A 72,089-nucleotide genomic window follows, 5' to 3' on the forward strand; every position below is an offset into this window, starting at 1 on the left:
ACACGAAAATCTCCCAAAATACCAAATTTTATTAGTTTAACGAACTTCGTGTTTTTTATGTAGTATAGCACACGAAATCTTCCAAAATATCAATGTATGCAAGTTTAACGAACTTCGTGACTTTTATGTAGTATAGCATTCGAAAATCTTCCAAAAGACCAAAATTTGCAAGTATAACAAACTTCGCGACTTTTATGTAGTATAGCACACGAAAATCTCCAAAAATACCAAATTTTGCAAGTTTAATGAACTTTGGTTTTTTATGTAGTAGCACACGAAACTCTTCCAAACTACCAACATATGTAAGTTTAACGATCCTTGTGACTTTTACGTAGTATAGCATACGGAAATCTTCCAAAAGACTAAATTTTGCAAGTTTAACAAACTTCGTGACTTTTATGTAGTATAGCACACGGAAATTTTCCAAAATACCAATGTATACAAGTTTAACGAACTGCGTGACGTTTATGTAGTATAGCACACGAAAATCTCTCAAAATACCAAATTTTGCAAGTTTAACGAACTTCATGTTTTTTATGTAGTATAGCACACGAAAATCTTCCAGAATACCACTGTATGCAAGTTTAACAAACTTCATGACTTTTACGTAGAATTGCACACGAAAATATTCCAAAAGACTAAATTTTACAAGTTTAACAAACTTCGTGACTTTTATGTAGTATAGCACATGAAATTTTTGCGAAATACCGATATATACAAGTTTAACGAACTTCGTGACGTTTATGTAGTATAACACAAGAAAATCTTCCAAAAGACAAAATTTTGCAAGTTTAACAAACTTCGTGAGTTTTATGTAGTATAGCACACGATAAATTTCTTAAATACCAATGTATAATAGTTTAACGAACTTCACGACGTATATGTAGTATAGCACACGCAAATCTTCCAAAATATTAAAATTTGCAAGTTTAACGAACTTTGTGACCTTTATGTATTATAGCACACAAATATTTTTCCTAATTAACAAATTTTGCAAGTATAACAAACATCGTGACTTTTATGTAGTATATAGCACACGTAAAAGCTTCCAAAATACCAATGTATGCAAGTTTAACAAACTTCGTGACGTTTATGTTGTATAGTACACGAAAATCTCCCAAAATACCAAATTTTGCAAGTTTAACGAACTTCGTGACTTATATGTAGTATAGCACACAAAAATCATCCAAAATACCAACGTGTGCAACTTTAATGAACTTCGTGACTTTTATGTAGTATAGCACACGAAAATCTTCCAAAAGACTAAATTTTGCAAGTTTAACGAACTTCATGACTTTTATGTAGTATAGCACACGCAAATTTTCCAAAATACCAATGTATACAAGTTTAACGAACTTCGTGACGTTTATGTAGTATAGCACACGAAAATCTCTCATAATACCAAATTTTGCAAGTTTAACGAACTTCGTGTTTTTTATGTAGTATAGCACACGAAAATTTTCCAAAATTCAAATGTATGCAAGTTTAAGAAACTTCGTGACTTTTACGTAGAATAGTACACGAAAATTTTCCAAAAGACTAAATTTTACAAGTTTACCAAACTTCGTGACTTTTATGTAGTATAGCACACGAAATTTTTGCGAAATACCAATATATACAAGTTTAAAGAACTTCGTGACGTTTAAGTAGTATAACACCCGAAAATCTTCCAAAAAGACCAAATTTTGCAAGTTTAACAAACTTCGTGACGTTTATGTAGCATAGCACACGAAAATCTTCCAAAATACTAATGTATGCAAGTTTAACGAACTTTGTGACGTTTATGTAGTATAACACACGAAAATCTTCAAAAAGACAAAATTTTGCAAGTTTAACAAAATTGTGACATTTATGTAGTACAGCACACAATTTTTTTCCAAAATACCCATGTATAATAGTTTAACGAACTTCATTATGTTTATATATTATAACACACGAAAATCTCCCAAAATACCAAATTTTATTAGTTTAACGAACTTCGTGTTTTTTATGTAGTATGGCACACGAAATCTTCCAAAATATCAATGAATGCAAGTTTAACGAACTTCGTGACTTTTATTTAGTATTGCATACGAAAATCTTCCAAAAGACCAAAATTTGCAAGTATAACAAACTTCGCGACTTTTATGTAGTATAGCACACGAAAATCTCCAAAAATACCAAATTTTGCAAGTTTAATGAACTTTGGTTTTTTATGTAGTAGCACACGAAACTCTTCCAAACTACCAACATATGTAAGTTTAACGATCCTTGTGACTTTTACGTAGTATAGCATACGGAAATCTTCCAAAAGACTAAATTTTGCAAGTTTAACAAACTTCGTGACTTTTATGTAGTATAGCACAGAGAAATTTTCCAAAATACCAATGTATACAAGTTTATCGAACTGCGTGACGTTTATGTAGTATAGCACACGAAAATCTCTCAAAATACCAAATTTTGCAAGTTTAACGAACTTCATGTTTTTTATGTAGTATAGCACACGAAAATCTTCCAGAATACCACTGTATGCAAGTTTAACAAACTTCATGACTTTTACGTAGAATTGCACACGAAAATATTCCAAAAGACTAAATTTTACAAGTTTAACAAACTTCGTGACTTTTATGTAGTATAGCACATGAAATTTTTGCGAAATACCGATATATACAAGTTTAACGAACTTCGTGACGTTTATGTAGTATAACACACGAAAATCTTCCAAAAGACCAAATTTTGCAAGTTTAACAAACTTCGTGAGTTTTATGTAGTATAGCACACGATAAATTTCTTAAATACCAATGTATAATAGTTTAACGAACTTCACGACGTTTATGTAGTATAGCACACGCAAATCTTCCAAAATATTAAAATTTGCAAGTTTAACGAACTTTGTGACCTTTATGTATTATAGCACACAAATTTTTTTCCTAATTAACAAATTTTGCAAGTATAACAAACATCGTGACTTTTATGTAGTATATAGCACACGTAAAAGCTTCCAAAATACCAATGTATGCAAGTTTAACAAACTTCGTGACGTTTATGTTGTATAGTACACGAAAATCTCCCAAAATACCAAATTTTGCAAGTTTAACGAACTTCGTGACTTATATGTAGTATAGCACACAAAAATCATCCAAAATACCAACGTGTGCAACTTTAATGAACTTCGTGACTTTTATGTAGTATAGCACACGAAAATCTTTCAAAAGACTAAATTTTGCAAGTTTAACGAACTTCATGACTTTTATGTAGTATAGCACACGCAAATTTTCCAAAATACCAATGTATACAAGTTTAACGAACTTTGTGACGTTTATGTAGTATAGCACACGAAAATCTCTCATAATACCAAATTTTGCAAGTTTAACGAACTTCGTGTTTTTTATGTAGTATAGCACACGAAAATTTTCCAAAATTCAAATGTATGCAAGTTTAAGAAACTTCGTGACTTTTACGTAGAATAGTACACGAAAATTTTCCAAAAGACTAAATTTTACAAGTTTACCAAACTTCGTGACTTTTATGTAGTATAGCAAACGAAATTTTTGCGAAATACCAATATATACAAGTTTAAAGAACTTCGTGACGTTTAAGTAGTATAACACCCGAAAATCTTCCAAAAAGACCAAATTTTGCAAGTTTAACAAACTTCGCGACTTTTATGTAGTATAGCACACGAAAATCTCCAAAAATACCAAATTTTGCAAGTTTAATGAACTTTGGTTTTTTATGTAGTAGCACACGAAACTCTTCCAAACTACCAACATATGTAAGTTTAACGATCCTTGTGACTTTTACGTAGTATAGCATACGGAAATCTTCCAAAAGACTAAATTTTGCAAGTTTAACAAACTTCGTGACTTTTATGTAGTATAGCACAGAGAAATTTTCCAAAATACCAATGTATACAAGTTTATCGAACTGCGTGACGTTTATGTAGTATAGCACACGAAAATCTCTCAAAATACCAAATTTTGCAAGTTTAACGAACTTCATGTTTTTTATGTAGTATAGCACACGAAAATCTTCCAGAATACCACTGTATGCAAGTTTAACAAACTTCATGACTTTTACGTAGAATTGCACACGAAAATATTCCAAAAGACTAAATTTTACAAGTTTAACAAACTTCGTGACTTTTATGTAGTATAGCACATGAAATTTTTGCGAAATACCGATATATACAAGTTTAACGAACTTCGTGACGTTTATGTAGTATAACACACGAAAATCTTCCAAAAGACCAAATTTTGCAAGTTTAACAAACTTCGTGAGTTTTATGTAGTATAGCACACGATAAATTTCTTAAATACCAATGTATAATAGTTTAACGAACTTCACGACGTTTATGTAGTATAGCACACGCAAATCTTCCAAAATATTAAAATTTGCAAGTTTAACGAACTTTGTGACCTTTATGTATTATAGCACACAAATTTTTTTCCTAATTAACAAATTTTGCAAGTATAACAAACATCGTGACTTTTATGTAGTATATAGCACACGTAAAAGCTTCCAAAATACCAATGTATGCAAGTTTAACAAACTTCGTGACGTTTATGTTGTATAGTACACGAAAATCTCCCAAAATACCAAATTTTGCAAGTTTAACGAACTTCGTGACTTATATGTAGTATAGCACACAAAAATCATCCAAAATACCAACGTGTGCAACTTTAATGAACTTCGTGACTTTTATGTAGTATAGCACACGAAAATCTTTCAAAAGACTAAATTTTGCAAGTTTAACGAACTTCATGACTTTTATGTAGTATAGCACACGCAAATTTTCCAAAATACCAATGTATACAAGTTTAACGAACTTTGTGACGTTTATGTAGTATAGCACACGAAAATCTCTCATAATACCAAATTTTGCAAGTTTAACGAACTTCGTGTTTTTTATGTAGTATAGCACACGAAAATTTTCCAAAATTCAAATGTATGCAAGTTTAAGAAACTTCGTGACTTTTACGTAGAATAGTACACGAAAATTTTCCAAAAGACTAAATTTTACAAGTTTACCAAACTTCGTGACTTTTATGTAGTATAGCAAACGAAATTTTTGCGAAATACCAATATATACAAGTTTAAAGAACTTCGTGACGTTTAAGTAGTATAACACCCGAAAATCTTCCAAAAAGACCAAATTTTGCAAGTTTAACAAACTTCGTGACGTTTATGTAGCATAGCACACGAAAATCTTCCAAAATACTAATGTATGCAAGTTTAACGAACTTTGTGACGTTTATGTAGTATAACACACGAAAATCTTCAAAAAGACAAAATTTTGCAAGTTTAACAAACTTGTGACATTTATGTAGTACAGCACACAAATTTTTTCCAAAATACCCATGTATAATAGTTTAACGAACTTCATTATGTTTATATATTATAACACACGAAAATCTCCCAAAATACCAAATTTTATTAGTTTAACGAACTTCGTGTTTTTTATGTAGTATAGCACACGAAATCTTCCAAAATATCAATGAATGCAAGTTTAACGAACTTCGTGACTTTTATTTAGTATTGCATACGAAAATCTTCCAAAAGACCAAAATTTGCAAGTATAACAAACTTCGCGACTTTTATGTAGTATAGCACACGAAAATCTCCAAAAATACCAAATTTTGCAAGTTTAATGAACTTTGGTTTTTTATGTAGTAGCACACGAAACTCTTCCAAACTACCAACATATGTAAGTTTAACGATCCTTGTGACTTTTACGTAGTATAGCATACGGAAATCTTCCAAAAGACTAAATTTTGCAAGTTTAACAAACTTCGTGACTTTTATGTAGTATAGCACACGGAAATTTTCCAAAATACCAATGTATACAAGTTTAACAAACTGCGTGACGTTTATGTAGTATAGCCCACGAAAATCTCTCAAAATACCAAATTTTGCAAGTTTAACGAACTTCATGTTTTTTATGTAGTATAGCACACGAAAATCTTCCAGAATACCACTGTATGCAAGTTTAACAAACTTCATGACTTTTACGTAGAATTGCACACGAAAATATTCCAAAAGACTAAATTTTACAAGTTTAACAAACTTCGTGACTTTTATGTAGTATAGCACATGAAATTTTTGCGAAATACCGATATATACAAGTTTAACGAACTTCGTGACGTTTATGTAGTATAACACACGAAAATCTTCCAAAAGACCAAATTTTGCAAGTTTAACAAACTTCGTGAGTTTTATGTAGTATAGCACACGATAAATTTCTTAAATACCAATGTATAATAGTTTAACGAACTTCACGACGTTTATGTAGTATAGCACACGCAAATCTTCCAAAATATTAAAATTTGCAAGTTTAACGAACTTTGTGACCTTTATGTATTATAGCACACAAATTTTTTTCCTAATTAACAAATTTTGCAAGTATAACAAACATCGTGACTTTTATGTAGTATATAGCACACGTAAAAGCTTCCAAAATACCAATGTATGCAAGTTTAACAAACTTCGTGACGTTTATGTTGTATAGTACACGAAAATCTCCCAAAATACCAAATTTTGCAAGTTTAACGAACTTCGTGACTTATATGTAGTATAGCACACAAAAATCATCCAAAATACCAACGTGTGCAACTTTAATGAACTTCGTGACTTTTATGTAGTATAGCACACGAAAATCTTCCAAAAGACTAAATTTTGCAAGTTTAACGAACTTCATGACTTTTATGTAGTATAGCACACGCAAATTTTCCAAAATACCAATGTATACAAGTTTAACGAACTTCGTGACGTTTATGTAGTATAGCACACGAAAATCTCTCATAATACCAAATTTTGCAAGTTTAACGAACTTCGTGTTTTTTATGTAGTATAGCACACGAAAATTTTCCAAAATTCAAATGTATGCAAGTTTAAGAAACTTCGTGACTTTTACGTAGAATAGTACACGAAAATTTTCCAAAAGACTAAATTTTACAAGTTTACCAAACTTCGTGACTTTTATGTAGTATAGCAAACGAAATTTTTGCGAAATACCAATATATACAAGTTTAAAGAACTTCGTGACGTTTAAGTAGTATAACACCCGAAAATCTTCCAAAAAGACCAAATTTTGCAAGTTTAACAAACTTCGTGACGTTTATGTAGCATAGCACACGAAAATCTTCCAAAATACTAATGTATGCAAGTTTAACGAACTTTGTGACGTTTATGTAGTATAACACACGAAAATCTTCAAAAAGACAAAATTTTGCAAGTTTAACAAACTTGTGACATTTATGTAGTACAGCACACAAATTTTTTCCAAAATACCCATGTATAATAGTTTAACGAACTTCATTATGTTTATATATTATAACACACGAAAATCTCCCAAAATACCAAATTTTATTAGTTTAACGAACTTCGTGTTTTTTATGTAGTATAGCACACGAAATCTTCCAAAATATCAATGAATGCAAGTTTAACGAACTTCGTGACTTTTATTTAGTATTGCATACGAAAATCTTCCAAAAGACCAAAATTTGCAAGTATAACAAACTTCGCGACTTTTATGTAGTATAGCACACGAAAATCTCCAAAAATACCAAATTTTGCAAGTTTAATGAACTTTGGTTTTTTATGTAGTAGCACACGAAACTCTTCCAAACTACCAACATATGTAAGTTTAACGATCCTTGTGACTTTTACGTAGTATAGCATACGGAAATCTTCCAAAAGACTAAATTTTGCAAGTTTAACAAACTTCGTGACTTTTATGTAGTATAGCACACGGAAATTTTCCAAAATACCAATGTATACAAGTTTAACAAACTGCGTGACGTTTATGTAGTATAGCCCACGAAAATCTCTCAAAATACCAAATTTTGCAAGTTTAACGAACTTCATGTTTTTTATGTAGTATAGCACACGAAAATCTTCCAGAATACCACTGTATGCAAGTTTAACAAACTTCATGACTTTTACGTAGAATTGCACACGAAAATATTCCAAAAGACTAAATTTTACAAGTTTAACAAACTTCGTGACTTTTATGTAGTATAGCACATGAAATTTTTGCGAAATACCGATATATACAAGTTTAACGAACTTCGTGACGTTTATGTAGTATAACACACGAAAATCTTCCAAAAGACAAAATTTTGCAAGTTTAACAAACTTCGTGAGTTTTATGTAGTATAGCACACGATAAATTTCTTAAATACCAATGTATATTAGTTTAACGAACTTCACGACGTATATGTAGTATAGCACACGCAAATCTTCCAAAATATTAAAATTTGCAAGTTTAACGAACTTTGTGACCTTTATGTATTATAGCACACAAATATTTTTCCTAATTAACAAATTTTGCAAGTATAACAAACATCGTGACTTTTATGTAGTATATAGCACACGTAAAAGCTTCCAAAATACCAATGTATGCAAGTTTAACAAACTTCGTGACGTTTATGTTGTATAGTACACGAAAATCTCCCAAAATACCAAATTTTGCAAGTTTAACGAACTTCGTGACTTATATGTAGTATAGCACACAAAAATCATCCAAAATACCAACGTGTGCAAGTTTAATGAACTTCTGGACTTTTATGTAGTATAGCACACGAAAATCTTCCAAAAGACTAAATTTTGCAAGTTTAACGAACTTCATGACTTTTATGTATAGCACACGCAAATTTTCCAAAATACCAATGTATACAAGTTTAACGAACTTCGTGACGTTTATGTAGTATAGCACAAACAAATCTTCCAAAATATTAAAATTTGCAAGTTTAACAAACTTTGTGACCTTTATGTATTATAGAACACAAAAAATTTTCCTAAAGAACAAATTTTGCAAGTATAACAAACATCATGACTTTTATGTAGTATATAGCACACGTAAAAGCTTCCAAAATACCAATGTATGCAAGTTTAACAAACTTCGTGACGTTTATGTTGTATAGTACACGAAAATCTCCCAAAATACCAAATTTTGCAAGTTTAACGAACTTCGTGACTTATATGTAGTATAGCACACAAAAATCATCCAAAATACCAACGTGTGCAAGTTTAATGAACTTCGTGACTTTTATGTAGTATAGCACACGAAAATCTTCCAAAAGACTAAATTTTGCAAGTTTAATGAACTTCATGACTTTTATGTAGTATAGCACACACAAATTTTCCAAAATACCAATGTATAAAAGTTTAACGAACTTCGTGACGTTTATGTAGTATAGCACACGAAAATCTCTCATAATCCCAAATTTTGCAAGTTTAACGAACTTTGTGTTATTTATGTAGTATAGCACACGAAAATTTTCCAAAATTCCAATGTATGCAAGTTTAAAAAACTTCGTGACTTTTACGTAGAATAGTACACGAAAATTTTCCCAAAGACTAAATGTTACAAGTTTAATAAACTTCGTGACTTTTATGTAGTATAGCACACGAAATGTTTGCGAAATACCAATATATACAAGTTTAAAGAACTTCGTGACGTTTAAGTAGTATAACACCCGAAAATCTTCCAAAAAGACCAAATTTTGCAAGTTTAACAAACTTCGTGACGTTTATGTAGCATAGCACACGAAAATCTTCCAAAATACTAATGTATGCAAGTTTAACGAACTTTGTGACGTTTATGTAGTATAACACACGAAAATCTTCAAAAAGACAAAATTTTGCAAGTTTAACAAACTTGTGACATTTATGTAGTACAGCACACAAATTTTTTCCAAAATACCCATGTATAATAGTTTAACGAACTTCATTATGTTTATATATTATAACACACGAAAATCTCCCAAAATACCAAATTTTATTAGTTTAACGAACTTCGTGTTTTTTATGTAGTATAGCACACGAAATCTTCCAAAATATCAATGAATGCAAGTTTAACGAACTTCGTGACTTTTATTTAGTATTGCATACGAAAATCTTCCAAAAGACCAAAATTTGCAAGTATAACAAACTTCGCGACTTTTATGTAGTATAGCACACGAAAATCTCCAAAAATACCAAATTTTGCAAGTTTAATGAACTTTGGTTTTTTATGTAGTAGCACACGAAACTCTTCCACACTACCAACATATGTAAGTTTAACGATCCTTGTGACTTTTACGTAGTACAGCATACGGAAATCTTCCAAAAGACTAAATTTTGCAAGTTTAACAAACTTCGTGACTTTTATGTAGTATAGCACACGGAAATTTTCCAAAATACCAATGTATACAAGTTTAACGAACTGCGTGACGTTTATGTAGTATAGCACACGAAAATCTCTCAAAATACCAAATTTTGCAAGTTTAACGAACTTCATGTTTTTTATGTAGTATAGCACACGAAAATCTTCCAGAATACCACTGTATGCAAGTTTAACAAACTTCATGACTTTTACGTAGAATTGCACACGAAAATATTCCAAAAGACTAAATTTTACAAGTTTAACAAACTTCGTGACTTTTATGTAGTATAGCACATGAAATTTTTGCGAAATACCGATTTATACAAGTTTAACGAACTTCGTGACGTTTATGTAGTATAACACACGAAAATCTTCCAAAAGACAAAATTTTGCAAGTTTAACAAACTTCGTGAGTTTTATGTAGTATAGCACACGATAAATTTCTTAAATACCAATGTATAATAGTTTAACGAACTTCACGACGTTTATGTAGTATAGCACACGCAAATCTTCCAAAATATTAAAATTTGCAAGTTTAACGAACTTTGTAACCTTTATGTATTATAGCACACAAATTTTTTTCCTAATTAACAAATTTTGCAAGTATAACAAACATCGTGACTTTTATGTAGTATATAGCACACGTAAAAGCTTCCAAAATACCAATGTATGCAAGTTTAACAAACTTCGTGACGTTTATGTTGTATAGTACACGAAAATCTCCCAAAATACCAAATTTTGCAAGTTTAACGAACTTCGTGACTTATATGTAGTATAGCACACAAAAATCATCCAAAATACCAACGTGTGCAAGTTTAATGAACTTCGTGACTTTTATGTAGTATAGCACACGAAAATCTTCCAAAAGACTAAATTTTGCAAGTTTAACGAACTTCATGACTTTTATGTAGTATAGCACACGCAAATTTTCCAAAATACCAATGTATACAAGTTTAACGAACATCGTGACGTTTATGTAGTATAGCACACGAAAATCTCTCATAATACCAAATTTTGCAAGTTTAACGAACTTCGTGTTTTTTATGTAGTATAGCACACGAAAATTTTCCAAAATTCCAATGTATGCAAGTTTAAGAAACTTCGTGACTTTTACGTAGAATAGCACACGAAAATTTTCCAAAAGACTAAATTTTACAAGTTTAACAAACTTCGTGACTTTTATGTAGTATAGCACACGAAATTTTTGCGAAATACCAATATATACAAGTTTAAAGAACTTCGTGACGTTTAAGTAGTATAACACCCGAAAATCTTCCAAAAAGACCAAATTTTGCAAGTTTAACAAACTTCGTGACGTTTATGTAGCATAGCAAACGAAAATCTTCCAAAATACTAATGTATGCAAGTTTAACGAACTTTGTGACGTTTATGTAGTATAACACACGAAAATCTTTAAAAAGACAAAATTTTGCAAGTTTAACAAACTTCGTGACATTTATGTAGTATAACACACAAATTTTTTCCAAAATACCCATGTATAATAGTTTAACGAACTTCATTATGTTTATGTAGTATAACACACGAAAATCTCCCAAAATACCAAATTTTTTTAGTTTAACGAACTTCGTGTTTTTATGTAGTATAGCACACGAAATCTTCCAAAATATCAATGTATGCAAAATTAACGAACTTCGTGACTTTTATGTAGTATGGCATACGAAAATCTTCCAAAAGACCAAATTTTGCAAGTATAACAAACTTTGTGACTTTTATGTAGTATAGCACACGAAAATCTCCAAAAATACCAAATTTTGCAAGTTTAATGAACTTTGGTTTTTTATGTAGTAGCACACGAAACTCTTCCAAACTACCAACATATGTAAGTTTAACGATCCTTGTGAGTTCAGATGGTACTGTTGAGATGTTGATCTTGATATAATCTCTGGTAGCGGGAGCCATTACCTGCAACAACAGAACAAAAGTAAACTCTTCGATCCTTGAAATGATTAGTGAGAAAATGATATGTTTATGATGCTTATGATGTCATGATGTCAAACATGTGGCACACACAAACAAATCACACAATAGCCTTAGGTTTAAAGGCTTGCACGAGGTTTATATGTGATACCCTCCCCACTGAAGTTGAGTTGGTTTAAACCTGTCTTAAAATAGTATTCGGGTTCTATGATCCTTGGAGACAACATCTCAATACGGCACTCGGACGGCCGATCAAAACATCCCTCGAGGATAACCAACTTTGATCAACTTCAAAGCTAGTCACTTAATAGGCCACAAGTCAATTTCAACTAAAGGTTCTAAGACAAATTAGTGTTTAATGACATTTCGGAAGCCTAACATACTCCTTGATCGTTTTCAAGGGATATCAGTACAGACCAAAGTGTCGCACTAACGGTGACTACCAGATCAACCATATCGATACATGCTGTACAGTTTCCTTGGTCTATTGTCACATACTTAAGGTATCTCGAGATTCGGGTTAGAATCTTTCACACAAGTAAATACCCAAACAAACCTTTAAAAAATAAAGCAAACAAGACAAGCAATTGAAAACATCGAAGTGATCTAAACTCTAAGGTAACCCCTTTTGAAAACATTTTGTTTTTTTTGAAATCCCCAGCAGAGTCGCCAATTCTGTCGTCCTCGGTTTTTTCTCGTGAGATACGAACTGACTCTTCTTTATTTTTTGAGTTTTTGAAAATCAGAGAGTCACCACCGACTTTTAATTTATCCAATTAAGGAAAGTTTTATAAAAGAAATAGAAAAAGACCTTTAAGAGATTTTGGGTTCGGGGGTAGGTTATACAAAGGGAAGGTATTAGCACCCCTTTGTATCCATGGTTATCCATGGGCTCTTAATTGCTTAGCTCACTTGTTTGAATCATTTGTCTTGCTTTGAAATGCTTGCATGTGGTTTTAAAATACCTTTGTAAATTAACTTTGTAATGATCCTTGTGCGGATGTATACAAAGTGTTTTATCTTTCGAAAGATGTTTTGAAAAAAGATCTTTAACTTCGTAATGATCCTTGTTTGGATATATACAAAATGTTGTCTTTTTTGAAAGTTTTGTTTGAAAAACAGTGATATGTGAAACATTTGTTGTTTTGTTTGATTTGAGCAAGCAATTAGGAGATCTACCCTAAGTTCATAAGGTCCTTTCCTATTTTCTTTTAGAAAATTTTCTTTGACTGGATACAGAAAGAAATTATTTGAGTTGTATTTGAAATAGTAGAATTGATTTTGAAAAGAGTAACAGAGGGATTACCCTAAGAGGTGCAAGTGTGATTGTGTTTTATCTTTAGATATTCTTGTCTTTTGAAATTAGTGATCTAGCGCTTCAGTTATTATCTTTGACATACACGCAGTTTTATATGTACAGAATTTAAAGTGTGGGAATGTAAAATGCGGAAAATAAATCTACGCTATTACATCGATTGTGCGAGAAATGTAAACTACGCTATTTACATGATTTTGACAACCTATACACTTATCTATGAATTTAAATTGCAATAAGATAAAGGGAAGTATTTTTGGATTTTTTGGATGGTTGATTTTAATTAAAATTAATGCATAATTAATTTAACTAAAAGGTTAGGAATTAGAAATAAAATTTAAACCTAAAAGATTAAGTCTAAACTATGTCCAAGTTGCTTTGTTAATTAATTTTAAAATAAAATTAATTAATTTTTTTGGGATTTTTGAAGTTGTTTTAGAAATTATTAAATTAATTAACATATAATTATACAAATAATTATACACATAATTTAAACTTAAAGAGAAAAATATTCTAAATATGTGCAAAATTAGTTTATAATATATAAACCTAATTTAAATAAAAGAAAACATTTTTTTTGATTTTTTGATAGGTTAGAAATAATTAAAAGATGAATATAAAAATATTATCTAATTAATTAAACAAAATATTTCAATTATGAAGAAAAATAAAATATTTTTGTGTCAAAAAATAAGATATTATTTTATCAACCTAAATATATTTTTATTATATTTTTTTGATTTTTAAAACTATTTTAAATTAATTTTGCAAAGAAAATAAAATAAAATGGAAAATATATAATTTGTGATCAAGTGTGGTTGGCTGAAGGTTTATGGTATGGACTTGCGTGTGATAAGCGTTGGATGAGCTGGTAAGTTGATCTGATGGTTCAGATGTTGAGGGCACATGGCAAATGCGTGGATGGCAAGCACAGAATCTGTCTGAATTTTAAAATCCACACGCGCGCAAACTAGCCATTGAGATGAGGACACCTAATCATCTTCTTCCTCTCTTCCGTGGCTAAAGCTCTGCAACTGTAGGTAAAGCCTTTAGTTACGGTTTTGTCCGTAGCTACAAGACCTGCAAACAACCAAAACTTTACACAAGCAATATAAACTAATTAGGAGACCATGGTTCGACTCAAAATCATCCCCTGAGTTCAAATATGCCCTTAGTTTCTTCTAATTTTGCCTAAATCGAATAATCCTAAAACAGAGCTCAAGAACCCTAGAATGGCAATTTCGTGTACAAGCATCCAAACCTCAATTAAACTTCCAGAAATGATCAGAACATCAAACTAAACTCAAATATATGTTTACATCTTGTTAAACATGCATGTATGATTATATTTTGGTAGGTTTTAGTTTGAGCAAACCGTGAGCTATAGTGCTCGATTCCTTGGGTTTCAAAGCTTGAAACTGATTTGGATAGGTTCAGTGATGCTTAGGGATCGTGTTTGAGTGTTTAGTTTGGATTGAAAATGACTTAAACTAAAAATTCGAAATTCAAATTTCTTTGAAAATTTCAAGTTGATTCAAGAGTGATACAAGCAAGAGTTTGTTCTGAACTTCTGTGTCTCTTCCTACTGAAGTATGCTAAGCATTATATGAGCAACAAGAGTGCTTGAATCTTAAGCTAACAATTATTGATGGCTTTTGAACTTTTGAATTTTTTAATATATAAAGCTTTGAATTCTTGACCATGGCTTCATTTTTCTTCAACCTCTTGCTCTAGGCCTTGTCGCGGGCGAAAAATCGTTTTGTTCCTCTTTTTTGTGGATGAGACACCTGATGCCTTCTTTGGGCTCGAGTGCTCAAAAAATGATTTTTCTTTTGTACCGACCAAACTTTTTATTATTTCCAAAGGAGGAAAAGGAAAAAAGCTGCAATAACCTAAAAGTGGGGGGAGATCTTGGGTAAGAGGGTTGGTTATACGAAGGGAAGGTATTAGCACCCAACGTATCTGTAGTACTCTACAGGGTTCTTTATTGTTTTTTATTCTATGCTACGGTGAAGGTTCTTTTGTGAAATAGGTGGGACCTAAGGTGTTTGTTTGATTATGCTCGCAAAGATCATCGCGATCCTCTGCATACATATCCCTTAGAGGGAATCAGAGCATCTGTAGCTCGGGTCTACGGGTGCTAAGGTTTGAATGTTTTTTTTGTTTTGTTTTGCTCGCCAAGGATCGACCTTGTGCCTACGTATTCTCAAAGGGATGTTGAGAAAGTCAGAGCAATCGTAGTTCCCACTTATGCTAGTGGAAGCAAAGGAAAATAGACAAATGTCGTCTAAATGCTAGATGTATCTAATCTATATCATCACATACATCTGTTTGATTTTGTTTGAAAATCTTTTCATTATAAGCCCGGGGCCATGCCACTTAGGGTGCTTAGAATGATAAAGATGTTTTTGTTTAACCAGCCTTGTGGCAAAAGTTTCAATGAAGTCAGCCTTGTGACAAAAACTTTGATTAATCAGCCAGCCTTGTGGCAAAAGTTTCAATGAAGTCAGCCTTGTGACAAAAACTTTGATTAATCATCCAGTACGGTGGTAAAACAGTTTGATTGATTAGCCAGCCTTGTGGCAAAAAGAAAGTTGGATTGATTAGCCAGCCTTGTGGCAAAAAAGTTTGATTGATTGATTGATTGTTTATTTGTGATGATATAAAAGAGATACTCCTAGCATAGAGATGAAAAATGTCTAATCTCCTAGGGTATTTTGATTTGGATATTGGGGGATGCTTATAAGAAGCCCGTGGGTCCTTGTACGAAGCCCAAGAGGAGGCTATCCGAGGGTCCTTGCATTGTAAGCCCAAGAGGAGGCTATGGGAGGGACAATCCAGGGTCCTTGCATTGTAAGCCCAAGAGGAGGCTATGGGAGGGTCACTCGTTTGTACAAAGCCCAAGGGGAGGCATGGTATAGTTGGTTTGAGCTCTTAGAGCGATTTCACCGGGAAACCATACTCTATGTCCTAACCTAAACTAGTGGAGATTCTTTGCACGAAGCCCAATAGGAGGCTATGGGGAACCTAGTGTTGTACTAAGTTGAACAAGTATATATAACACAATCACAAGTATGAACAAGTACGAACAAATATGAACAAGTACATGAACAAATATGAACAGTTATACATATATGACAAAGTGTGTGTATATAATGGAGTTTATGAAGGAAATATACCTGTAAGCATGCTCCATTTGTATACACAGGGCTCGGGACTCATATTCGGGGAGAGACCCATTTGAGTTTATTCAAAGCTATGTAAACAGGTATTTACAAAGGGGCTTGGGACTTATACCTACATGGAGGCCCATGATATATTTTTGGGAAGATTTAAAGAAAACCTTCATTTTTTGATTTGTTGTTTGAAGTTAAAAAACAGATTGAGATATGTACAAAAAGGCGTACAATGAAATACCTAATTTCATGTACTTGAGTGGGTATGTACAAAAGGGCTTGGGACTTATACCTACATGGAGGCCCATGGTATATTTACAAAACATGGTTGATCGTTTTATTTACAGACGCGTCGTTTGTTGTTTTGAAAACAGTTTGAAAAGTATTGTTTTGAAAGAGTTTTCTGTACAAAGAAAAACTGTATAAAAGGAAAAAGGAGTGGGTCTTATACTCTCTAATATTCGAGAGGCCCCTGTTTTATTTTCATAAAACAGGGTGGATGGTTTGAAAAAGATGTGTGATTTGTTGTTAAAAAAAACTGTTTTGAAGTTTTGGAAAAAGTTTTCTGTTTAAAAAAAAACTGTACAAAGAAAAAGAAAAGGGACTTATACTCTCTAATATTCGAGAGGCCCCACATCGTTTTGAAAATCAATTGATCAATTAAAAATATTTAATCAATAGTTTCAAAAAGAAATGGTTTATTGTTTTGAAAAGAATGATCGTTTGTTTTAAAACAATTTGAATTTGACAAAAGTCAACTTAATTAAGTAAAAATCAAATTTTAATGCTTAATTAAGACCTAAAAAATTAGGGTTTGATCACAAAAATATTTACAAGTGATTAGGTTTGAAAAATCAAATGAAAAACAAAATTTAAAGTATTAAAAAACACTTAAAAACATGTCATTTTAAACCTATTTAAAAATGTATTAAATAAATATTTTTTGGTGATTTTTTTTGGTATTCATAAAATACATATATTAAATGAGAAGTGTACAAAAAATGAAATTAAAATGAGTTAATTTGATTGGTTAAATTAATTGATGAAGTTGTGTAAAAAAATAAAGAAAACAAGTGGTAAAAAAAATGGTTTTGTCTCCACTAGGGCTTGAACCCACGCCCTCTTTCTCACCAGCTAAAACACTTGCCAATTGGACCACGCGCGTGGTCTGTTTAACATTTGCAACGAATGAATTATATTTTGAATCAATTCCTAATTTCAGTTTCAAAATCTGGCGCCAAGAACACAACCCTAACTTGAATTTGAAAAATCTGAAAACTGAATCATTTTGATCAAGTGAATAGCCTATCTTGCTCGATTTTTCACAAGGAACATGATGGTATCATTTAATTTTATTTATTTTCACTCTAAGATCATTAATTCTCTGATGAACACGAAGAACCCTAATCTTATGATTCAATCTGAAATCGCGTATGTGCAAGTTATGATGCAATTGATTGAGGGTTAATGATCCTCATGTGTGCAGAAACAAGATGGTATGTTCATATTTCATTTATGATGCATGGAGAATAGAGTTTGAAGTTCAAGTGTACTTACCTCAAAAATGGCAAAACTGGAAATCGAATTCTTCAGTAGAGGTGTTACAGAAGTTGTTTGATGATCTGGATAGCTTCAATGGACCTTAGGGAAGGTGTTTGAATGCCTGGAGTGGATTGAAAACATCTGGATCATTCCATGGAACTCGATCTGCAGTATGGTTCATGTGAGGATCAAGCTTAGTGATTTTGGAGTTACAGGTCAGGGATGATGATTGGGATAGCTTATATATGGTATATAGGATGTGTTAGAAGCATTAGTTTGGACAGAAATGAGCTTGTGTGGATTTTGGCATGATAAGGTTCTTTATATGCATATATGGAGGTGAGATGATGATTCTGAGTTTGAGGTGTTTTTGGAAGGTTTCAAAGGTTCAAACAACTTCCATATGGTATTTGGGAAGTGTTAGAAGCATCACTTTGCTTAGAACTTCAAAGGTTTAGAGGTTGAGAATTTTACCTCTTTTGAAAACCATGAAACTTGCATTCTAAGAAAGGAAGAGAAAACCTATGTTTATGAGGTTTTGGTGTGATTTGAAGAGTGATTTGAACCTCTATTTATAGGCCAAGGATTCTGAATGAAGAGCTTTGCAAGTTGATCAAAGAAGTGATGATTTGGCTTAAGAGATAAAATGGAATCTTTCACATTAAATGCAAATGGTTAAAAGTGACTTAACCATGGTTATTTCTCAAGCTTCTTATCCTCTTCCATTCTGATCTCAAATCAGCAAATATCTACCAATTATTGCATCTATGCATCATTACTTGGATCATTTGGCAAAATGGTTCATAACTTTGGCAAAATGACTTGAAATTTCAAGTGAAAAGTTCACTAATGTCAAAATTCAAAACCATGGCTACACTCCATATTTTTTCATGCTCTTTGACATTTTGGAAAGCTCATATTACACACTTCAAAACCCTAGTTGAAAGTTTCTTCAAACTCTTTAAGGAAATGGGTGAAAAAGATCCATGAACTTTGAGAAAAATGAAGTTTTAAGTGAAGTTTTCAAAAAGTACCAACTTTGAAGCTCCATATCTCTTAAATGGTTGATCTTATGGAAAAAAATTATATGTGTCAAAGTTGTTTATTGGATCAAAATCTACAACTTTCATGTTGGAAGTTTTTTTCAGTTTGTAGGTGAAATTTTGAGAAATTCCCTTTCAAAGTTTGGAAAAAACCATGAAAAACACTTAGAAATTTTTCTAAGTATGAAAAGTCAAACTTTTGACTTTTTGATTTTTGATTGATTTTCTTGATTTTTATTGATCAAATGACTTCATATATCATATATTGATGATTCAAAACTTCAAAAGTCATGGTTGACCAAAATTCCCAAAAGTCAAAGGTGTTCTTGTACAGTTGACTTTTTCAGACGAATCGCGTTTCTGGAGATTTCAAATGAAACAGGCTAATCTCACCAAATGAATGGTATGAATGGATCACATTGAAGCATTAGAGGATATTGAGCCATGGTTTGAGTTGTAGCACCATGTCCTGATTAAAAAGTCAGTGGTTCAGTGAATTAGGTCAAAAACCCTAATTGTCGACCTGATGAAATTGATGACTGTGGATCTTGAATTGAGATGCAATTTCCATTGTATATTGTCATAGGGATTATTTGAGGATGATTGAAACCTTTGATTGACTTCCTGGGGGTTTTTAGGGTTTCCCAAATGTGATCCCTGATTTTGGTCCCTGATAGTTCAAAACCCTGATCTGAGGATTTGTCTGATCAATCTTTGTGCAGAAGATGTTATGAGCCAATGGATTAAGTCAAAATGATGCACTTGAGGTCTTGATATCATGTCCCAAGTCATTAGATCAAATCCTGAGCAAAAGTCAGGAGTATGCTAACTTCAGCCAAAACCCTAATTCAGTCGATTCAGAGCCTTTGAGCTTGTTGAGATGGATTTTTTAGGACCAAATGTTAATTGTTGATGAAGATGATTCATTTGAGATGAAGGGAGAACAAAACCCTAATTGATTGTTACTTGTACTGATGAGTGTTTTCTTGATTAAACCCTGCTGAGTCACAAGTAGCAAACACAAGCTAATGCAATTTGTTAGAGATGCAAATGATGCATATGCAATGATATGAGGTGGTATCTTAGGTCAAAAATTGGGGTATGACAGGCCTGTTGTACCATCTCTTTGTTGCAGAAGTTAAGCCACCTTGGTGACTCATGCTAAGGACAAAAGGCCTTGGATAATTGTCTTGAACCATTTCTTTCTTAATTTAATTTTAAATGTAATAAAATTAAATTAAAAAGAAACAAAAATGTCATGGGCCTAATGTTGGTCATGGGAGCCCTTTAATATCATTAGAAACATGTTTGGATCATGAATGCTTGGCCTCTTTTGAAAAAAAAAAACATTTTTGATCAATGTTGGTTTCATGCATTTTCTCAAAAAATAGCCAACTTCAACAAGGCATATCTCCGTCAATTTTGATCATATGAAGGAGTTCTTGTACTTTTTAGAAACCTCAAGATGTCCTCTACAAGCTACTTTGGAAACTTTTTTTCATTTGGAGAAGTTATCTTGATGTTATGGCCTTTGACAAAAAACCACTTTTTGTTGACTTTGAAAATGACCTGTAATGTCCTGGCTCATATTTTTCAAATTTTGAATCCAATGACCATGGGATCAATTTCATTTGAAATATAATTGAATTCCCTTCAAAACAAGCTTTGGTTGGAATTTTTTGAACGAACGAGGAGAGAGTTATGGCCGGTCAAAGTTCAGTTGACTTTTTAGGAGAAAACCATAATTTTGAATCTTAGGATTTTGTTGATTTCTGATCTTTTCTTGATGAATTATGACCAACCATTGATCAAATGATGAATATTTTGACAAAATATGGATGTTGACAAAAAAATTCATTTTTGACTGTCTGTTGACTTTTTGGTCAAACTGGTCGTCTGTTGATTGTTTTAGCTGCTGACTGTGCGTCTGAGCGAATTGAAGTTTGAAAATTTGTCTGGTGGTACTTTGAGACATATGAAAGTCCATGAAATTCATTTGAGATCTCAAAAAACTTGTTCTCCTGAAAAAAAACAAAAACCCTAGTTAGGGACTGTTTGTGTAGGAGACAATTAAGCGTACCTGATTTTTGTGCAGTGTTGAGTCTCTGCTGATCATGTGATTATCAGAAGACTTCTAGAACAAAAATCTTGGAATTTTGAAATGCAAAAGATTGATTTGAATGGTGATACAAAACACGGAGAATCGTGCTGTCAGCGGGTTTGACTGTCAACTGGATGTCCAAGCATTAACGTAACAGTTAAAGTGAAAATTTAACAGTTAATAGTTAATTTTTTCTTTTTGTTTTTTGTTGTGTTAGTGGTGAAATTTTATTTACATGAGTTGTTAGAAAAACACAAACATAATAAATAAATAAAATATACTGTACGCGAACGAAATTACCGATAATAACCTTGAAAAATATTTAATGCACAGAAAAATAAATATTTAACTAGGAGAAAACACACATAATATTATCTTAATAATTAAACGACAGTACGACATTTAATACTGACAGTATAAATATTACATAATATAATGAACAGTACGACAAATAAAATAAACGGTACATTATTTGAAAGCGAAAGATACGACAAACTTTAAAAATGACGATTAAAAACCCATGCTATAAATAACAACATATAGATGAACGGGAGTGTAAGCAACCCAGGTCTGCATTTTTCAGGACTATGCAGACAGAAAAAGGACATGATCACCACCAAAACAGTGATGACCATAAGAAAACACGTATCCATCCACTTTGCCATTTTTACCGGGGAAGAAAAGAAAATAATTATGAGATAGAAATTTGGGAAATGAGTGAATTTTGATGTGAGAATTTATGGAAAAAAAATGAGAGGTATTTATAGAGTGAAAAGAAGGATAGAGACGTTGGGGAATGAAGTGATACCGTACAAAAAAGGAAAATTTGAGTGGTAGTAGGATTTGAAAAGTGTATGGTAGGGTTTGAAAAGAGAGATGTATGGAATAAAGTTAGGATTTGATTTGAAAGAAAGAGATTTGAAAAGAAAGGAAAAGATTTTTAAAATAATAGAAGAGATTTTGAAAATAATAATATAGTACAAAAATTAGTGGGAAACAAAAACTAATAATAATTTACTTGTTACCAGTACAGTCTGAATCCCCGGACTCAGCGCCTGCAAAATTTAATTTTGTACCAATTGCGTCAGTACTATTTATCTGCAAATAAATCTCAAATAAATAGCGTGTGTGAAGTGATAAACAGTACTTGGCGTTTGTGTAAGAATAAATTCAACAGCGAACCAAAAATACCGTATAAGAAATATTCTAAAAACCGAGTATTCATAAAATCGGGATATTTATGAAATAAAATCCAAGATTATTTGAAACTCCCAATTTTGGGACAGAAGTCTGTTGCCTTCTTTTTGAAAAAGATGCGGGCAAATTTTGGGGTATAACACCAATGTATGCAAGTTTAACGAACTTCGTGACGTTTATGTAGTATAGCACATGAAAATCTCTCAAAGTACCAAATTTTATAAGTTTAACGAACTTCATGAGGTTTATGTATAGAACACGAAAATCTCCTAAAATACCAAATTTTGCAAGTTTAACAAACTTCGTATTTTTTATGTAGTATAGCATACAAAAATCTTACAAAATATCAATGTATGCAAGTTTAACAAACTTCGTGACTTTTTTTTTTGAAGCAATAAGAATATATATTACCACAAAAACTGTTATGTACAAAATGGTGATCAAGAGATCCAACCAATCAAGATACCTATTACATCATCAAATGAACTACATGGTCTCTAAGCTTCTTAGATAACCAACTTCTGTATATAATACTATCTATAATACTGTGTACTATATTTGTATGGGTTCCTTTGGCAAAGACAATATTATTCCTTCTATACCATAAACCGTAAACAGTTTCAGAGAAAGCAAGTTTTAAAAGGCTGGCCCTCCATCCTTTCTTTGTTGCCTCCTTTATAATCCAGTTCAATTCCTCTTTCCAAGGTAGCGGATTGTGAGCATAGTCAATCCATTTCATAATTTGGCACCACACATCTTTGTTATCCCTGCACTCAAAAAACAAGTGAGCAATAGATTCATCATCAGTCTTACATATACTACATAAGTCGTCAGTGATCAGATTGAATCTTCGAAGCCTATCTTTTGTTGCCAACTTCTCATGACACAACATCCATGTAACAAACTTAGCTCTAGGTCTAGCCAAGTTTCTATGGAAAATAGTCCTCCATTCAACCATATGTTCAGGACCATTCATGGTATCATACATCACCTTCATCTGGAATTTGCTTTGGTTGAGTAATTTGTCCCAGATTTGTGGATGCTGCAGTACCTCATCTCTTGCATCCATGATCCTCTTAATCACCCAAGAACAATCTTTGCTAATGGTTGCCTCCATAACATTGCTGTTTTTCAAATAATACATGTGGATCCACTTGACCCACATGTTATCAGACTTTTTGCACAGATTCCACAAACATTTTATCATGGCAATGTTGTTCCACATCTGAAGATCCAGCAAACCTTGTCCTCCCTGAGCTTTAGGTTTACACAGAGTCTTCCAGGCCACGGGGCTTTTCCTGCTAGCAGTAACATTACCATTCCAGACAAATATTCTACACATGCTATTAATTTTCTTGATTACAAACTGAGGCAATGGGAGACACTGCATCCAGTATTGGTTTATAGCTAGAATCACACTCCTAACAAGAAGCACTCTACCAGAGTAGCTAAGCAGCTTAGAAGTCCAGTGATTTATTCTAGCCATGACTTTATCAATTAAGGGCATGTAGTGATTGATATTTAATCTTTTACAAGTGATAGGGATACCAAGATACCTCATAGGCAGTTGCCCTTCAGTGAACCTAGTGACTCCTAGCATCTGCTCATTGCCCAGATTATCCATGCCACCACAAAATACCTTACATTTATTTGGGTTAACTATGAGGCCAATTGAATCAGAGAATTTCTGGACAGTCTGAAGCAATAGTTGCATAGAATTCACATCTCCCCTGCAGAATAAGAGAATGTCATCAGCAAAAGTGAGGTTGGTTAAACCAACTTTCTCACATTTGTAATGGAATTTGAAATCTTGGTCTGTATGCATCTTCCTCAGAAGTCTATCAAAGTAGTCCATCATTATCACAAACAGCAAGGGGGAGATAGGATCCCCTTGCCTCAAACCTCTCCTTGCCTGCATAATATCACTAGTATGCCCATTGATATTAAATTCATATGAGACATTGGTCACTGCTACTCTGATCCAGTGGATGAACATGTGGGGCATGCCAATTTCATGTAACACAGTGTCAAGAGCAGTCCATTCCACCATATCATATGCTTTTTGCAAGTCCAATTGTAGCATAACTCTTGGAGGGCCTCCTTTCCTAGTATACCCTTTCAGCAACTCATAGGCCAGCATAATATGGTTGTGAATGACCTGCCCAGGGATGAAAGCTGCCTGGTTAAGGCTAACAATACTAGGCAACACTCTTCCCAATCTCTTTGTCATGATCTTAGAGATTATCTTGTAAACAGTTGAGCAGCCATCAATTGGTCTATAATCCCTAGCCTGTTTAGCTTCATTTGTCTTAGGGATCAGAGTCACACTGGTTCTTGTGAAGTGTTTAAGAATTCTGCCCTGTGAGAAAAATTCAGCAATAGTAGCAGTAACATCTTCACCAACAACATCCCAGCAAACTTTGAAAAACTTGGAACCATACCCATCAATTCCTGGGGATTTCAAATCACCTATACCTCTAAGAGCCTCACTGATCTCCTCAGTAGTGACTGTACTCTCCAGGAATTTACATTGGTTCATATCCAACTGCTTGCCCCTTCTCATGGCCTCAATGTCAATGTGAGTGGTTCTTGGAGTGGCAGTCCCCATTAAATTCTTGTACAGACTGATAAATTCAGCTTCAATCTCATGCTGGGTAGTGAGAAAGCTACCATCATCCCTCTGCAGAAACTGGATACTTTTATTACTAACTCTGGACTTAAGATAGGCATGGAAATAGGCTTTGTTCTCATCCCCCATCTTAATCCAATCAATCTTAGTTCTTTGCCTGAGACTTGTAGCCAGCATATCATTCCAATGAATAAGCTCTTTAGTATGTTCCTTTACTTTCTCAATAGTACCAGCATCCATTTGGTTTCTCCTTAAATCCTCCTGGGCCTTCTCCATGTTAGATCTAGCATTGTCAATCTTCCTCTGCAAATCAGACATGGGTCTATTAAGAGCTCTGAGGGCAGATTGTAATCTCATAAGCTTCTTCCAGAGAATCTCCATGGGCTGGCCAGACATAGGCTTATTCCAGTTCTCCTTCACAACATCATGAAAACCATCAATACTAATCCAGCTATTGTTGAATCTAAAAGGCCTTTTACTCTTGTTAGGCCTGCCAGGATCACTCAAATAAAGAGCTGCATGATCAGAGATGTGGGGGTTCAGCACATTCAGATTAAAGTTGCCATTGTCCTGAAACCATTCAGTATTAGCAATTAACCTATCAATTCTAGAGTATATAGGATTAGCACTTTGATTATTATGCCAAGTAAAGTGACTGCCTTTACTATCCATCTCACCAAGTCCTGTAGCACTCAGCATATCCTTGTAGTCCTTATATTCAGCTTCCACCACTATATTGCCTCCCATCCTATCATTAACTTTAGCAACATTGTTGTAGTCTCCAATGGCACACCAAGATCCAGGATGTTGTTTTTGCAAATTAATCACGTGTTTCCAAAGAGTCTTCCTATGCTCCAATTGGTTGAAAGCATATATTGCAGTCAGCCAGAATTTAAAGCCTCCCATCATATCATAAACTCCACAGTGGATAAACTGAGCAGAACTACAAACATACCTAATATCCACCCTTGTGTGATCCCAATATATCCATAGTCTACCATTCTCATGGTGTTCATAATTGTCAAGAAAAGCCCCTTTTAACTGCAGCTTATCTCTAACACTCTTACAATTTTTCCTCTTAACTCTAGTCTCAATCAAGATGAGAATCGCAAATTGGAAATTCCGGAGATGGGAGCCAATCTCCCTGATTTTCCCATTATTGTTTAGCCCCCTAACGTTCCATGCAATTAACATGGGCCTCTATCCACTGCCACTAGGTGATCATTCACAACCCCTAGGGCTTCAAAACCATTAAGACAGTCTAAGAATTATGCAGATTCAGGGAAGAGGGGCTTCTTACCTTTGCCTCTCCCAGTTTTGTGCACTCTTGTCCATTCTTTGTCATCACCTTGAGCAACAGTCTCCTGCTGAGTATCCTTAGGTGTGGAAGCTCCAACAACCTCCAGCTGTGGCTCCTTAGCTGTGGCTCCTACAACTTCCTGCTGTGGCGTAGACACTCCAACTATGTCCTGTTGCATCTCCATTGGCACTATCTTTTTCACGACTTGTTTCCATTTTTTCACCTGTGGTTTTTCCCCACAGCTATGCCCAACCTTGAGACATTTATCAGAGTATTTTGGACGCCATTCATATTCCACCGCTTGCTTCAAACTCTGCCCTCTGCTATGAATCGTTATCTCCTCCGGCAATTTCTTTGTAATGTCCACCTCCACCAATATGCGTGCATAGGACACCCTCAGCTTGTTGGCTGTACATTCGTCTGTCACCAAAGGAGTACCCAAGGCACTACCTATCTTGTTCAGACTTGAAGTCCCCCATAGTTACAGTGGAAGCATTGGCAGTTTAATCCAGATATTAAGGATTCTGAGCAAATCCTTCTTGAGATTAAAGTCTGGACTCCACTCCTTAATCAATATCGGCGTTCCTCGGATAGAGTATGGACCCTTCATCAGCACCAAATCCATATCCTCCGAGTTCTTGAACCTCAAGATGAAGTAACCTTCATCATGATAGAACAAGTCCGGTAATTGAACAAAATTCCATACCTTCTGCATAAAGTTCTTGACCGCGTTCATACTCAGATCTTCACCAAACACATACAAAATCAACGCATTCTCCCAAAATTGAAGTTCCGTGGTAAGGTCACCATCATCAATTTCGACTTCAATTTCGCCATTAGACACCATAGGCGCAACATAGTGCAGAGAATTCCCCTTTGCAGGATTCTGATTATCACTGATAACGTCCACCCATAGCCTTCGCTTCTCAGGTCCCTCTTTTGCCTCAATTAGGGTTTCAGTTGGGGTTTTAGGACTCCCCTTACTTCTATCCCGCGATGCTTTCCCTGTTGAATCAATCAATTCCTCTTCCTTCTTCTCCGATGTAACAACCGGTTGACTATCCGGCGGCACCGAGCTAGTCGTTCCTGTCGGCGCCGTCAATCTTGGCCTCCCACGAGCTCGCTTCGCTCCCATAGAGAGAGAGAGAGAGAGAGAGAGAATCTGTATTTTTTAAATTCTAAACATCGTGACTTTTACGTAGAATATAATAGAAGAATCTTCCAAAAGACTAAATTTTGCAAGTTTAACAAACTTCATGACGTTTATGTAGTATAGCACACGAAAATCTTCTAAATTACCAAATTTTGCAAGATTAACGAACTTTGTTTTTTTATGTAGTATAGCACACAAAAATCTTCCAAAATACCAATGTATGCAAGTTTAACAAACTTCGTGACTTTTTCGTAGAATAGCACACGAAAATCTTCCAAAAGACTAAATTTTGCAAGTTTAACAAACTTCGTGACGTTTATGTAGTATACCACACGAAAATCTTTCAAAATACCAATGTATAATAGTTTAACGAACTTCATGACGTTTATGTAGTATAACACCCGAAAATCTCCCAAAATACCAAATTTATAAGTTTAACAAACTTTCTGTTTTTTATGTAATATAGCACACGAAAATCTTCCAAAATACCAATGTATGCAAGTTTAACGAACTTCGTGTCTTTTATGTAGTATAGCATACGAAAATCTTCCAAAAGACCAAATTTTGCAAGTATAACAAACTTCGTGACTTTTATGTAGTATAGCACACGGAAATCTCCCAAAATACCTAATTTTGCAAGTTTAACGAACTTCGTGACTTTTATGTAGTATAGCACACGAAATTCTTCCAAAATACCAACGTATGCAAGTTTAACGAATTTCGTGACTTTTATGTAGCATAGCATACAAAAATCTTCCAAAAGACTAAATTTTGCAAGTTTATCCAACTTCGTGACTTTTATGTATTATAGCACACGAAAAATTTTCAAAATACCGATGTATACAAGTTTAACGAACTTCGCGACGTTTATGTAGTATAGCACACGAAAATCTCTCAAAATACCAAATTTTGCAAGTTTAACGAACTTCGTGTTTTTTATGTAGTATAACACACGAAAATCTTCCAAAATACCAATGTATGCAAGTTTAACGAACTTCGTGACTTTTATGTAGTATAGCATACGAAAATCTTACAAAATACCAAATTTTGCAAGTATAACAAACTTCGTGACTTTTAGGTAGTATAGCACAAGAAAATCTCCAAAAATACCAAATTTTGCAAGTTTATCGAACTTCGTGTTTTTTATGTATTATAGCACACGAAAATCTTCAAAAATACCAATGTATGCAAGTTTAACGAACTTCGTGACGTTTATGTAGTATAACACACAAAAATATTCCAAAAGACCAAATTTTGCAAGTATAACAAACTTTGTGACTTTTATGTAGTATAGCACACAAACATCTCCCAAAAGACCAAATTTTGCAAGTTTAGCGAACTTCGTGAATTTTATGTAGTATAGCACACGAAAATCTTCCAATAGACTAAATTTTTCACGTTTAACAAACTTCGTGACCTTTATGTATTATAGCACATGAAAATCTTTCTAAAGAACAAATTTTGCAAGTATAACAAACCTCGTGAATTTTATGTAGTATATAGCACACGAAAAAGTTTCCAAAATACCAATGTATACAATTTTAACAAACTTGGTGACGTTTATGTAGTATAGCACACGAAAATCTTCCATAATATTAAAATTTGTAAGTTTCACGAACTTTGTGACCTTTATGTATTATAGCACACGGAAGTCTTCCAAAAGACCAAAATTTGCAAGTATAACAAACCTCTCGACTTCTATGTAGTAAATAGCACACGAAAATCTTCCAAAATATCAATGTATGCAAGATTAACAAACTTTGTGACGTTTATGTTGTATAACACACGAAAATCTCCCAAAAGACCAAATTTTGCAAATTTAACGAACTTCGTGACTTTTATGTAGTATAGCACACGAAAATCTTCCAAAATACTAATGTATGCAAGTTTAACGAACTTCATGAATTTTATGTAGTATAGCACACGAAAATCTTCCAAAAGACTAAATTTTGCAAGTTTAACAAACTTCGAGACTTTTATGTAGTATAGCACACGAAAATTTTCCAAAAGACTAAATTTTTCAAGTTTAACGAACTTCGTAACTTTTATGTAGTATAGCACACAAAATTTTTGCGAAATACCAATATATACAAGTTTAACGAACTTCGTGACATTTATGTACTATAACACACGAAAATATTCCAAAAGACCAAATTTTGCAAGTATAACAAACTTCGTGACTTTTATGTAGTATAGCACATAATATCTCTCAAAAGACCAAATTTTGCAAGTTTAACGAACTTCATGAATTTTATGTAGTATAGCTTTCGAAAATCTTCTAAAAGACTAAATTTTGCAAGTTTAACAAACATCGTGACTTTTATGTAGTATAGCACGCGAAAATTTTCCAAAATACCAATGTATACAAGTTTGACGAATTTCGTGACGTTTATGTAGTATAGCACACGAAAATCTCTCAAAATACTTAATTTTATAAGTTTAACGAACTTCGTGTATTTTATGTAGTATAGCACACGAAAATCTTCCAAAATTCCAATGTATGCCAGTTTAACAAACTTCGTGACTTTTATGTAGTAAATCATACGAAAATCTTCCAAAAGACCAAATTTTGCAAGTATAACAAACTTCGTGACTTTTATGTAGTATATCAAATGAAAATCTCCCAAAATACCAAATTTTGCAAGTTTGACGAACTTAGTGACTTTTATGTAGTATAGCACACGAAAATCTTCCAAAAGACTAAATTTTGCAAGTTTAACAAACTTCGTGTTTTTTATATAGTATAGCACACGAAAATCTTCCAAAATACCAATATATGCAAGTTTAACAAACTTCGTGACTTTTACGTAGAATAGCACACGAAAATCTTCCAAAAGACTAAATTTTGCAAGTTTAACAAACTTCGTGACGTTTATGTAGTATAGCACACGAAAATCTTCCAAAAGACAAAATTTTGCAAGTTTAAAAAACTTCGTGACTTTTATGTAAAGTAGCACACGAAAATTTTCCAAAATACCAATGTATACAAGTTTAACGAACTTCGTGACGTTTATGTAGTATAGCACTCGAAAATCTCTCATAATACCAAATTTTGCAAGTTTAACGAACTTCGTGTTTTTTATGTAGTATAGCACACGAAAATCTTCCAAAATACCAATGTATGCAAGTTTAACGAACTTCGTGACTTTTATGTAGTAAGGCATACAAAAATCTTCCAAAAGACCAAATTTTGCAAGTATAATAAACTTCATGACTTTTATGTAGTATAGCATACGAAAAATTTTCCAAAATACCAATGTATAATAGTTTAATGAACTTCATGACGTTTATGTAGTAAAACACATGAAAATCTCCCAAAATACCAAATTTTATAAGTTTAACGAACTTCGTGTTTTTTATGTAGTATAGCACACGAAAATCTTCCAAAATACCAATGTATGCAAGTTTCACGAACTTCGTGACTTTTATATAGTATAGCAAACGAAAATCTTCCAAAAGACCAAATTTTGCAAGTATAACAAACTTCGTGACTTTTATGTAGTATAACATACGAAAATCTCCAAAAATACCAAATTTGGCAAGTTTAACGAACGTTGTGTTTTTTATGTAGTATAGCACACGAAAATCTTCAAAAATACCAATGTATGCAAGTTTAACGAACTTCGTGACTTTTATGTAGTATAACACTTTAAAATCTTCCAAAAGACTAAATTTTGCAAGTTTAACAAACTTCGTGACTTTTATGTAGTATAGCATACGAAAATCTTCCAAAAGACCAAATTTTATAAGTTTAACGAACTTCGTGTATTTTATGTAGTATAGCGCATGAAAATTTTCCAAAATACTAAAATTTGAAAGTTTAAGAAACTTTGGGACTTTTATGAAGTATATAGCACACGAAAATCTTCCAAAATACCAAAATTTGCAAGTTTAACAAACTTCGTGACTTTTATGGAGTGTAGCGCAAGAAAATATTCCAAAAGACCAAATTTTGCAGGTTTAACATACTTCATGACTTTTTCGTAGTATATGGCACACGAAAATCTTCCAAAAGACAAAATTTTACAAGTTTAATAAACTTCATGACTTTTATGTTGTATTGTACCCGGAAATATTCCAAAATATCAATGTTGCTAGTTTCATGAACTTTGTGACTTTTATGTAGTAAAACACACGAAAATCTTCCAAAATATTAAAATTTGCAAGTTTAACGAACTTCGTGACCTTTATGTATTATAGCACACGAAAATCTTCCTAAAGAACAAACTTTGCAAGTATAACAAACCTTTTGACTTTTATGTAGTATATAGCACACGAAAAAGCTTCCAAAATACCAATGTATGCAATTTTAACAAGCTTTGTGACGTTTATGTTGTATAGCACACGAAAATCTCTCAAAAGACAAAATTTTGCAAGTTTAATAAACTTCATGACTTTTATGTTGTATAGTACACGGGAATATTCCAAAATACCTATGTATCAAGTTTCATGAACTTTATGACTTTTATTTAGTATAGCACATGAAAATCTTCCATAATATTAAATATTGCAAGTTTCACGAACTTTGTGACCTTTATGTATGCTAACATGTGCTCGAAGGGCACAAATTAATAAACTATTTTTAAAAATATTCTTTTGAAATATGTATATTTAATTTTTTTTTAACTTTAGACATAGTTTTATTCGACCCAAATTTTTTAGTTGTAGTATCTTTAACTTGTGCCCTTAACGCAAAATTTAGCAAGACCTTTTAAATTTTTAGTTTTATTTAATATTTATGGTACTACCTACCAGTGTAGTGCTGAGCTGCTGACACTGTCTACAAAATTGTCTAATTTGATTAATGCATAACATTTTTCGTATAATCATCATAATTTTTTGTATATTGACAGATGATAACATAGTACTTTGGTTCTTAAGTAAAGACTAACGGAACTACATTAGGAAGTGGGCAAAGATAGCATCGAAATTGTATTAAAAGAATCTGGAGAAATAAATTTAATTCATCGTGAATGGCCACTGGTGCAGAGGAAAAAATTAAGAAAAAAATAGTCATTTATGGTGTTTACGGTGATTTCCGGTAAACAATCGCTAGTCCTCCAAACTATGAATATACTTTGGTTACTTGCAGGATCGACTTTATTGATCCTATAACATGTGTCGAAAAGTTGTCTTTTATGATTATTTGGTTCATACTCTCTTGGTTTTAGTTTCTTTTATAATGTGATGGTATAAATCTATGAATAACTACGAAATGAAACTAAGTAAAAATGCGACGAAAAATAAATTGGTTAGACAATAATCATAAATAAACTTCGACGAGAATGTAAAGGAAATTAAACTACGAATATGAAAAGACTTGACGAGAAAGTAAAGGAAATTAAAGATACTTCGATCTTATAATAGAAAGACAAACAAACATATATAAGGTGTTGGTGTTACACATGCATTTCTCAGCGAAAACTCTTTCTCTAACACTTGATACTTGAGTGATTTGTGAGTAATTTGTACAAAGTGAACACATTGGATCCTACTACTAAGACCCTTATTTATACTAATTCCACCCTAACGGTCCTACACTAACGAGACGTCACGTTGCCCGTATGCATGCGCTTTGAATCCCTGGGGATCCACCTGTCCTCCTTGATTCAAACAGAACTTTTCAAATTTCAAAGCTTCCCGCTCGAACCTTATTTGATTCGTGACAACGTGTCTTTCGTGAGAATGTATTAAAATACCTTAAGTCTCAACAACCTTTGTATTTCGAAGACTGCCTGTCTCGATTCAGCTTCGATTTAGGAACCTTCATCATATATAACATTCTCAAAAATAGTCATTCAAAGCCATTCTTTCTCCGAAACTTACATCTTCGAAGAATATACACATTATTCGAAATCTTCAGCTAACACTAGCTAAATATTTTCTCAAGGATAATTTGTCTCATCCAAGGAGAACGATCACGTGGAATGCACAAAAGTAGTAATATGATTTTGAATGTTGATGGAAGTAACCTCAGTAATTATGACGTCTCAGATTTTGGTGGATTTATTTGAAATGATGATGGTGAAAGGATTTACGGTATTATGGATAATATTGGTTATTCCAACATCCTTCGTGTTGAGTTAATGGTGTTACATCATGGTTTGTGTATGTCTTGGGAACTTGGCATCAAAGACTTGATGTGTTATTATGACGTCAACTTTCCTATCAAGCTTATCTCAGAGTTAATTCATGTTTGACATCACAATGTCGCGATTCTTCTGAACATTAAATATTAAATAGTTTTTCTCTAAGAAATAGTGAGTTCAAATATTTCATACTCATGGGGAGGGGAATGTTTGTGGTGACTATCTGGCAAAACATGAAATTGGTAATGATGCAGCGTACTGGTCTTTTACGGAGTCTTCTATAGGAATCATCATTCTCATACTACTTGATGCTAATGAAATTTTATTTTCTAAATAATTTCTTGTTTTTTCTTTTCTTTTTTCCACTTGTAAAAAAAACAATACTCAAGTTCTTTTTACAATATCAAATTAGAAATTTTATTTTTAATTTAAAAAATAAATTGCTTTTATAATAAGAACGAAAGGAAATATTAAATATTTTTTAGGTTTGTATGCAAGGTTTTAAAAAAGATTCCTGGTTGCAAAAATGAATATGAAAAATGGTATTAGTAAATATCAATATCATTATTCTTTTTTTTTATGTTAACAAATAAAGTGTGTTTAATTCACACTGCAACAGCCGTAATCAGTCATACGTGTCAGCTTATGTGTTTTTTATCATTTTCTAAAATATATGTATTTATTAGTAGGAAAACCGTATTATCAAATCTAACTTAGAACCAGTGCGAGCGAAATTTGTATAACTCTAAAATTTGTTCAAATAAGTCAGAATTGTGCAATAACACCCGCTAAAAACAATTTTCAACTTTCAAACAGACCAATGAATTCATAAGAATCATAAACTTGTGCTAAAAATCAAAAACATGTTTAGCGATATAAGATAGTAAGAAAAAGAGTTCAAATAAGTCATGATAATCTATTTTTATTTTGCCGTTGCAACATATTCTCATTTACACAATAAAACTTTGATGCCTTTAGTTTAGCTCAGGATTATTATTTCCTTCACCAAAATCTTACATAAATAACCAACCAAATATTTTACAATACATCTTCAAGATGCAGCAGCTTAACCTTTCAAGTTTCTAAGAACTTTTATCCACTGCTTTCCCTAATGAAGTGAAGTTCAACCTGAAAAAAAGGAATCAACCAACCAAAATAACATGAGGAAGTAACTAACAAAGTGACACTAAAATGAAATATGATTGGAATATTGTCTCTACCTGATAAGAGGCTTCCTCTGTGGTACAGGAGCAGGAATCCGACATAACAAAGGCGCTGTCAGCTCAGCAGGCTTTTAAAACACAAATATGAATAGCTTATTAGTATATATGCGAGCATAAGCACTTGTGAAATTGTTTGAAAGAGCTTATGAAAACAGTTAATGATGAGTCTATAAACTGTTTTCAACTTATTTTCGTAACCTCTCCAGAATAAACTATGAAAACAACTAATATGAAAAAAGTTTGAATCTTAATTTATCTTGTATTATAAAAATAAGTTATATAATAACCGTTTATACTATAATGGATCCAAACAGGGTCCCCAGTGACAGAACATATTCTTAATTCAACACCCTCGATGAAAAAATCATAAAAGGAACCTGTCAAGGTTATATGAATGTTTACAATAGATGTATAACATTTCATTGAAGAATATGACAGTGAAAATCTTCCAAATTTTAGCCAGAATAAGAGATTAACCTCAAGCTCTTCCAAGCCTCCATTAGAGAATGAATGAGTGGAACAAACAGCTTCCTTAGGAATAACTAGCTCTTCCACCACCGGAACATTTGAGTTTGAAGAGTCAGAGTTGTTGGTTTTCACACTTCCACCATTATCTTTCACTTGATTTTTATACCTCGAATCTTCTTCAAGCTCTTCAGGTTCTTCGGTCAAAGCTTGATGCGCGTCATACGGACCGGACATAATCTGCTCGATAGCTAGGCGTTCTTCTTCTTTGTTGTTTGATGCATCGGGAGCAGTAACTTGCTGGTTTTCCATCACTGATCCACTGGTTTTGCTATCCCCTGAAGGAACTATATCAACCGCTTTTAGACAAGGTATCTCACTCTTATGCACACCCATACTGTTGACTTCAGAGTCATCCAATTTCATAGAACAAGAACTAGTAGCACTAATAGGAGTTACATCTTCATGACCTTCCTTGTTTGGAGGAGATGAAGATACAAAGGACTTTGAAACCCTTGAGTTACTATCCTCCAATCGCTTTCTCTTCCTTTCATCATCGGCTCCAACTGCAGCTGTTTTACCTCCTTGAGACTTTTCAGCTTGACTTTGGCCACTAACCCTTGATCTCGAACTATGTTTATTCTCTCCAGTTACTTTAGAAGAGTAAGAAGGCCGAACACCACCAGGAAATATGAAGTTTGGTATGTTACGGCGTTTCACATGGGAGACGTGGATATCCATTCCCGGTTTCCATAGAGTGTACGCGTTAACAGAATGCTTGAACTCATCTACAGTTAGCCTAATATCAAATTGTTCGCCTTCGTTTACCGGAACTCCTTGTTTACGCTGCAGACCCATAAAGTAACAGTGGTGGAAGGATCTAGATTTATCTGAAAATTCGCCAGGATATGGGTGACACTGAAGCATGCCATAAGTGTACCTTTCAATCTACAAGTTTAAAGAACCATAGTAATCAAATTGAGATTCAAATTGTGAAATAGAAAACCTATTTTTTGAATCGAGAATTGAATCTTCTTTGTGAATCCCAAGATACAATACTGATAACCATAAAGAACAACCAGTATACATTATTATACATTATGTAAGAACAGAAAATGAGAAGACACATCCGCACCCTCGACCTCCCTCAAAACCGAAGAAAATGAAAAAGGGAAGTAACAATGAAGAAAATATAATAAGTAATTAAAAATGATAAACTTTGCAGTGATACCTTCAGTGTCAACTGACGGAGACGAGATTCAACCCATCCTTTCCATTGTCTAAGATCGTCGGGATTCTCTGCTGTAATGTCTATTTGTAAGTAATTCTTGTAAGCTTCAAAAAAGGGATAAGGCTCAAAAAGAGTGTCCCAATCATCCTTGCTAGCCTCCATAGCCTACAAACATCAAATTTAAGCAACCCAAATATCACAATAAGAACAAAATAGACAACAAAACCAGTTGGAACCAAGAGAAAATTATAATATGAAATCACTTATAATTAACAAAAAAATCATAGCCAAATATATGAGATTGTTAAAACAATTAATCAAAACATGAAATTACTATAGTTAAATCAATATATCATACCTCGCATATTTCACTTCCCCTCTTAAACTCCTCGGACATAATACGCAGTGTACTTGTTGTCACATTATAAGTAGAGTTCATGCAAGGATAAGCAGGAGTAATTATAGGCATTAGATGATATCTATCTTTGGGATTTCTTCTAGGATCCCAAACCGATAGTCCAAGAGATCCTTCTTCGATAGCACAAAGCATGACTGGATTTGGCCATCGCCACTGAGTGTATACTCTAAAGAATCGAGACACCAGCATATTAGGCAGCGCATTAGGATAAAGCTGGCATATTCGACCAACAAGCAAAGCCAGATTTATACCACCAAGAAAACCAGCAACCTGTAAATAAAATAGCAAAAAGATGCTTTAGGAAAATAAGAATCAGATAAACTGAACAACTTTGGAACAGAAAATAAGCAATCTTGTATGGTAGTTATGTCATACATTGGAATAGACACCACGGCGCTTTGCCCAAAACCTCATGAATCTCAATGTTGTGCGAAAACTCTGCAATTTAGAAACATAATACAATCATTCATAAGCCTTTGCAAAAAATATACAACTGTTCATAAAAATGCCACACAAAAAGGTTGACATAAAATCTAGGTGAGTAAATTTTATAACCACCACCTGAATATTTGGAACTAAACGCAGGACTTGATCAGTCACTCTGCATCCATTGAGACTGAGAACAGTTTGTTCATCTACATTTTGTAATATTGATTCCTGTGATACATCTAAGTCCTGCCCAAAACAATCAACTATTAGTAAATGGAAGATTTGAAGATTTACCCTACAAATTCAGAACAGAACACGTGAGGGAAGGAAAGATGAATGTCTCAAATGTAGAAGACACGTCCGTGGATAAACCAAAAGTCCAAACATTAGGTCCCAAATTAATGGCTTATTGCAGAACATTGGTGGTTTGTTAAAAGTCTGCTGCATTATAGCGCTACAATGTCGTTATAGCCACTTTGTCAACATTGAGTAAGGACCTAAGCTTTGATCCAGAAAGATAGTAACCATTAAAAAAGTGGAATGGGATTGAGTACTAAAAATAGACTTTTCTATATTAAAAAAATGCAAAATCCCTTCCAAATAATACAGGTTTCAAATTCTCCTTCAAAACTTTTGAGAAGATAAAAAAGAAAAGACATTGACAGGAACAAAGAACAAGAATTATGCGTCAAATAGTTAATATTTTTTAATGAATAACTTACTTCAGGAATAACCCACAATGCCAATCTTGCATACAGGAGATCTACAGAAACTCCATTGAACTTGAATTTCATCACAGGGACATGAGCATCAGGCACAGGGTGCAATTCAGTTACTTCATCCATCTCAGATAGCATCTTCTGTAGCTCGCCAAAGAAATCTTCCTAAACCCAATTTAAAAAACAATTTCAGTTGAAACTTGAAAGGAGATATAATCTGAAACAAACCAATATTTTCACCGTAAAAGAAGCAACAATTATCATACTTCTCTGGTTGCATGTCTTGGCCCCACACAAAGGGTATCTATATCAGCTCCAGGGCCATGCACCTGCAACATGATAAGACAGTGCTATCAAATTCCCACCTACTCATCTCTTCTCCAACCGGCACTCCACAATTAAATACAATAAAAGTAAAAGGAAAAGATCAAAGTGTATGTCCACAAACAAGAAACATTAGGAAGATAAGAATAACTCCATACCCCTAGCCGATAGGAGCCAAAAGTGAAAATCTTAGCATTTGCTTCGTGCACCAGTTGTTCATTGAATCCCTTTGCCCGGCTAATGGTCTTCACCCAAATCTTCACAATCTATACATATTATAATAGCACAATCAAAACTAACGAATTCATAGTAATCTGCACTACATATCCACGACATTTTTTCAGTGATTAAACAGTAAGGGCGAGGGGAGACTCTCCCCATTACAGCACTATATTTCGAATATGTATCTGTCACATTCAAAAATGATACAGCCACTACAATCAGTAAATCGCGTTTGTTATGCAGTATGCTACTTTATTTAATAAAAATACTGTCAATTAACAGAATTCAAATAATCCACTACTTTCCACAATCCACAATCAACAACATTGGTTCATGTTTCTATCTTAGCAATTCAGATTCTAAACATGAACTCAGAATGTGAGTCATCATATCTTCATCAAACAATTACAATTTTCTGATCCTAGAAAGGCATTGTTTTTCGCTGCATCTAAACCTAGTCTCTATATTTCCAAGACTGAATTAAATGAAACGAGACGACATCACATCAAAAGGTAAACAAAGTCAACCTGATCAAGCCTGCCAAGCACTTCCTCTCTACCCACCGCCTCCTGCTGACTCTCATACAATCCAACACCTTGCAAGTACTGAACACCCAGAATCCAAATTCAGCACAAAATAACACTAACAAAAGCTTCAAATATGCATAACTTCACAATAACTGTAAACAAAAACCTTTTCAAGTTCATGAGTCTTAGTCACATCTTCCTCAGTTGGTCCAGCCAACGAAATCGGCTCAGTTATGCCTAACCATTGTTGTCCATTATTCTGATTGCTCGTTCCAGGTATCCCCATCAACAAATTGATACAATTTTTTTTTTCTAATTACACTATGATTTCTTTTCTTTCAATGATAGTCTTGCAATGAGAATTATCAATTACTGATTTTTTTTTCAACTTTTTTTCAATTTTTTTCCAATAAATCAACTCAAACAAAACGAAACACAAAAAGGAAAAAAAGCAAATACAAACTATAACAATGTGATGATGATAATTGTTTTTGATTTTACAGTATTTGGAATGAAAACATTCAAATCTATGAACTTTGACCACAAAAACATGAAAAACAAAAGATGCAAAATTACAAAGCCATAGACAAAGCGAATACGAATCAATAATACAGAAATTCAAATTGGGGCTTTTTCAACCGCAACCCTAAATCAGCAACAGCGAACAATCACGACAACCCGGATGAACGAAAATTTGTTGAACGCGATCGGAACTTGAGAAAGGCTTCAACTTGATGGATTCTCGAGGGTTTCGCACTCCCACAATGGTTGAATTGAACCTTGAAAGCTTCAATATTAGAAAATAAAATAAATTTCAATAATTTAATAAAATTGAAAGATCGAATGAAAAATTAGCAGAAATTGGAAAGTAGGTTAGAGATTGCAGAGAGAAGGGAAAGGGTGCTTACGGAGAGAGAGAGAAAAAGAGTGCGTGAAAATGGGTTTGGAAACTGCAATGACGATGATGAAGAAGAAAAAGAAGTGTTAAATAGAATATGCATAGAATAAAAATTGGACCACTTTATTTATAGTCCTTTATCTTTTTTTTTAACTAACATTTTTTTTTTGAGAAAAGGGGAGATGTACTGATAGTGTAAAATAGTTTTACACCGTCAACCAATCACAACCATGTATCCAATTTCATCACACTTTTATCCTTAAATTTTTTTAATGAAATGGCAAATTGGTTGTTTTCTATTGGATGACAGTGTAAAAAAACTATCTTACACTGTCAATGCATATCCATTAACCATTTTTTTTTATTATTTCATTATATTTGATTTTTTAAGGGATTTTATTTGTTTTGATTTTTTTTATTGAAAAAAAATTAGTTATTGGACTCACCTCATAAATTGTTTGGACTTTGATATAATTAGGATTTTCTTTAATTCATATTTTATTTCAAATTTGAGTGGCATATTTTGCAATTGTGTAGACTACCCTGTTATTTGGTCTATGTGTGTGAAAACATAATTCTTTTATAATTGTTCATCCTTTTATTCATCATTGCTTAGGAAATTTTTATTTGGATTTTTGAGATCTTTGGTCCTAGCTCAGCACCTCTTTGTTGTTTCCAAGTATCTTTTTGTTTTTTCTTTTTCTCCATTACAATTCATATTTTTTTTTCTTTTTCATTATTGATTTGTTTTTCCTTTTTCAGAGTTGATCATCTTCAGGTGAATAACTTGTGATTGACTTTTCATGTTATCATTAGAAAGATACTGGTTGGTATTATGGTTAGTGATGAGCTTTTTGTGGGTATTGCAGTTATTAGTTGAGTCGTCCTGTGTGATTTGGATATTGTTATGAGTTTCTTTGTCTTTTTCAAGAAGTTGGTTGGGTTTTTTTCTTTTTATGAGATGTATACTCCATGACATTGTTGTCAGGTTTGTTTTGTATTTCATACTTCTGGGGATTTTGGTTAGCTGTAGGAGTTGTAATTTAGATGCCTTGATTATCATACTTGTTACCAGGTAGGTATATCTTGTTTCCCTTTACCATTGTTACAATTGTAGTCATATCTTATTTTCTTTTATTACAGGTTTGCTTTTGGTCTTTGTTCTTAGGATTTTTACATCTCCATCTTTGTGTTCATATATCTGCATGTTATTATGATTGTGAATGGATCCATTATTTTTTGCTTATTATTCTTCTCTTTTTATTTATGGTTGCTATTATCTTGCTTTATGGGAGGACATGTACTTTATTCTTTATTCAGAAGATTAATGTGTAAGTTATTATGGATTTGTGAGTTATTTATTATGTTAAGATCCTCCATGTTCTTTTTACCTTTTTTTTGTTTCTTATAGTGTCTTTTTGCTTGTTTGTAGGATTTCTAGAGTTATTGTTTTTGGTGGCTTTACCAACGGGTATCGTTCTATCAATACTCTCTGAATTTTTCTTTGTACCATAATTCTCCTTGATCTCCTTTATTTTGTCCTTGATCTCTTTTATAATGTCTTCACAATGTAGGTTGAGATAGTTTGGGTCATTTCTTTTGTCAAGGTTGTTCGCCTTGCATAAGATAAACGGTTTTCTTTCCACCATTTAAGATTATGTATGATATTATCAATTAGGTAGTTTAAAGTTTTATTTTTTGAAAGGGCTTAATTGAGTAGGGAGACCTAAATCGGTATGAATCTTGTTAGTTACATATTTATCCAATTTGTGAAAGCCTTATTCTTCTCTTTACAAGTTTTCCTGTTGAACGTCAATATATTGGTATATTCATAGAGGATATACATGAGATGATGCAGAATTCACCAAAAGGCATTCGAATGAGAACATTCGCCTAAAACAAAGACGTTAGTTGCCTAGTTGATGTTATGTACGCTTGTTTATTAATAATGTCACTTGTTTAATAGATTGCTCGCCCATCTATGGAAACATAGGGAGTGACATGTCTCTCTCCAAAAGGACATGGGATATGTAGTCAAAGGAGGGGAAGCCACTAGGGGTAGCAAAACTGACTATGACTCACCGGAACGCGCACCCGCCAAATTATGGCAGGTTGGTTGGAATTTTTGGTCTGCCTACCTGGCACAGCCTATCCAGTGCACCCGTCGGGCCAGCTCGTGCATATGGATTTTAGGCTTTCTTTTGATTCATATTTAAGTTTTGAAGGCAACACTAGTTCGGCATTGCTTCACCTTCGAAACCAAAATTGATACGAAAGTCATTCATAAACTTACCAAGTTTATTTACAACAAAAGAAATGAAGCTGGTAGTAATTTTTTTTTTAGAATTTACATGAAATTTATAAAATTAAGAGTCTAATAGTACTATGAAATTTTTAATCGTGCATCTTTGTAATGCAATCCTTATACATCAATGAATTTTATTATGCAACTATTTTCAAAAATATATTTAAGATCATTTTTAAAAAGATGAAATTTATGAAATCATTTTAAGTATGTGTAGGTACGCACACACACATTGCTTTAGTATCTTGAGAGTTACTCACACTTGTTTACATATTATTTATTTAAAATAGATAAAAAAATATATATACTAAGACATAGGATCAGAGGAGTTTTAAAAACTTTAGCTCCTTTGATGTTGGTTGATCTTAGCATTTGACTAAACCAGGTTATGAAAAGGCATATAATACCACCATGTTCCAATTGCTTCCTTCATTTCTAGTATTTGGTTTAACAAAAATCTAAAGGTTTTTGAAGATAGGGAGATACTTGTTTGTGATTTAATTTAGAGGATGTGGCAAGTAATCATCAATTTTTAGCACGTAAAATATTGTTACATCATAACAATCATCAAAATAGAGATTAAAAATTGAATAAAATCTTCCACTCAAATAATTTGATCGATTAGAAGAGAAATACAACTTAATTTTTAAATAATATCACATAAATAAAAGTGAGGATAAATAATAAAAATAAGAATGTTAAGGAATAAGTATGGCAAACAGGGTAGGGAAGGCATAATTTTTTTCGCATGTCCCCGCTCCATCATAATCTCTACATTTTAATAGTTTTTAATAGAAATATTTCTTTTCCCAAAATTCAACCTATCTTGAACCTAGAATCTACCCTGAACCCTAGCAAATATTAATCTACATTACAAATAGTTAAGTAAAACAATTCTGAAAAAAATTCCAACATACTTTTCAAATATTTAAAATTATAAAAAAATACCAATCAAAATATCAATTCATTAAACATACAACTAATATCTCATATTAGTCGGTTTGAGGAGGAGTATGAGCGGGGATACTCCTCAATCATTCATGGGCTATGACTCGAACAATAATTGGCATAACATCTTTGTAGGTGAAACTATAGCGGGATCTTGTCCTTAATTGTATGGATCTAGAGTGGTAGTCTCTCTATCATCTCGGCATCTCAGAGGCACACGGATGTGGGAGGTTCCAAGACCAATGATTATAATTGTATGTGAAGAGGCTCCTCATAAGTTCATCTGAAGCTTTATTACAACTACCTATCTTGTCGATATCCACATATCGATGCATAATTTCTTTTCCTCTCATATATGATCAATATCTTACTAACTGATACCAATTTATCTATTCACTTTGCTGCTTTAGAGGCATTATCGATAATACTCTAAGTAGATGGGGATTGTACATCACTTTTGTGCTTATAGTTAGATATTTTGAGAATCTTCCTTCTTTTGACAAGTGCCCATATTATGGTGAGTGTTCAATTGATACGAGGATCCCTTCTATTTTATTAGGAAACTAAATGAAGTGGATTCTGATGAAGACAATATGTGAAGATGCTCTAGAACCTGCCATTGTTGAAAATTTAGAAATTAGAGATTTAAGAAAATGATAATCGGAATTGATCTACGATCAGTATAAATCGAGAACAAAGATCTATGGTTCAATTTCAAGGAAAATGAATGGCTAGGTTGAAGAAGTTTCAGTTTGATGAATCGATAGTTAAAAATTCAAACGTGAAAAACGCAGGAATCAAATGTTAATTCTCACATATGGCGTCATTGTTGTGCTAGGGAACCGAAATTGATAGATCGAAGATTGAAATTACAACGATGAACTTAAACTTTCTTGTATGGTGAGAATGGAGCCGACCTGCATGGTTTACACTTCAATGTTCAAACCAGTATGAATGAAGTTTGAATTTTAAAATATACCTGAAAAATATGCGCTCTTTCTCTTTATATAATAAAGTGATTACAACAACTTTCTAATCTCAAGGCGTAGGATGTACATAGCGATGGATGAATTCTAGATCCAAATTAATTGCGGTCTAATTCGAGATAACACTCTTGCTCCGCAAGTGATTTAATAGATCGACACATTCTTTGGATTGTGTCTTTTGGGCTTTCTAACCAACCTAGTACAATCTCCACAGAATATTTTTTTTAAACTTAGAACTAAGTTATTTAGTGATGTTAAAATTATAAAGCATAGAACATCTATATTAATTATAAAGATGTTTAAATTTTAAAGAAAAAAAAAATATGCATTGACAGTGCATCTCACCAAATCACAATTTTTATTTTTAAAATCCTAACATGAATATAACTGGATAATAAAGAATGATATGCTCGTGCTTCTCACCAAATAATCACGCTTTTAATTCTAAGACTAATAAGTAGTATTATAGACTTCCATGTTTGTTAACAGAGCGACAACAATGAACGCTCATCGAGAAAAGTTATTTGAAATTAAAATCAGTGAAAACTTATTCTCGATCTCCTAAACCACATAGTAAGTAAATAGTCTTATTCTAATTTTAACAGGAAAAAACATGATTTTATAGTGTGTGAACCACCTAATTCTATTTTTTTAACAAAAACTTAAACCCATTAATGGTAAATAATTACGGTTATAAAATTAAAATAAAATAAATAACTAGATGGTAAATAATTACAGAGCCTAAAGCTATATCACTAGTCGTGTTATTGGGGATTTATGTATCAAAAACCACAATCAGTATTCAGAGAAACCATTACAAATTTTTAGCAAATATCAAAGTTTTTTCAAATATATAGCTTACATAGACCTGGATCAGGAATCATTAGTGACTTGACTAATGATTCTCAGCTACAACACTTTACAACCATCCACCCAGCACTATGCGGCGGATTCACCTTCCCGTGTGATCAATTCCTGTAATATCATAGAATCATACGTAAATAAAACATTAAACTTCATTTCCTAGAATACAACATTAATGCCACGGTGGATGGGGAATTCGGATTAGATAAAAAAATTACCAATCTTGTAGCAGCACATGTGGAGTGCTGTCTTTCCTGTTTCATTCGATTGCATTCGCCGCACCAACTGGAGAAATCTTTTTGATACAGTTTCATCTCTCTAAAGACAGAACTACAATTAAATAATGCAAATTTTATCATTAACTTGCCAATGAAGGATACAATACAAGAACATTGGACAAACTGAGGTGGCAATGAAGGTAACCAACGGATGAAATTACCTTCTGCACCACATCAAGAAGTTGATCCGATGGCCAGATGTTGTAGCTCTAGCACCATGACGATGTCGCCCACGATGGAGCACAGCCCGTCCCGGAGCATGAGAATAATCAAAGACTTCCTGCTTTCAAACAATGGACTCCATAAATAAAGTGTACAACCACCTATGAGAAATAGCAAGAAGCAATAGTCCATAAATTTTCTTAAAATGGTATATAGACAACACTATATAACTTCGAACAGAGCATGACTCCTGAATGATTAATTCCATCATCCGGATGTGTTTTCACTATCAAAACTAACATATGCAAGGTACAATGAAAAACCAAATGCGGTCCTGCTTGTAAAACAAACCTGAGGAGCATTGTTTTATCTTTACAAGATGTTATAAGGGCCCGGACTGTTAATCATGCCAAGCACAAATACAGTTCCAAATAATTTAATTAGACTACCATTTTTATGTATATATTACTTTCTTCTAGGCCAAAAAATTTATAGCTACGGTGTATTATCCCATCCCCATGACTTACCTCTGGCTGACTTCCTGTATTTACATGTTTCTCACATCTTGAGCCTCGAAAAAACAACTCCCCTCCGGAAAATTCCTTACCCAAGCAAACATTCAAGGTTACTTCCGAGTCATCCACATGGAAACCTACAGATGTAAGACATTAAATTGTAAGACATCATACACATTAACATCAGGAATGCAGGTTTATATTAACCAGTATATGAATCCAACATCATCAGAACATCAACCACTTATAATAAAACATACATGGCCTCGATCCAAAGCTTAATTTGAGTTTGAAACTTCAAAAGGGGCATTTTTTCCAAAATTCTTATTAACCAAAAAGCTGCCTAAAAATAACAATGCACATAGTATAGGAATTGTCAGCAAAGCTCGTCAAGTAGAAATCTCACCCAAGTCAACATCTTTATCATTACCATACTCTACAACAAATCCATGATGTGAATCCAGGGTTGATCCTCCAACTTCTGGAAAGAAAACTGAATGACAAACAATAATCAAAAAACAGAACAAATCTTCAAAGAAAAGAAGAAAAAAAAAAGCAGCCTAAAATCATTTTGATAGAATAAAATCAATAGCACAAATCCTCAAAAAGAAATAAAAGAAAAAAAGTCGCCTAAAATCATTTTGATAGAATAAATATGAATGATCAGATCACCATGAGATAATGTTGATTAAGCAGTTTACAATCACCTTTAGATAAAGGACGAACAAAATCATCCATAAGCTTGTCAAGCATCGGCTCAAGCCCAAAGTCATCAAGCACGGCACCAAATTTATTCATTCTATTGGGACGCATGATCCGGAAATTCGCTTCAGTCACCCATTTCTCAAAATGTTCAATCTAGATAAACCAAAAGTAATTTTAACATATACAAAACATCAGTATGTACAAAAGCATTCACTTGCAACTATGGATTCAAAAGATGAGATATTGAGTATACCACAGACAAAGATAGTTTAAATAATAAAGTACCTCAGATAGCAACAACTCACAGAAGTCTGGCTGAAACATTTGAAATACAAGAATGTCCGGAGAGGGCTCAGATATTATGCTTCTAAAGCTTTGCTCTGTATTATCACTAATTGCTTTGAGAAATGTTGGCACAAAGAATGTAGTAGGATTTATAGTGTACAACTCGGGATGTAAAGGCTGCAAAATTAGTAAGAAAACTTGTAAGTCTTGGTAAAAAGACCGCCACAAAGGATGGCAGCTTCACAATTGAAGAAAATAATTATTTTGGCACAAGTTTGAATGTATCTCCAAAAGTAACAATCAACATATTTCTAGATATTCTTCAAACTGCAGGTTCCTAACTTTGTCTCAATGAAGGAGTGGTGAGTACACCAGGACTTTAAAGGAGGGGTCTACCCCAAGTAATTGTGACAAGAGTATTTATTAGAATGTTTTCTTGCAGAAATTTTTCCGTGTTCCTTTTCATTACAAAAATCCTCTCCTTTGAAGAGAATGCATATTAACCAATGGCAAGATATACAGGGAAATAGAACTGTCAAAATCATATTGCGGTTAGAAACATGATAGTTGTCGTTGATGAAGGTTTAAAGTTGGGCAATTGCAGGATTACGCATTAGGTGCATTAAAGATTTGACTGTATTAAATGCCAAAAAATTCACAAGTAGGACTCATTATTAGGTTTCTACACCTTTTTATGTAATAATAATAATAATAATAATAATAATAATAATAATAATAATAATAATAATTCTTTCTCCAATGCCTCGCTGTCTTGAAAAAATTTCTATCAGGTTCGACACTAATACCAAGCTAAATAGAGTACTACAACTTGCATTCCTTACTCTTTCTTGAGCTTTAGACTATCGAATTAGCTTTAGCCTTCTGTACAGTCATCATACAACATCTAGACAGCTTTCTTTTTGAATCGGTAAAAGTATTACCAGTTCTGTAAATGCCTCCTTGCTGTGACCTACTCATCTATATATGAGTGAGTACCAAGCACTTTCTCACTCGTTGATATATATATATATATATATATATATATATATATATATATATATATATATATATATATATATATATATTCTTAGAGCAGTTAATGTTTTCTATCAAAGTCTCTTCAAGCTAGAGTTGTAATACAGGCAAACAGAAACAGCCAGAGTAAAAAAAAAGATTTTCGATATTAGTTACATACCTGATAATACGATTTTATCTTCTGTCTGTATTCTTTATGCTTCTGAGTCTGCCAGATAGCATTGGAAACATCAATAAATTAGAGTAAAATATTCAAAACAATAAACATGAGATAACCATATTAATATCATCGATAAAGATGTAAGCAATGGAAGATTTCTCAAAGGTACTTCAACCCCTGCCCAATCATACTTAGTTGGTATAAAAGGTTTACAAAGCCATCCAACCATATCTTACAATGTACATAATTGTGGGGTTATTTTAGGAAGTGATATGAAAAAGTGGTATAATAGTGAGATATACTTGGACAATTACAATGTAAAATGTTAACATTCTGTATATTAATTAAACTAACACATATAAAGGATTAACTTCGATGCATGTAAAATTTTTACAGTGTCTACCAATAATCATAAACCATCCTTTGTATGACAAAGTAGATAGGATTAAATGTCAACTAATTTTAACGATCTAACAGTTAAGGTTGATTGACTGTAAAAAAAAATCTTTACATTGTCAGTATGCATATCAATTAAATACTAAATATAATAACAAAAGGTTGGTAATTATAAATGAGAATGTAAAACTAATAAAGGTAAAAGTAAAGGAGAGTTCCCACTTCCCAGTACTACTATTCAAAATATACAAATTTTAAATAAAAATTGATTGGGGGATCAAACTGTTTCAAGTTGGAAAAAAAAGATAAACTTGAGAACCAGACTGATTGTAAATGGTTTGTTTTCTTTTGAAATGAAGGCAGGTGATAATCCAAACCAATTTAGCAGTTATTTGAATGTTTGTTGATGTTGTTATTCTAATTATCACGTCACAAAAAAATGGGAGTGTTAAACAAAACGCACATCAGTACCCAATAACATTTTCACCGAAACTTTGTGAAGCAACTAATGAGATTGTTGAACAAAACACATGTCAACACCCAATCTTATTTTCCCCATAACTTTGTGAAGCAACAAATGTGAGTGTTGAATGAAACACACGTCAACACACAATAACATTTTCACGTAACTTTGCAAAGAAACTACTGCAAGTGTTGAACGAAAAGCACTTCAATACCTAATAACATTTTCACAGTAACTTTGCAAAGAAACTACTACAAGTGTTGAACAAAAAGCACTTCAACAACTAATAACATTTTCAGAGTAACTTTGCAAAGAAACTACCGCAAGTGTTGAACGAAAAGCACTTCAACGCACTTCAACGCCTAATAACATTTTCACAGTAACTTTGCGAAACAGCAAATGCAGGTGTTGAACCAAGTCAGATACACAAGTCAACACCGCAAACTACATAAAATCCAAACTCGTGCTTAACTGATATGTATTATCGAGTTCATTAAGTCAGATACACTATTCCCCCTCCACAACACAACACAAAACAACAATTTCCATTCCATTTCACTCTCGTATCATCTTATACCACCATCCAAACTACACTATAATCAAATCACTAACTCAACAACCTAAAAAGTTAAAAACAATCTTCCACTTGTACAATGAAGTGACACAAGTTATCAAATTCATCCCCAAAATTAAACTTTTTATTAAAAAAAAATACTCTCAACTATTTATTTAATTAAATCGTTCAGCTTAAAAAAAAGCACTTAAATCACACCAAAAAAAAGGACTTTCAACTATTTATTTAATTAAATCGTTCAGCTTAAAAAAAAAAGCTTATGAAACAATGATTATGAAAATCGAAAACATACTCTATTGCGCTCTCCAGTAGGAAGATACTTAAGCAAAATCTCCGTCATGAACTTAGCCTTATCATCACGAGAAATAACGAGCATGTTGGGAGGAAGGTGTCTCTCTAACGAACTGAAAATCGAAGGACTGAAATCCAATTCCAGATCAGCGTAAACTTCTGGTTTGTGCTCCTTGTTCGGATTCGACCTCAGTCTCTGCCTCGAATTCGCCAGAGTGGAAACTGTGCCGTTTCCGGTTAGCTCACTTTTCGCCGCCGACGGGTTGGAGTTGCCACCGCGGTGAGACATTTTCGGAACCACGGATTGGGAGAAGTGGTTCAAGCTAATTTTATGAAATTGGGGGGAAATTGAAGGGAATTTAGGGTTTTTGGGTGAAAGTGAAGATGGAGTGGTAGAGTAGAAAATGTTAGGGTTTTGTTTTCATTGGGATAAAAGGAGTGAAGTAAAGTTCTAGTGTGGTTTTATTTTACAATAATAAATAAAACAGCAACAAAAATGTGACAAAAATGATAAAGAGGACATTCTAAGTATGGATGCTTTTAAATTAATATTGGAAAATGTTTTACTTCTAACTATAATTTGAGTTAAAATCAAAACTATTAGAGTAGATGGTAGTTATGAAATAAAAAGAAAAGGTACAATTAAAGTTTCAACCAATAATTAATGTGATTCGAATTAGGGCAATAAATCGATCGGGTATTTATTTTTAACTAACAATTTCAATAGTTGATTTGTTCATATATGGCACATAGAAATACAATGGTAATGTTTGGAGTTCTTTGTTAGGAAGCAATTGAGGTCAGCCGAAAAATCAAACTCACATTTGTCGCAATGGAGAAGATTTATGTAATGGTTAGAATGATTATTGATCAAAGTGAAGCAATTGATTGTGTTCAAATTATCTAGCCATTTTTTATCACAAATAAATCTGTCAAGCCTAACATAAGAGTAAGTACCACATTTTCTTCCATTGGTCCAAGTGTAATAGTGTCAATATGCATATGATCACTTTGACTAGTCCAACTTAGAAACTCATTAGTGAATGTTTTATTTGGAGGTAATCTACAATTCTCGTGGGAACTAATAATTGCATTGAAATCACATATCATGCACCAAGGGCCATGATTAGCCTGTTGAAGTTTGGTAAGTTCATTCCATAACTATATTTGAATCACATGGGAGTTACTTCTATATACATCTACAATGAAGATTTTAGTTTGATCCACTTATATAGAAAAAGTTACATGTTGTTCAAAAAAACTCGAAACAAAGTGATTCATATTTATTACTCAAAAATCACATAGGTTTGAATCATGATTATGTCTAAAATTTAATGCAAATATTTTAAGTTTGATTTATTTAAGATACTAAGTAGGTAAATGAGCATACATTATCATTGGTTCGACAATCAAAAGCAAGTCAAGCATTTGTTGATCATAAAAAAAAAATTAATTTACAGTGCAGTATCAGGGTTTTCTACTCCTTTAGTATTCCAAAATTGGCTTTCAATGGGTGGTAAAGCAACTTGATTCCTGAAGCTATGATAAAGCAACTTGGTTCCCAAAGTTATGGTAAAGCAACCTGATTCCCAAAGCTATGATGAAGCAAATTGGCAAAATGGCACTATCTCAAAAGAAAATTCAGCAAAGAAATGAAACCAACCAAGCAACAAATTAAGAAAAATATGGTACAAAATAAGCCGCCAATTTCACGTCAACACAACTTTGTAGAACAACAAAATAAAATGTATAGCAGAAAATATTTACACATAATGCAAACAACGTGCCCAATTTAGAGGGTCACCTGAGAGGTATGAAAATCCTTAGTTGAACTATTAAAGGTTTGGAAACTATTGAATAGTTAGAGTAATGAAAAAGCTCATCAGTATCCACTCCCCTCGTTGTTGGGTGTTGTTGGGTGAGAGTATGGACAATTTTGAACCTCACATGGTATGCTAGCTAAATAAGGTAATCTATAAGCTTAAGCATGCGTCCATAATCTAGTTTGAGAGGCTAAATCAAGGTCTTAAAGAGTTGGCTTCACATCTAGTAGGTGCGACCCATCTCTTTATACTTCTGTCACCTCTACATATACCATCATCATGCTCGTATATGTAGATGACATAGTTGTGACCGAAAATTCATCCTATCATGTTCATCAACTCATTAAAAAACTAAATTTTCAGTTTGCTTTGAAACAACATGCATCACTTTTTCTATCTCAAACCAAATACATCAAATATCTCCTTACCAAAGTCAAACTAATTGGTGTCAAGGGCATGCACACCCCGATGATTTAGAGCCTAAATCTCTCCAAACATAGGACTGACTTTCTAAGTAATCATATTTTTTACAGGTCTATTGTTGGTGCTCTCCAATATGCTACTATTACTAGCCAAAAAATCAGTTATGTTGTCAATAAGGCTTGTCAGTACTTATTCTGTTCGGTCTAACATTGAAGCTGAGTAAAAGAGTCTGGCATTTTCAACTTTAGAGGTGTTATGAATTAAATCTTTACTGACTGAACTCAAGATTCTCTTTACCATTCATATGTTGTTTTGTGATAATTTAAGCACATTACCTCTCTCCCACAATCCAATCTTGCATGCCAAGACCAAACACATGGAACTTGACATCTTTTCCTTAAGAGAAAAAGTTTTGAGCAAGAGTCTTATAGTTCACCATATACATGCCTTTAATTAATATGCTAACCTTATCAATAAACATCTTTCTCCACTTTGGTTTCTTCAATTAAGCGACAAGTTGCAAGGGCTAGACAAGTAATCTCCTGCACAAAAATTACATTGGTCTTAAAGGGGGGCTATTATAGTATAGAGAGTTAACCCTAACTAAAGTGTTGTAACTAACTGTGCGGAGTCAACACAGTTAGACTAGGGCTTATAAATACTCTCACCTAGTAAGATTGTAACTAACTTTGGATGAATAACAAAATCAGTTAGAACAATCCATATTCCCTCTCTCTCTCTCTCTCTCTCTCTCCTCCCTTACATTTTCCTCTTTATTATATTTTCTAATATGATGCATATAAACTACTATAATGTGAGTAAATTGATCCACCATAAGAATAGTATATAGTGTGTTATATTGGTATCATAAAATATTCTCATATTGATAGTGGTGTATACCACACTTGGATTTGAAACCATTGTTGATCCTAAATATAAAATAGAACACCTTATTGTCAATAAAACATTATCCATAATATGATGACCATAAAGATGATTGATTAATACTCCACATATCACGTTGAGGGACCCGAGTGAATTAAACGAGATTTTTTCACTTAATATCTATGAATTTTTTGATGGAGTATCTGTATGACGGTAAAATGCATGACCGTGCTCAAATAATCAATATGAATTATTGAGTTTATTGCAAATAATTATGTAATGTGGAAAATAAGGAGAATTTCAAAAAAATATATAAATATAGTATTAGTTCTTTTGATAAAAAAAATCACTACTATTTTTGCGGAAAAAAATTTAAATAACAATGTTTTAAAAAAAAATTACCAAAAAAATAAGTTTTTCAGAAAATTTACCAAAATGTCTATAGGTTTTGCGGGACCTTCTGGGGTATGCGCTAAACCATTTGGCGCATTGGTATACTATTTTACTCAATTAGCCAATTCATTTGGCGTATGAGTGTAATAGGAATAGGAAAAGAAAAAAAAAATCCACATAGGCGCCAAACCATCTGGCGCATACACCTAATTTTGTACCAATGCGCCAATTCATTTGGCGCATACTCCAGAGGTCCTGCAAAACCTAGACACTTTGGTAAATTTTCTGAAAAACTTGTTTTTTTTTTTAATTTATTTTTAAACCTTGTTATTTAAATTTTTTTTTTCTATTTTTGCTAATGTAACAAAAAAAAAGAAAATCAATATTCTATCACTAACAACAACCAGTAACAAGTTATTTTGTATTTTGTAATAGAATTCACGGGTCAATCTTCTAGTTCGTTGAGGAAAAAAGAGCGTGCTCAATTTCTAGGGTTTTCAAACGAGAGAGAGAAGAAAATGAGCGAAATTGCAGAGACTCACAACAAGCGCGAAGCTGATTCAGAAAACAAAGACGAACTTTCTGCATCGAAGAAGTCAAGGACTGAATCTTCGGAAAACAATGCTTCAAAGGAAGTATCTTTCCGCATTGAAGCAGACGCGGCTGAAGATAAAGGATTGCGACATTCCATGGAAGATGAATGGGTTGTTCTTCTCGACGCAGCTCGAGATTACCCTGGGAGTTTGAGGTTTTCAATTTTTTTTTTTTATTGTTTCTTCACATTGTGTGCTTCTGGAGTTATTTTGTAGTGCATTGATTGGTAATACTAAATATGTGTTGATGATTTTCAGATGTGCTCACTTTGCAATTTATGATGGACATGGAGGCCGGTTAGCTGCGGAATATGCTCAGAAGCATTTGCATGGAAATGTTCTTGCAGCAGGATTACCACGTGAGTTGGTGTGTTTGCTTGGTCTAATTTCATGTATATTTTAATTTTGATTCTCACGAGCTATTGAATGTTAGAGCTTATGCATCAACACCACCATGATTGACTCGATTGATCTTTTTCCTTGAAAAAATGATTGGGTTGGATATCGTGAATTCTAAATCAGTGCTGTCTAATAGCGGCGCGATAGAGCTATAACATAGCGGAATTCGAACAAATTGCTGTTCTTCCATGATATGCTATTTAATATAGTGTTGTCAAATTAGCAGCTAAAGAAGAGCTATAGTACCACTGCGTAGTAGAATTTGAACAAACAACTGATTTCTGTGACCTGTGATTGACACCGCTGTTCTGAATGTTGTATGTTAAATAAAAGAAACCCAAAATCCGATTTTATTATACATAGAAAAAGACAACCTATCATATGAATATGAAAAATGGAATGTTTGAAATGAACTTTTATGGTCTTCTCTGAAGATTTAGTGCGAACTTATTTTATTTATGTCATTTGTCTCTTGCACCCTTTTTCTTATATTTTTCGTTCTCATGTTTTCTCTTTACTGCTGTGTTTCAGTTGGATGTAAAGACTGCTAAAAGATCTATACTTGATGGTAAGCATTATGTGGACCGTTTCTTTATTGTCTCTCCCTCTTGTTAACTGGCTTATGAAATCTTTTGCTTAACAATTCTATTCTTTATTTTTGTAGTATGGAATTTTCATTTCATGTTTTTTGATTTAGGTTTTCGTAAAACTGATGAGTCTCTTCTTCAAGCAAGTACTGAAGGTACAATTCAAATGCTTTGGATTTGTTGATATTCTGTTCAACACTGAGTTTGATTTTGTTGCTCGTCTGATTTCCTTCCTTTTTCCCCTTTCCCTCCTTTTCCCCTGCTTTGGTAACAATGTAGAAAGAAACACGTGTTTTTCAGGATTTTTTCACATTTCTTCGCACTGATGTAGCATTCGGCTTGAATACAAGTTGATTGTTTATATTTTTGAGTTTTGATGTTATTTATTTCTTGCTGAAGTCTAAGTACTTTTTCCAGGAGGATGGCAAGATGGCGCTACAGCTGTATGTGTTTGGGTATTGGGACAAAAAGTAAGTTAGTGCTAACTTACTTTAATTACCTTGAACTATTCAGGAATAACTTCTTATTTAGGCCATATATGCAAATACATCTCATTATAAGTGTCATTTCAGCTGCGTGTGGTTCTTAAGAAAGTGCTTAACTGTGTTGATTTCAATGATAAAATGAGTTTTTGTTACCAAAACACTTTTGTTAATTATAGTTAGTGGAGTAGTTAGGTGTGTTGAGTTGATATACAATAAATAAAGGTATATTAGTGGGAAAAGTGATTAATGTTTCACTGGTATTGTAAAGTGACAGTTAATTTGAGACGAAGATACATTGCCTAGGCGACTCTTATAATGGGACGGAGGGAGTGTTATATGTTTTGTTGGTATATCTTGCAACAATTGGGCTAGAATATGTGCTGTTCACTTTCTTGATGATTTTTTCCTTTGCTTTTGGTTTGTTTCAGTGTTCTCTCAAAACAGTTAACAGTAATAACATTTTGGTTTTTAGGCTTTTGTCGCAAATGTAGGAGATGCCAAAGCAGTTTTAGCTCGGTCAGTTTTATCTGTTGGATCCCAAAATAACTCAGACAAAGTCGATGCTCTCAAGGCCATTGTTTTGACGAGAGAACACAAACCTATATTCCCACAGGAGCGTTCACGCATTCAGAAGGTTTAAAATGCATCAATGTTGGTTCTTTATATCGCCAATTTCTTTTACCAGTACTTTTTACTTGATATTTCTTTATGCAGTCAGTTAACAAATAAAACTCAGATTTCCTGCTATCATTAAAGTTACCATTTTCTACTACTACATTTAGAGTGTGTTTGGATGAGGTAATTAGAAATTTTAAGGAAATTTAAAATTCAAAGCAATTCAAATGAATCAATTGAAATCCATTCATTTTAAATTATTTTGTTTGGATGAAGAATTAAGGTAATTCATTGTTAGATTTTTTGGGTATTTTTTATAAAATATAAATTTTTTGGACCAAATTAAAAAATTGAAAAGTAGGGACCAAATTGCAATTTTTAAAAATTTGAAGGACCAAATTGTAAATTTTAAAAATTATTAAGGACCAATTTGCAATTTTTAAAAAAAAATTGGGGTCAATTTTATAATTTTGGAAAATATGAGGACCAATTTGTAAAATTTGAAGAAATAATAATAACAAATACATTCTATGGAACATGAGAGGAATTTCAAATTCTTTGGTTTTTGGTGTCATTTCAAAATGATTAAATTTAACTTAGATGAAATACTCCATAAATTTCCATCATTTTAACAATTCTTCATTTTTGTATCCAAACAATGGATTTTGATCAAATCATTTTAAATTCCCTCAAAACATTACTTTCCCTCATTAAAATGCTCCATCCAAACACACTCTTAGAGAATTTAACTGCTCTCTCTGTAAACATGTTTTCAATTCTCATTATTGAGCTAAATGAAACAGTTTGAGATTAAACTATGCTCCCATATTATGACTTTTTGCCATATCCAAAGCTTGACCAACTCAGGTCCCCACAGGATGAGGAAGTAATTAAAGTATTCATCTTTTTGTGATGCATTTCATTTTAAAATTGGCGACTTTAGAATGAAATTATTACTATCTATATATGTATACATGTGCTGTTGGAGTTGTCACCTCAATTAGTTTTCTAGCATGATATATTCTAGGCTGGTGGTGTTGTGAGCTCAAATGGACGATTACAAGGACGTCTTGAAGTATCTAGGGCTTTTGGAGATCGGCAATTCAAAAAGGTTTGCCTATCAACTTTTGAAAATGTTCACTTGTTGGTTTTTTCAGTCAGCAAAAGAAAATGTCTCTATAAGCATGAGCTAGCCCCAATGTTATTAAATAGTGGTTATAGCGGTGCTATAGCTTAATAATGTAGCGAGTTTGAACATACTGCTACTGTTCCATGTTGTGCTATTTAACACACAATGTTATCAAATCATTGATATAGCATTGCTGCATTCGCAGACTTTGAACAAACCACTATTTTCTTCGATCTACGGTTGACAACACTGGCTAGGGCTTAAAGAGCATTTGCTGACCTACAAGTTTTTTTTTTTTTTTTTTTTTGTTGTAATTCTGAGGAATATTACATTATGCAGGTGGGTCTTGTTGCAACCCCAGATATCCATTCATTCGACCTTACTGATAGAGATCATTTCATAATTCTTGGTTGTGATGGATTGTGGGGGGTATGTCCTCTTCTTATTCTTAGATTGGACCATAACTCATTTTACTCGTTTGAATTTCTGTTCTAGGATAAAATTGACATTTTGGGTTTGTCAGGTTTTTGGTCCTAGTGATGCTGTTGATTTTGTTCAGAAGTTGTTGAATGTAAGAGCTTGTTTCCGTCTTTTTTGTTCTTTAGAATGACTAGTTAGAGTTACTGGTGATTTTTTATTTGAGACTCAATTAACAGTTGCTACATTTGTGAATTGCATCAATACCTGTTAGGGTTGCATGTTATCAAATTAAATAGGTTCTTTCTGCTATGATTTCTACAAGTTTGAATGATTGTTTTTTTGTAGGAGGGACTATCTGTAACAGTTGTGAGCCGCCGTCTAATAAGGGAGGCTGTTCGAGAGCGTCGATGCAAAGATAACTGCACTGCAGTTGTCATTGTATTCAAGCGAAATTAAACCATATTGACGTGTTATACTAGCCGGTGTACTAATCAAAATGACATTAGTTTACAAATTTGCTTTCTGTGAACAATTCATGAATTTTCTACTGCATACAAGTGGTAGCACCGAACCAAATATCAATGTTATTTTGTTATGGTACAAATGGTTGCATGATTGTTGAAGTTGTAGTACATGTTGGTGTTGAAAATGTAGTAAGCTATTGTGATATATATGATGAGTCGGAGGATTATTGTTTGTGATCCATGATATGTTATGGTAGTATTTGCTGCAATATCAAGTCTAATGGTTATGTTCATTTTACCATTTAAAATGAATAGTTTTTTCATTCTAAAGAAAGAATATCCAATAATGAGATGCAGTAGTTGTCAAATTTCAATTGCTATACAAGTAAGGTATCTTGATTTCTGAATTTCAAAAGCAGGATCAAAAGCTCATCCCTGGTGAACTATTAAAAGGAGAAAGATATCAAAATTAAAATATGTAAAACAAATTAACTAACTTTGATACAAAGAAACCTTTGATGATTCTATGATTTGAGGAAGTTAATAAGTGACAATGTGTTTTGACTCAAGTCATTTCATATATAATTTTTTCAAAATTTTAAAGTATTCTATAAAAAGTATGATGCCGAGTTGATCACTAAATTTTAAAGAATATTTTAGTATCATTTAGGCAATATTTAATTAAAATTTAAATCATTTAAAAATAAATTAATATAAAAAAGAGTGTGATATTGAGTGATTTAGTGGAGATTACATATCTAACAAAATTTCAATATCAAATTTACCATCAATTTTTTAAATACTTAAAGAAGAAATAAGAATATTATTGAAAAAGGAACAAGTCAATTGTAAATATTGCTTATATAGAAAAAGGAGCAGTCAATTATAATAAAAAAAGAAGCAGAAGCTGATTTTTTAATCTAAATAACAATTTACCATTCAAAATAAATAAATATTATAACTAAAAAATGTGAGATTTTAAAGGTTGACAAAGAAAGTGATTTTTCTCTTTCTAATTTCAACAATTTTTTTTTTAATTTACCAATTTTAAGATTATTTATAAAGTTTACAAAATATATTACAAACAGCACATAGCACATGCATATTTGATTCATATTCTTGTTCTTCCCCGTTGAATATATCACATTCAAAAGAATCACTTTTCAAGAGAATGCATTAATCCAGTCAAAACAAAAAGTGAATGAAATAATTAAATTATCTAGTATATGCAAAAGGTGCATTTTGTGCATTTTTACAATTTATAATTATTCTTCTAAGTATCAAAATAATATAACTATCTACTTATATTTACATTAAAAATGCTAACAATTTAATTATTCCTTTAAGATTATTCTTTCACTCTCTATATAAGCACTTCTCATTGTTATTTTCTCTCATAAACAATTTATAAAAAAAATGACAAATATTATACGAGAAAAATTGAAACTTATTGTTGGATTACTTGTTCTACAATTTTGTTTTGCAGGATTTCACATTGTCTCTAGACTTGCACTAAACATTGGTGTTAGCAAAGTTGTTTATGCTATTTATAGAAATTTCATTGCCTTGATTTTGTTGACTCCATTTGCTTACTTTTTAGAAAAGTGAGTTTCCATAATCACTTTTTTGTTCCTACTATTTTTCATTTTGTTGTATTATTTTTCTTAGTACAATAAATAATAGATAAATTTTAATATGAATCATTGTCAATGTTATTGTCTACAGGAATCAAAGACCACCTCTTACATTATCTTTATTGGTTCAATTTTTTCTATTGGCATTATTAGGGTAAGAAAGTACTTTAAAACTCCACTCTCATTGATTATGGTTTTAAATTACCGTTGCAGACGTTGACGTGATTATTGTATTTCAGTAATGCGATGTGCATTGTAGTTGTTGTAACTGGAATACTCATTTTAAAAAAATACTTGAAATAAACCGTAGAGATTTGTTGAGATATCGTCCAAAATTATCTTAAGTAATGTCTAATACAATTAAGCTCGATAAGTGTAAAGTGTTGACTTATGGTTGAATTTCTGACGTCATAATATTTTTGTATTTTTATAATGTAGAATCACTGCAAATGAAGGATGTTACTTGTTGGGAATGTATTATGCTTCTCCAACTTTAGCTTCTGCAATGCAAAATTCAGTTCTTGCCATCACTTTTATCTTTGCCTCAACTTTAAGGTAATCATCATCATTCATGTCTCTAAGAGTCCTTGTTTGAATTTCATTATTTGAGTTTAATCTCATTACAAATTTGGTGAATTGATTTTGTTTCTTGACTAGACTTGAGGAAACCAACATTGCAAGAAGAGAAGGAATAGCAAAAGTTGTAGGAACCATTTCAAGTATAGGAGGTGCTATTATAATTACTCTTTACAAAGGTCCTCCTCTTCTTCACTTGCAAATGAACCAAATACAATTAGATGAGTCTTCAACAAAAAATAAAAATTGGACATGGGGTTGTATATTCTTGCTTGGACATTGTTTATCATGGGCTGGTTGGATAGTTTTTCAGGTATAATTATCAATCATCATTTGATAACTTATTCATATTATTTAAATAATACTAATACACAGAAATACTGACCAGACACATATACCAGTCACGTCACGTGACACTAGTATTAATTTTAAAAAATGAAACGAATAAATCCGACAACATATGTCCCCAGATACCAGACACACTTTCAATGGAAAACGTCGGTCCTACATATGTTATTTGCCGCTCAGATCTTATCAATTTCATAACAAGAATTGTAAATTTTTGTGCAGGATCCTGTTGTGAAGAAGTATCCAGCTAAACTCACAATGACTTCATTTTCATGTTTTTTTGGATTGATCCAATTCTTGATCATATCAATCTTTACAGAAAAGGATTTTGAAAAGTGGAAGATACAATCAGTAGAAGAGCTTTCTACCATCCTATATGCTGTAATAATCCTCACTTTAATTCTCACATATTTGATTTAGACTCAATTTGAAAAAAATAGCTTAATTAAGTACTTAAGACATAAGCACTTATCATAAGCTGTTTTCATAAGTTCAATTGAAAGTTTATATAAATAAACTGGAAATGTTCCATTAAGCCAGCTGAGTTATTAGCTGTTGTGAGACATCAGACTATAGAGACGCGAGTTCCTGCAACATAAGCTCTTTAAATAGACTTAAATGCGTGTGCAAATAAATAAACAAAAATAAGTGAATCCAAACAAGCCCTTATAAGATTGTGTGATGATTACAGGGAATTGTAGCATCAGGGGTTATGTTATCTCTCCAAACATGGTGTATTCAAAAGGGTGGTCCTGTCTTTGTTGCTGTGTTCCAACCATTACAAACTTTCCTAGTTATTCTCATGGCTGCACTTATTCTTGGAGATCACTTATACTCTGGAGGGTATGCACAAAATTCAATAACCATTAATCGATTATTTTCATTCATTCAACTCTATATTCCATGATTAAAAGTAAACATGGAAAAAAACTTATTCTTTTAATTTTATTGCAGGATTATTGGTGCTATTTTCATTGTTCTGGGTCTATATTTGGTTCTATGGGGCAAAGCCAATGAAAATAAGGTGATTGAACCATCTATAACAAGGCCGTTACTTGATTCAGATGAAGAGAATAACATTACTCACACACCTTCAAAAGACTTATCTTAATATGTCTATTTGTTGTATGATATTGAATATCGGATTTGGATTGCATGCCATCAATAATTTCACGCATTCATGCAATCACGACATTATTAAAGTTTAAAAGAATAATCGAAACAACTATATGATAATTACGTAAATTAGTATGTGAGATCGTGACGACGGATAATTCAAATACTAAAATATATAGTTTTTGTGAAATATGTAATGAATAATGTAAAATATGTAATAAAAGGCAATGCAATGGCACTTTCATAAAATGAAAGAAAGTTAAAATTTTAAAAATAAAATAAACATAAAAATGTAGATATTAAAAATATGTAATGAATAATGGTTAACTGTTAGTTGTAAAAAAACGTACGATATAAATGCGACATTACTAATCATTTTTCTATCTAAGTTTTTATGCTCTTTTGACTGTTATGTAAAGTACCTTTTGTCGGTAATGTACATTACTACATTATTTTTAGTCATTGTCATATCTCTTCTTGGCCGGAGATGAGTGAATCTTATCAAAATTTGTTACATAACTTGAAGTTGAGTAAGGGTTTTTTATTTGAGGCCGAGTCGACCTCATGATATGATAACCTCACCTACCGAGTATGTTAGGGTGAGTTAGCCCACATAATTAGGGGAATGTTACAACATTTCGCCTATTATGATTTACATACTTTCTTAGAATTTTGTAATTCGTGAAGTGAATGAGCTAGCGTCTTCCGATGTTAGATGATTACATGCAGCGAGAAAATAGTGAATTTCTAAGTTCAAGAGTGATCTTATAAAGGAGTTGGAAATGGATGACCTTGGCTTCATGACACACTTCCTTTGTATTGAGTTTCACAAGTCCAAGAAAAGACTGCTCATGCACCAAAGAAGGTATACGCTTGAGATTTTGAAGAAGTTTGAAATGGAACATTGTAATATTTCCATTACTCCAACTTAACCTAGGTTGCACTTATCAGAGAATGAGGATGAGCAAGATGTTAATCCAACTCAGTATAGGAGGTTGATTGATTCCTTGCGTTACTTGTGCAATATGAGATAAAAAATTTCATTTAGTGTCAGTATTGTGAGATAGAGAGGACGAAGGTGTCTCACTTGGCACTATTCAAGAGAATTCTAATATATGTCAAAGGATCTGTTGGCTGCAAAATTCTCTTTCCTGCAGTAGACACGAGAAGAAAATGCAATTTGCTCAATTTTACTGATTCCAATTGATGCGGAGATAAAGATGATCAAAAGTCTACAGTTGGATACATCTTTATGTTCGATAAAGAACCAATCTCATGTTGTTTGACGAAGGAACCATTAGTAGTACCCTCTTATTGTGAGGCCGATTACACTATCACTTTGTTGTGTGTGTGTGCCAAGTCGTGTGGTTAATGAATATGTTGAAGGAGTCGAGTAGCAATGGGGTGATGCTGTAACCCTCATGGTTGATGATGTTTCCGTTATAAACCTTTCTAAGAATCAAATTGCACATGGAAGGAGCAAGAATATTGAAACGAGGTTTCACTACTTGAGAGAACTTGTTAGTGAAGGAAAATTGCAATTGGAATATTGTAGAAGTGAAGACCAAGTGGCTGATTTGTTGATCAAGAGAGTCACAACTGAATTGTTCAAGAGATTGAAGATTAACATGAGCATGAGAGACTTGAAGCACCTGAATTAAGGTGATATGTTAAGTGAAAATCCAATAAATCAAGTGCTATAACCGGTTACCACAACAGTGTAACTGGTTACAATTATGAAGAAAAGTCAAAAAAGCTGAAAAGTGATTTTTTTTCGGGTGTAACCAGTTACACATTCGCAATAACTGATTACCACTGGTATGTTTTTAGTTTTTGTTGCAGCGATAACTGATTATAGATTTTGTTTAACCGGTAACAAATTTTGTGTAACCGATTACAAGCAATTAATTTTTATTTTTAAATTATGTTACTTGTATCCCAATCTGACTATAATTTTATATAAATACCCAAAGAATATCCTCATCAAAGAAAAATACAAATAATAATTCTCATCTTCAATTATACTCTCTCTAATTCTGACACTCTCACGACACCATACAATTATTTCATTTTAACAACCTTATAATTCTGAGTTCTAACAATCTCATCACTTTCGTAAAAAAACATTGTCACATAATTTATTTTAAGAAATAATTTTACATCAACAAAATTATAAAATGTGATTGGACAAAGCTACTCTTCTAATTGCCACCGCTAGTTTTGCTGTGTCTCTCTCTGTTTTCTCCTAAAAGGAACAAATATTTTGTGCTTTCTTATGGTTCAGTACTCAATTAATATTCCTTCCTATGTTAAATGTTATCTTGTTTTGTGTGTTACCAATGTTAAATTTATTTATATTTTTAGAAAAATATTTGATTAATTTATAAAAATTTGAACATTTTTGCTTATAACTTTTTATAGAGGGACTAATAATTTTAAAGTGATGAATATTATTTTAATAAAAGGTATAATTGAAAAAACTAACTAATTTTAAAATGAAAATGACATTCATTTTATGAAAACATATTAAATATGTCAAACAATTAGTATTATGTTCTTATCCTTGTATAAAATGCATAATTTTTTATTCGAAAAATGAAAATTTGGATTTTTTTATAAAATATATATTTTGTTGAAGATTTTTTTTTTTTGGGTGATAGATATAAATCTAAAGAAACAATTATTTTAGCAAAAAAAATAAAAAATAAGAATACGATTGAAAAAAACAGTTTAATTAAGAAAAATCTTAAGGGTCGTTTTTTAGATTGAAAAAAGTTGTCTAGAAAACTTTTCAAAAAGTTAATTTTAAAAATGATTCTTAATTGTTTGAACAAAAAAATTGATTTTTTTTAATAAAACTTTATAAAAAATAGTAGAAATCATTTTAAATTCTTTATTATAATTTAAAACTAAGCAAAAATAGTTTCTCATTTTAACAAGTTTTGAAAATTTATTTTTTAAAAGAAGTTCATAAGAAAAAGTTATCTTAACAAGTTTGTTATTGATGATATGATTCAAATTTTCCCATTGAGTAAAATAACTCAATTGAATATTTATGTGTTAATTGAGTTAAAAAAGCATAAACAAATTGGTTTTAAGGTTTAATTTCTGACAACATATTCATTTATATTTATATATTAATGTAAACACATTACCATTTATAAATTAATAATTTTTAAAAATAAAAAATATGTTCTCATTAAAAAAAAGTGCAAAACTTTTTAAAATTTTATTTTTTTTCATCACAAAAGGCTCTCAGTCTCATATCCAATTTTTTACTTTTTTTTTTATTAAAATTTATTAATTACTTATGTTTTAATATTGATCTTTATACAAAATCCAATTTTTATGTATTTTTCTCCTTAAAACCTCCTCTCTCTCTCTCTCTCTATATATATATATATATATATATATATATATATATATATATATATATATATATATATATATATATATATATATATATATATATATATATATATATATATATATATATATATATATATATATATATATATATATATATATATATATATATATATATATATATATATATATATATATATATATATATATATATATATATATATATATATATATATATATATATATATATGCCTTTCCTTCTTTCATATATCAAATACTAGTCACTTTTAAATAAAAGATTAATCAAAGGCTCAATGTCTCCATTTCACCATAAGGTTATCCTGCTGTGTGTGTTAATAATGTCATCAGTGCATAATGTTATTGGAATTCATGAGAATATTATTAATTGTTTGGAAGGAAATTTAGATTTAATTGTTCATTGTAAATCTAAAGATGATGATCTTGGTGCTCATCTTTTGCATCATGGTGAAAGCTTTAGTTGGAGTTTTTATCCTAGAGTTATTGGCCAAACACTATTCTTTTGTGGTTTTACATGGAATGGTCAATTACATTGGTTTGATGTATATGATGGTGATCATCTCAAAAATAATTGTTATGAATGCAATTGGAAAATATTTAAATCTGGACCATGTAAAACAGAATATGATGGGCAGTCTACTTGCTTTATGTGGAATAAGCAATAAATAGTTTAATACATATCTATATTTAAATAAAGGTTATTCTCATTATAGAAAACTTGATGCTGTTATGAAATTCACCAAATCAATATAGAGATGAATGATACATGAAGGAGAGAAAGAGAAGAGAGAAAGCAATATTGTATTATCTTCTTCCAAAAGTACCATTTACATTGCAATATTATCCATATTTATAGTACATGACCAATAACAACCATTAACTCAAGGAATACACAAAGGTTAGGAACTTAAATTATAGGAGTTAAGGAATATAGAAAGATTGGGGGAAATGAACATCCACATCTATTTACTATTATTCATAACACTCCCCCTTGGGTGTTCATTGAGGATATGCCTCGTTAAAACCTTACTAGAGAAAACCCAATGGAAACAATTCTAGTGAAGGAAAAAGAGTACAATATCCTTTAAATGTGAATTGCCTCGTTAAAAACCTTACCAGGAAAACCCAGTGGGACAAAACCATGGTGAAGGGAAAAAGAGTGCAAAACATATGTATTTCTCCCCCTCATGCATACATTTACATGTGAGACGATATTATTTGTAGTAGTTGCTTAAAATTTCTTCTTGGAAGTGACTTCATGGAATGCTAATAGTTATGCAGGATTTGATGAAATTGTTGCCATGAGTTGTTTCATAGATCTCCATGAAATGGTTGTACCATCACATGTAAACAAATAACCTCTTTCTGATCTACCATTGTGAGAATCTGACAAGTAACCAGCATCTTTAAGATAACGAAGTATATGTTTGACCGCTTACCAATTTCTCCGTGTAGGTGAATAATTCTATCTTACTTATAGATTGACGGCAAATGATATATCATGATGTGTATAATTAGCAAGGTGCATTAGTACTCCAATTGCACTGAGATATGGTAGTTCAGGACCAAGCAATTTTCATCATTTTCTCGAGGCCTAAAAAGATCTTTCTCCACATCTAATAATCTAACATTTTCATCTAAAGATCTTTGTCCATAAAAATCATTTCAACACTTTTCTATATAGCCTTCTTGATGTACAAATATTCTTTTGTCCACATGCTCAATTTGCAAACCTAGACATATTTTATCTTTTCTAAGTCCTTCATCTCAAACTCTTTATTTAAGCAATTTATAGCTTTTGGAAGCTCTTCAGGAGTTCCAATAATTCTTATGTTATCCACATAGACAACTATTATTGCAAATACTTTTCCATATCATTTTATGAAAATACAAGGACAAATTGAGTTATTTGTATATCCATCCTTTAGTAAATATTCACTGTGGTGATTATACCACATGCATCCAGATTGTTTCAACCCATAGAGAAACTTGTTCAATTTGATGGAGTAGTTTTCTCGAGATCCAAAATTACGTGCCTCTGGTATATTGAACCCTTCAGGGAGTTTCATGTAAATGTCACTATTAAGTGAACCATATAAATAAGATGTCATAACATTCATCATGTTCAAATTAAGTCCTTCATGTGTTACAAGGCTACTTAATTATCAAAAATCAATTGAATCCACTACAGGTGAATATGTTTTTATCAAAATCAATCTTAGGTCTTTGTGAAAATCATTGAGCAATAAATCAAACTTTATATCATTCTTATTTTTCTTTTTCCGCAAAAACTCATTTATATCCAATTAGTTTCACACCATGAGATGTTCGGACTACAGGTCCAAAAGTGAGTCACTTGTAAAGTGAGTTTAATTCTTATTCAATTGAATATATTTATTTTGGCCAATTCTCACTTAGTCTACAATTTTTAATAGACTTTGACTCATGATCCTCGTTACCGTTGATCACTTTTAGCGCTATATTGTATACAAAGATATTGTCAATATTGACTTTATTTGGTTATCTCAATTTCGGTTCCATTCCATTTCATCCATGACATAATTTATCGAGATCTCTTTATTTCATATTTCAAGTACTTGATTTGTTCTTCTGGAACTGAAAATTAAATTAGGTCAAAGTGCTCTTAGCATTTTCATATCCTCACTTGGGTCATCTTTAGTTTCTTTTCTTAGTAGAGGACTTTTAACATTGGAACCGACTTTCATACCACGCTTCAGGCGCAACAATAACTCATTTGCAATATTATATTATCCAATAGGAGAACCCACTTTGAGTGGAGTATTACTAGCTAATAATTTATTTCATAAACTTTGCAAATGAATAATATTTTGAACTTTTTGTTCATATTGATTTGTACGAGGATCAAAACAACAATTTATTTTAACTTGTTCATTTGAACTTCTTGTTCTTGATTTCAACTGTTCATTTCCCTCCCCCCTAATATTGGGAAAATTAATTTATCAAGTGATAATCAGCCTACTGGGCTGCAATCAAGTATTTGATTATTTTCTCAAATTATATCCTCAAAATTGAGATTCATATTAATTATATTTTTCCAATATTCTTTCATGACTCATCTTAATGTATTATATTGGAGCAATTGAAATATACACAACACATCCAAATATTCACTTAGATGAGAGATATTAGAATAAATTAGGGAGGACTAAGATATAGTAGCTTGTTGGCTTAATGCGAATAAATATCTTAATATCATACATTGGGTGTTTCAAATATATAATTTAGAATTGATAATCTCATAAGTATCAACCATATAATTAACTTTAGACGTCTAAAGAATGGATCTTCGAGTCCATTTTCTTTTTATGAACATATATTACATGATATTCAATATCAATTTTAATAATATATATATGTGATACTTATACAGGAATTTCTAAAAAATCCAGAAAACCAGATTTTGTCTAATTAGTTGAGAAAATAGTTTCACAAACTTCTGGTTGTGAGTAGAGACATATGCATGATAGTTTAGTCGATGCAACAATTAATGTCATAAAAACGCAATTTCTCAAATTTTTATTTTCCTTTAGAAACACACAAATATTGATTGGATTGAAGAAACTTCGGGTTCTTCAATACAAATTATTCGCATCATATTATATCCGAAATGACCCAACCAGTTTTACCAACAACACATTTAAGTGTAATTTGTAAACTACTGGTTTACAATGACATGTGCTTAAATTGTACTGATATAAGTGTAGTACAAGCCCGAGGAAAAATCCGATAGCTTTTCTATTATACATTTTATGTCCAAATTCATTTGTGTAATACAGAGATATTCAATACCTCCCATATAATTCAAAACCAATATAATAGTATCTCATGATTAAACACTTTAATCATACATATGCATATGAACATATTATCATATAATTATCAAAAAATTATTCCTTAAAAAATTAAACATATTTAGTCATACAAAATCATATTACTAAAATTATATCATCATATAATTAATTTGTTTTACTATCCTTCAGGGATGATTGATAAGTTCTTCAGGAACTATATAAATAATTTGTTTTGCTATCCTTCAGGGATGCTTGATAAGTTCTTCAAGAACTATATTAATAATTTGTCTTGCTATCCTTCAGGGATGTTTGATAAGTTCTTCAGAAACAATATAAATAATCTGTTATAAACAATGATCTAAAAAATATAATCATCCTTCTAGGATGCATTAAAATTATGTGTGTCATTTTTCTAGAATGACAATCTTTTAATGAGCATATTACAAGTTATAAAATTTTAGATCGATAAATCAAAAAATCTTTATGAAATCCTTTTGGGATATTTTAGTATTCTTCCTGCAATCCTTCTAGGATGTATGGAAATTATAATTGATATTATCCTAATCAAATAACATACAATAGCTTGAAACTAAATCAAATAAAGAAAAACATACCTGAGAGCTTCGTGCTGATAACGTGTTATGAAATTCACCAAATCAATATAGAGATGAATGATACATGAAGGAGAGAAAGAGAAGAGAGAAAGCAATATTGTATTATCTTCTTCCAAAAGTACCATTTACATTGCAATATTATCCATATTTATAGTACATGACCAATAACAACCATTAACTCAAGGAATACACAAAGGTTAGGAACTTAAATTATAGGAGTTAAGGAATATAGAAAGATTGGGGGAAATGAACATCCACATCTATTTACTATTATTCATAACAGATGCATTGTTTTAAATCTTTTTAGTAGAATTATACTATAAGTTTAAATTAGTACTATAGTAAATAAATGTGATAAGATGACCGTTGATATTTTCTCTCCAATTTGTTGATTCCATCTGTCATAATGAATGACCCAACTTTCCTCTTTTTTACTTTCTCTAAAGCGGTGGCTATTCCTACAAATAAGAACAATCTCGAAACGCCTTAACAAGCACCAAAAACAACTCATCACAAAACATTTGCACAGACAGTCAATAATGTTTGCAACATACCATTGAGCCAACTTTCCACTCCTCGTGTAAAAGGAGATAGAATATCAATTGCAATACCAGAAGATCATGAATACCAACTTGGTCTAGCCTCGTGTAAATTAAACTCGCACGGTCCTATCATATGGCCAAAGGGATCCACGCCTCTCATGGTGGTTACCTTACGAGCTAAGCTAAAGGAACGATGGAACTCAATTGGGAAATGGGGCTTAACATTGCTGGGAATGGGATTTTTCGAGTTCTTATTCTCGAGCATTGAAGATGTAAGCACAATTAGGCCGGCCTCAACGTGGAACTTAAATTCGGGTACTCAAACTTTTCTCTTAGACCAAATATTTCATTCCTTCAAACATGAATCAATCGTCTTCCCAGGCATGGATTCATATTCACGGTTTATCGCAAGAATATTGGCGGCCTAAAATTCTATTTGCTATTGCGAGTAGCATTGACACGTCTATTTGTATAGATTCAGCTTCTTGTAAAACTTGTTTGACCGAGCTTTCAATCACTATGTTAGAGTGCTTATTGATATAGATTTACAAACAGAATTAACTTATAAAGTGTTAGTGGAAAGATTTGGCCTCGCCTTCTTTGTGGAGGTGGAGTATGAAAAACTTCCCGAATTTTGTACCTACTGTAGTTTTATTGGACTTTCCTATGCAAATTGTAAATAAATTATATGAGCGACCAAAACAACATTAAGAACAAAAGCAAAGAGGTACTTAAGAAGGTTTATGTGGAAAAGAAAAAAGGAATTGAAGTCATAGAAATATAAAAAAAGAACCCTATCAATGAGCAGTAAATGCAAAAGGAAATTGGTGAAACTAGTGGAGCCCAAAAGGAAATTGGGGAAACTTGTGAAGCTCAGAAAAACAAACAAATCATCACTACTAATGAAACTGAATCATAATCAGAATTTGTGGTTGCATCACATGAGGATGAAAGAGTTGAGAAACACAATTGCATTTTCAAGGAGACCAATTTAAAATACAAAAATTCTTAGATGAATCATGGGCCAACATGGCACAGCAGGAAGAGGAATAAGAGCTTGAAGGTTTTAAACTTGTAACTTCTAAGAAGAAAAAAAAAACCAAAGGCAAGTACTCAACTAGGTCTAAGCCTAGTGTCACTCACAATTCCTTATGAAGATCCTTTTCTGGAACATAAGAGGCATTGCTAATGCCTCTTCTAGACTTTCCCTCAAAAGGCCTATTTCTATTCACAATCCTGACTTGGTGTTCATAGCTGAACCTTTGATGTATTTTAGGTGATTTCCTATCAATTGAATTAAGATATTTAATCTTAAGTTGTTTTCTATGAATGAGATGATAAACTTGCTTTCGAATTTTTGGTGTTTTTGTAAGAATGACTTAAACCCCATTGTTATGATAGTTGATGATCAACACATTGCTTTTACCATTGACACCAGCAAAATTGTTTTAGGTTTTTATGTGGTTTATGCTTCTACCAGTTACATCACTAGAAGGAATTTATGGAGCATTCTTCTTTCCTTAAATATGGATACTCCTTGGTGTATCATAGAAGATTTTAATGCCATTATTGAGGCAGCTGAGAATACCCGCAATCTTGCTTCCATTTCTATGAAAGATTTACACGATTGGTATGATTCTAATCACCTTATTCACTTACCCACCATGGGTAACCAATACACTTGGAACAATGGAATGATGGGAAGACATCTCATTGAAAAGATATTGGATAAAACTATTTATAATTTAAAAAGGGTTGACTCTTGCATCTCTA

General features: G+C 32.3%; 4 protein-coding genes across 5 annotated transcripts; 2 read left to right on the top strand and 2 right to left on the bottom strand.

Moving 5' to 3' along the window:
* Nucleotides 1-34,505: 34,505 nt before the first annotated feature.
* Nucleotides 34,506-40,177, bottom strand: LOC131594392 (nuclear poly(A) polymerase 1). Its single transcript, XM_058866507.1, has 13 exons — nt 40,076-40,177; nt 39,334-39,954; nt 39,168-39,245; nt 38,577-38,684; nt 38,361-38,423; nt 38,098-38,259; nt 37,508-37,621; nt 37,322-37,384; nt 36,887-37,216; nt 36,529-36,693; nt 35,310-36,245; nt 34,830-34,900; nt 34,506-34,737 (listed from the first exon to the last, which is right to left on the bottom strand). Exons 2-13 carry the CDS (start codon nt 39,451-39,453, stop codon nt 34,692-34,694), a joined length of 2,256 nt encoding a protein of 751 aa, XP_058722490.1. The 5' UTR covers nt 39,454-39,954; nt 40,076-40,177; the 3' UTR covers nt 34,506-34,691.
* A 4,818-nt stretch (nt 40,178-44,995) lies between these two features.
* Nucleotides 44,996-50,485, bottom strand: LOC131594393 (2-oxoglutarate and iron-dependent oxygenase domain-containing protein CP2). Of its 2 annotated transcripts, XM_058866508.1 has the most exons (9): nt 50,034-50,484; nt 48,309-48,356; nt 47,114-47,290; nt 46,831-46,981; nt 46,530-46,616; nt 46,136-46,260; nt 45,608-45,726; nt 45,387-45,498; nt 44,996-45,279 (listed from the first exon to the last, which is right to left on the bottom strand). In XM_058866508.1, the coding sequence occupies exons 1-9, from the start codon at nt 50,319-50,321 to the stop codon at nt 45,244-45,246; spliced, it is 1,143 nt and encodes a 380-aa protein (XP_058722491.1). In that variant the 5' UTR covers nt 50,322-50,484; the 3' UTR covers nt 44,996-45,243. The 2 variants fall into 2 exon arrangements, 1 of the variants encoding a protein (XP_058722491.1); XR_009281342.1 differs by lacking the exon at nt 44,996-45,279 and having other exon boundaries at nt 45,469-45,498; nt 45,608-45,769; nt 50,034-50,485.
* A 3,482-nt stretch (nt 50,486-53,967) lies between these two features.
* LOC131594394 (probable protein phosphatase 2C 8) lies at nt 53,968-58,487 on the top strand. The gene is made up of 10 exons (XM_058866509.1): nt 53,968-54,304; nt 54,408-54,516; nt 55,080-55,116; nt 55,246-55,290; nt 55,553-55,605; nt 56,093-56,254; nt 57,263-57,346; nt 57,704-57,793; nt 57,888-57,935; nt 58,130-58,487. Exons 1-10 carry the CDS (start codon nt 54,075-54,077, stop codon nt 58,238-58,240), a joined length of 969 nt encoding a protein of 322 aa, XP_058722492.1. The 5' UTR covers nt 53,968-54,074; the 3' UTR covers nt 58,241-58,487.
* A 1,177-nt stretch (nt 58,488-59,664) lies between these two features.
* On the top strand, nt 59,665-61,917 carry LOC131596743 (WAT1-related protein At3g18200-like). Its single transcript, XM_058869486.1, has 7 exons — nt 59,665-59,852; nt 59,974-60,036; nt 60,321-60,437; nt 60,540-60,771; nt 61,029-61,187; nt 61,498-61,649; nt 61,761-61,917. Exons 1-7 carry the CDS (start codon nt 59,665-59,667, stop codon nt 61,915-61,917), a joined length of 1,068 nt encoding a protein of 355 aa, XP_058725469.1.
* Nucleotides 61,918-72,089: the final 10,172 nt, after the last annotated feature.

This window comes from Vicia villosa, linkage group LG4, assembly GCF_029867415.1.
Source record: "Vicia villosa cultivar HV-30 ecotype Madison, WI linkage group LG4, Vvil1.0, whole genome shotgun sequence".
Taxonomy (NCBI): Eukaryota; Viridiplantae; Streptophyta; class Magnoliopsida; order Fabales; family Fabaceae; genus Vicia; species Vicia villosa.

Coding starts and splice junctions, on each gene's coding strand:
- LOC131594393 (XM_058866508.1), bottom strand. CDS start 50,321: ATGTCTCACCGCGGTGGCAACTCCAACCCGTCGGCGGCGAAAAGTGAG. Junction 45,499..45,607: donor TTCTTGATGTGGTGCAGAAG/GTAATTTCATCC, acceptor ATTTAATTGTAG/TTCTGTCTTTAGAGAGATGA. Junction 45,280..45,386: donor CATGTGCTGCTACAAGATTG/GTAATTTTTTTA, acceptor ATGATATTACAG/GAATTGATCACACGGGAAGG.
- LOC131594392 (XM_058866507.1), bottom strand. CDS start 39,453: ATGGGGATACCTGGAACGAGCAATCAGAATAATGGACAACAATGGTTA. Junction 39,246..39,333: donor AGACTCATGAACTTGAAAAG/GTTTTTGTTTAC, acceptor CTGGGTGTTCAG/TACTTGCAAGGTGTTGGATT. Junction 38,260..38,360: donor CAAGACATGCAACCAGAGAA/GTATGATAATTG, acceptor AATTGGGTTTAG/GAAGATTTCTTTGGCGAGCT.
- LOC131596743 (XM_058869486.1), top strand. CDS start 59,665: ATGACAAATATTATACGAGAAAAATTGAAACTTATTGTTGGATTACTT. Junction 59,853..59,973: donor TTTGCTTACTTTTTAGAAAA/GTGAGTTTCCAT, acceptor TATTGTCTACAG/GAATCAAAGACCACCTCTTA. Junction 61,650..61,760: donor GATCACTTATACTCTGGAGG/GTATGCACAAAA, acceptor ATTTTATTGCAG/GATTATTGGTGCTATTTTCA.
- LOC131594394 (XM_058866509.1), top strand. CDS start 54,075: ATGAGCGAAATTGCAGAGACTCACAACAAGCGCGAAGCTGATTCAGAA. Junction 55,606..56,092: donor TTTGGGTATTGGGACAAAAA/GTAAGTTAGTGC, acceptor TTTGGTTTTTAG/GCTTTTGTCGCAAATGTAGG. Junction 56,255..57,262: donor AGCGTTCACGCATTCAGAAG/GTTTAAAATGCA, acceptor GATATATTCTAG/GCTGGTGGTGTTGTGAGCTC.